At 39.7% G+C, this 72,089-nt stretch overlaps 1 protein-coding gene and 1 pseudogene across 2 annotated transcripts; both read right to left on the bottom strand.

Moving 5' to 3' along the window:
• Nucleotides 1-14,411: 14,411 nt before the first annotated feature.
• Nucleotides 14,412-30,341, bottom strand: KP1 (kinesin-like protein 1). 2 transcript variants are annotated; one of them, XM_088966548.1, is made up of 18 exons: nt 30,071-30,341; nt 29,649-29,948; nt 25,042-25,205; nt 24,770-24,913; nt 23,135-23,494; nt 21,147-21,215; nt 20,823-21,044; nt 20,280-20,361; nt 20,052-20,147; nt 19,789-19,968; nt 18,851-18,957; nt 17,657-17,835; nt 17,243-17,407; nt 16,862-17,115; nt 16,397-16,560; nt 16,110-16,304; nt 15,333-15,994; nt 14,412-14,877 (listed from the first exon to the last, which is right to left on the bottom strand). In XM_088966548.1, exons 2-18 carry the CDS (start codon nt 29,797-29,799, stop codon nt 14,727-14,729), a joined length of 3,345 nt encoding a protein of 1,114 aa, XP_088822674.1. In that variant the 5' UTR covers nt 29,800-29,948; nt 30,071-30,341; the 3' UTR covers nt 14,412-14,726. The 2 variants fall into 2 exon arrangements, with proteins under 2 accessions (XP_088822674.1, XP_088822675.1); XM_088966549.1 differs by having other exon boundaries at nt 30,096-30,330.
• Nucleotides 30,342-56,654: 26,313 nt separating this feature from the next.
• LOC148874985 (replication factor C subunit 1-like) overlaps nt 56,655-72,089 on the bottom strand; it is a 16,724-nt pseudogene continuing 1,289 nt past the window's right edge.

Raw genomic sequence — 72,089 nt, 5'->3', positions numbered from 1 at the left:
TCGAAGAACCTGTCCCACTTCCGTTTTATCAACCAGAAGATAAATCCAAACGTCTCTAGAAAAATCGTCTAATATGGTCAAGAAATAATGAGCACCACATGAAGCTGTAGTTCTATAAGGACCCCACAAATCACAATGAATTAACTCAAAAATGACGGATGCTTTATTACTACTAGAAACAAACTCTTCTCGACATTGTTTAGCTCAGAAGCATGCATCACAACCCTTAATACTGTCATCATTACTATTCTTAGTTCTAATAAAGGGCAGCAACTTAACAATTCTATAAGAAGGATGCTCTAACATTTGATGCCAAATATCGCCATTCGTCCTGCTTTCTATAGTCTTCATTGCTCTTGTTGATGCAATGCTCCGAAAATAATAGAGTCCCTCTTACTGCTCACCCGCTCCAATCAACATCCTTGTAGTGCGGTCCTATATCACACAAAATTTATTAGTGAACTGGACAATACAATTCGATTCCTCAATCAATTGCGATATAGAAAGTAAATTGCAATTCAAACTAGGCACATATAAAATACTAGTTAGTTTCAGATGATCGTCCAGTGCAACTATGCCTTCTTTCTCTGCTATTGTCGCTTTCCCATTTGGTAGCCCGACAGAGCACGGAATGATATTCTTTATGTGTCTCATCGACTTGAGGCTTCCTATCATATGATGAGAGGCCCCTGTGTCTATTATCCATTTTGTCAATTTTTGCTTACCACTTAGTCGTTGACTCCCCTTTTTCTGTGTGTTCAAAAGTTTGAGTAACATGTTCCACTACTCACTACTTAGTCCATTTAACCCAGTCTTGACTGCATCAATTGATTCTCCTTGAGACGCATTGCCTTGCGCAGAGGCTTTGGCTATATGGGCCTTGACTTGGCCGCCACGACCTTTTCCTCCTGCCCCTGCTCCTTGTTTCTGTTCACCTTGTTCTTTTTCTTTGTTTTCAGCCATACCGACTATTGTGTCTGAAAACCCACAATCGGTGGCAGAATCGCCACAAATGACAAAGAGCCGATCTCTGCTGCCGCAGAACGTTGACTCACCGGAGACTTGAGTCCTTGTTAGGATGATTGTCTGATCAACAATCTCGGCCAAACAAAACTTCTACAGAAGGAGAAGAATTTCCTCCTCTATTCTTCTGTACGAATGGCCTCCCGTCTTCTCATCACCTCTCTTCTTGCCTTTGCGTTCTGCTTATTAGCGGAGTCATGAAACCGTTCTCTTCTCTTCTCTTCAATGAACTCTCGTTGTCACTGCTTCACCCATCAGCCAAAAAAGACCGTGGGTGGAGGAAGACCCAAGACAAGCTTAGCAAAGACAAGACCTGTCAATTCGATATCGTCAGTCTCTCTGTTGTGAAGATCATCAGTCTCTCTTTGCCACAAGACTACCAGAGCCCATCGACGAAGTTCAGAACCCCAGATAGAGTAACAGTGCTCCGAAGCTATTACTTCCTTTGTCGTTGTGACTCCTCTGTCTCCACCACGATATCGTCAGTCTCTCTCCTTGTAGTTAGTTGTGAAGATCATCAGTCTCTCTCTGACACAAGACGACCAAAACCCATCGACGGAGTTTAGAACCCAGATAGACTAACAGTGCTCCGAAGCTAATACTTCCTCTGCCGTTGTAACTCCTCTGTCTCTAAGCTTTCCTTCTTCTTCCGATCTGAAAGATCAAGCAAACAGTCGATGTCTTCCACGATGATCACCGATTTGCTGGAAGTCGAGATCCGGAGCTTCCTCAGCTGTGAATTACTCAACACAACCGTTAATTCGAGGTCATAGAGGAAATTCGCAATGGCAGTGAACAGGCTTGTCTTTCCGATTCCCGGCGGGCTGTATTGTAAAACCAGAGCTTACGACTCCAACCAGTAGAGCTTCGATTGGACAATCGAGAGAGATGTTCCCATGGTAACTTACTTCATGAGGGCCTATGCTTACAACTCGGACAACCAGCAGGTGGCTTTTGGACAATCTATGGACAGTCAAAAAAAAGACCGAAGAGCTCTGCGAAAAACTCGAACGGACGATCGCCGGTCGCAGCCTTGGTAAGACGAAGGTGAAGTATGTCCTTTGCCGGCGCCGAACAACGTTGCTTCCACCACTGACGTCCAGAGGTCTTGGAACGCAGACCTCTCGCTCCTGTTTAATGGCTCTGATACCATGTGAAACCAGAGCTGGCTTATTCTTGTCTGTCTTTCATTCATTGAAAATTAAGTATATATATACATGAATACAACCACCGAACCTCCTAAGCTTATGGCAACTAAACTCCTAAGTTTACAGGGACTCAAATATATCTTTCCTATCCTATCTGAACTATTCATGATAAGGAAAGGATACAAATAAGATAATACTGAACGAACTCCTAATCCTAACAGTGGGACTTAATCTCCATAATCACCTGATATAATCCAGGAAAGATAACAGGAGGGATAAAATCACTCAGAATGTGAAAAACTATTTAAGGAGAAATTCCAAGGGAGAAAATGAAAAAAAAAAAAGATATTTAGTGCAACCAGCGACAAACGAATTGATAAAAAGTTTGTTCTCTTGGAAACCAGTCCTATCCTGGTTGATAGAAAGATTTTGGACAATGTATCAAGCGGAGTGGAAGGACACTTGAAACCGGCGATAGAGGAAAATTCATCTATTAACTGCACTCATAGTAAAAGTTCAGAGATGCTGCCAACCAGTAGAATGATGTTATTGTTGGATTTTAATCTCATAAGAGATTAAATCCAATGGGTTTGATTGGTCAATTACATGAGAAATTGCACCTGCACACTTGGTTGAAAAATCAGTTTTTCTCTTACAAAAAAAACCCAGTTTTGAACTTGTCCCACATTGGATAATTACAAGGTTTGTTTTCAGTATTTCAATAGGAGTTGATCTACACTCCTTAGAATTAGTAGAGGAGAGTATGGGGATTCGATACCGCGCAACGCGCACGCACGCGTGTGTGCACGTGTGTGTGGCGCGATGAGGCACTTTAAAGGCACACTTTGCTCGCACTTCGCGCGCACCTGCGTGGCTCGGGATGGGCGGCTCTAGTTTTGGTGCGTTGATGAGATCAACGGTCGCGATTCGATCAAGTGTGATCAAGAGGCACAATTCAAAGTTAACAGTCACCAACTGTTAACAACTTTTTAAACAGTCACAATGGTTGAAATTGTGACTGTTCAAGGTGCCTTCTCTAAACCAACACCTACCTTTTTCTCATACCTCTTCACAAATTATTTAAGGAGCATGAATTAGACTCCAAAACACACAATTTCGAAATTCACTATCTCTCTCTCAGTCCGGTCTGCTACAGTCTCACAGAAGGTTTCTTTGGAGACTCTTCAACTTTGCTGGTTGCAAATTCTCGCCCAAGGCTCTGTTGTATCCTGGGAATGAATTTGCCTGTAACCCAACAGCAAACTCAGTAAAACTGAGTGGGGACAAGTAACGTTCTAAAGACAGTGTCTTCAGACGTGCCTCAGAGCTTCTCCTCCAAAGTTACAGTAACCCCATCTTCCCCAACATTTTTAGAACGTTATTCTGCAATGGAGACGGAAGCAAGCATGACTTCGATCAAAATGATGAACCAAGATCTTGTTCAACTAGACCAGTTCGATGGAGCAAATTTCAGCCGATGATAAGACAAGATGATCTTCTTTCTGATCACACTGAAGCTATACTATCTGTTGGACCCGAATATGCAATCACTTCCTGAACCCACTGACAAAGACTTTAAGAAACTAAAGAAGGAAAGAGCAAAACGGGAAGAGGACTCACTTCTGTGCCGACACATACTGAATGCTTTATCAGACCGGCTCTACAACTTCCTCAAGGAACTTGCATCTCCAAAAGAAATCTGAAAGGCCCTGGAATTCAAATACAAGGTGCAAGAAGTAGGTACGAATAAGTATCTTATTGCAAAATACTTTGACTTCACCATGAACGACCATAAATCTATACTGGAGCAAGTTCATGAACTATAGGTGATAGTCAATAAAATTCGATCCCTTAACATCATCCTTCCTAAATCTTTCCAAATGGGAGCAATCATTGCCAAACTTCCACCCTCTTGGAAGGATTAGAGGAAGAAGCTTCTGCACAAGGCTGAAGAACTTACCTTAGAGCAAATTCAGCAACACCTTTGTATTGAAGAAGAATCTCGAATTAGAGACAGTAGGGATAAGACCCTGATCGGTATGCTGAACTCTAAGGTAAATTTTGTGGAAAATTGATCGAAGAAGACTAACCCTGCATTACAAGTAAAGAAGAAGGATGGGGACTTCAAAAAGAGCAATAATAAGAAAGGATCCTGCTATGAATCCACAGAAAATGACAGAGAAACTCAGATCTCAATACCTGTTGATAATAATGAGACTGAAAGAATAAATGACACAACTATAACACCTATAATAGGACTTAGAAGAAGTCAAAGACAAAGAACAGAGAAACACTTAGGTTCAGATTTTTTCTCTACTCAGTCAATTGTATTTTGCTAATAGAGAGAAGATTTTAAATAAAATACCCATTGTCCTAAACATTGAAAATGATCCAAAAACCTATAGTGAGGCCATGACCTCTAGAGATGCTGCCTTTTGGAAGGAAGCTATAAATGATGAAATGGATTCAATAATGTCAAATAACACATGAGTACCAATAGATCTGCCTTCAGGATCAAAACCAATAAAATATAAATGGGTGTTTAGAAGAAAATACAACACTGATGGAACTGTGCAAACTTTTAAGGCTAGATTGGTAGCCAAAGGATTTAGTCAAAAGGAAGGGATTGATTACTTTGACACCTATGCACCAGTGGCTAGAACAACTTCTATTAGAACACTTATAGCATTAGCATCCATTTATCACTTATCTGTTCACCAAATGGATGTTAAAACTGCTTTCTTAAATGGTGATTTAAATGAAGAGGTTTATATGGAACAACCAGAAGGATTTGTTTTTTCTGGAAACGAGAAGAAAGTCTGTAAACTGGTTAAATCACTATATAAATTAAAATAAGCACCTAAACAGTGGCATGAGAAATTTGATTCTTGCATCCTAGCTTTTTATTTTAAACATAATAGTGCTAATAGATGCATCTACTCAAAATTCACTGAAAATTTTGAAGTAATTGTATGTCTTTGTGTTGATGATATACTTATTGTGGGTACCAATATGGTTGGCATAAATGAAACTAAAAACTACTTATCCTCTGTTTTCAAGATGAAAGATTTAGGAGAAGTAGATACCATCTTAGGAATAAAAGTTAAAAAACATAGTAGGGGCTATGCATTAAGCCAATCACATTATATTGAGAAAATGCTTGAAAAATTTAAGCATTTATGGTTTAAAGAATATAACACACCATATGATTCTAGTATAAAGCTAGTAGAAAATACTGGTAGAGCAATTGCACAACTTGAGTATGCTAGTGCAGTAGAGAGCTTGATGTATGCTATGCTTTGTACCAGACCTGATATTGCATTTGCAGTAAGTAAACTCAGTCGGTTTACAAGTAATCCCGGTGCAGAGCACTGGAAGGCAATTGGGAGAGTTCTTGGGTATCTCAAGAGAACATTGGAACTTGGTTTGTTTTATTGTGATTATCCAGTTGTACTAGAAGGGTACACTGATGCAAGTTGGATTACCGATAATGGAGATAACAAGTCCACATCTTGATGGATTTTTGTCCTTGGTGGGGGTGCGATCTCTTGGGCATCCAAGAGACAAACTTGTATATCTCACCCAACCATGGAATCCGAATTCATAGCCTTAGCCGCTGTTGGAAAAGAGGCTGAATGGATTAGGAATTTATTATTGGATATAAAACTTTGGCCTAGTCCTATGCCTCCAATTTTCATTTACTGTGATAGTGAGGCAACTCTGTCAAGGGCCTACAGTGGTACCTACAATGGTAAGTCCAGACATATAAGTCTGAGACATGAATTTGTTAGGCAACTGATTCAGGATGGAGTCATCACTATAACCTATGTGAGGTCAAGTAAAAACTTGGCTGATCCTCTTACCAAGGGTTTAGCCAGAGAATTGGTAAGAATGACAACCAAAGAGATGGGATTAAAACCCTTTACTTAGTCACCTGTAATGGTAACCCAACCTGAATTGAAAATCCATTAGTATTGGGTTTAATGGGTAACAACAAGTTACAGCAATGTGACTGTTAGCACTGACATTGAGAAATTTCCCATCACAACATAAACAGTGATGTCCGTTATGATGAGAGGTTGAGATAAACTCTTAATGAAGTTCTGAAATGTGTCAAATAACAGAGTACATAGTGGAACTTCACCTATGTGAACATAGAAGTGGTGCCGCTTCTCATGAGGGTTTGGGTTTGCTCTCGGGATTGTTCATGAAACCAGGAAAGAAGCACATGGCCATAACAGTGCTGAGCAAAATTTGAAACTCTTGCAGAGACTGAACATTTTTGTGTATAGGTGTCTCCGGTCTGTCTTGAGAGTAGTTGGTTTAAGGTCTTACCACCAATAATTTTGACAAGGCTTTGAGATAACTATACTAACAAGAGGTTTAAGTTGATAAACACCTTTTGTATACATAACTGTGTCATAGTAGTTTGGATTGAGAGAGAACTATGTAATTGATCAATCAATGTGAGGGATTGTTGGATTTTAATCTCATAAGAGAATAAATCCAATGGGTTTGATTGGTCAATTACATGAGAAATTGCACCTGCACACTTGGTTGAAAAATCAGTTTTTCTCTTACAAAAAAAACCCAGTTTTGAACTTGTCCCACATTGGATAATTACAAGGTTTGTTTTCAGTATTTCAATAGGAGCTGATTTACACTCTTTAGAATTAGTAGAGGAGAGTATGGGGATTTGATACCGCACAACGTGCACGCACGCGTGTGCGCACGTGTGTGTGGCACGATGAGGCACTTTAAAGGCACACTTTGCTTGCACTTCGCGCGCACCCGCGTGGCTCCTGATGGGCGACTCTGGTTTTGGTGCGTTGATGAGATCAACAGTCGCGATTCGATCGGGTGTGATCAAGAGGCACAATTCAAAGTTAACAGTCACCAATTGTTAATAACTTTTTAAACAGTCACAATGGTTGAAATTGTGATTGTTCAAGGTGCCTTCTCTAAACAAGCACCTACCTTTTCCTCATACCTCTTCACAAATTATTTAAGGAGCATGAATCAGACTCCAAAACACACAATTTCGAAATTCACTATCTCTCTCTCTCTCAGTCCGGTCTGCTACAGTCTCACAGAAGGTTTCTTTGGAGACTCTTCAACTTTGCTGGTTGTAGATTCTCGCCCAAGGCTCTGTTGTATCCTGTGAACGAATTTGCTTGTAACCCAACAGCAAACTCAGTAAAACTGAGTGGGGACAAGTAACGTTCTAAAGACAGTGTCTTCAGACGTGCCTCAGAGCTTCTCCTCCAAAGTTACAGTGACCCCATCTTCCCCAACAGTTATCAAACGAAGGGAAGGAATCACCTCTTAATGGAAAAGAGCGCAAGGGAGATAAAACCAGTCCAAAAAGAAACTGCGCATAAAGTAAGGATTGCTTGGAATTCAAACAAGAATAACTCTCTATGATTTTAAATGTGAACAGTTTGAAAGTTTCAGATCTTAAAAAACTATTTGGGTAAGTGCCTACCCTACGGGGGCTTATCCTAGTCATTCTGCTCAAACAGGGGAGCAAAGTATCACACCGAACAATCCAAAAACCAATAAGGACGTTGATGGAATCAGCTCCAAGACTGATCCTCATTAGAGAGTTTGTACTTGCTTTCGGTACAGAAACAAATATCCACAGGTTGGAGAGATTATTCAGGAATATTAATTACAAATGGGGAAATCTCTTGCATGAAAACAGAAGAAACCAGTATTTGTACTCGGGCGTTTGTGAGTTGTGACGACGAGAAAACAACCCATAGTCTTTCTATTCAGGACTCTCTTGGAGATTTGTAAGAATTCTGATATGGAAAATTCAATGGTTGCTGAGTCGAGTAAGGCTAGGAGGTCTTTGAACTTGGAGTTTCAAAAAGAAATGGAGAAGAAGCACATGGAAGGCAATCAAATAGGGCAGAACCAGAAAATCGCCCGTCCTATCAACTTGGATGAATTAAAGCTCAAGAGGAGTGTGGATGATCGATGGTCCTTGTGTCTGTACGCAAAGATCCTTGGAGGAAGTGAACCAATCACGACCATTCTAGAAAAGGCCAAAGAATGGAAACTTGAGAGCAGAGCGGACATTCAAGCCATTGGTAACGATTTTTTCTTAATCACTCTTACTTCTCTTAATGACTATAACAGAGTTCGTGTTAACACCTTGGAAACCAGTCTTCAATCCCCTCAAAGCTAAACTTGTTGAGGCTGATTTGTGGATTAGGTTTCCTGGTCTCCCACTTGAATGCTGGTTTAGAGATGATTTGGAAATCATAGTGAAGTGGGGATAGTACAAAAGCTCAATGAGGATACTATTAAATTATCCCGGACTGTGTATCCTAGAGTTTGTGTAAGGGTGAACTTGACCAAACCCTTCATTTTAGAAATTCCAGTTACGTGAGGAGGTATTAAAAGTATTTGTAACCTCCATATTATTTTGTCAAATGACAAATTAGTCTGTACTCTTGTTGAAGAAATTTCTACTCAAAAGTCTTGGTTTAACACTTTTGTCTATGCCCCTCCTAACAACAATGAATAAAATCATGTATGGAATTGGCTTAAGCTCAGTTTGGAAAGAGTACAAATACAAATATGTTCAGTGCAAAACCTCATATACAGTATTACTTTTAAACCTTGTATTTGCACCGTACATGTTTGTATTTGCACTTTTCAAACGAAACTTCAAGCTTAATTTGAAAGGAGTACAAATACAAATATGTAGAGTGCAAAACTTATATTTTGTATTATTTTCTATGTATTTGCACTGTAAATATTTGTATTTGTACTCTTTCCAAACTGAGCCTGAGCCTTAGGTAAATCGCTAATAGCATTAATATATAGTGCCTCGTGCATAATGGGGGACCTTAATGCCTGTAAATCCATAGAAAATAAGAAAGGAGGTAGAGAAGTTATGCTGAGCCAAACTAGAGCTTTTAATGAAGTTATATATGATTTTGAACTGATGCAAATGGAAATGAAAGGTTTACAATTCACTTGGAGAAACAAGACAACGTGGGATAGAATTGATTTGGTTTTGGTCAATGAGGCTTGGAGAGAGACTTTTCCAAATGTTCTCCAGAATTTGGCCTTTCTAGACCACTCTCCTATCATTCTACAAACCGACCCCTCATCAAACAAAGGTCCCCATCCATTTAGGTTCGAATCTATGTGGTGCCTTGAGTTTAGATGATGAAGTTGTAAATCAGGCTTGGGGCCTGGAGTCAACAGGCTTGAAATAACCATTCAATTTGTAAAAAAGAGAAACAACCTCGTTTACAACTGGAGAAAATAGAATGAAAAGAAGTTTGGAAATATCTTCCAAAAGAAAAAAAAAAAAAAAAACTCCTACGTCTTGAGGAAGTGCAGAAGAATATGACTGAGAACGAGAGCAATAAAACCATCTCAAACTTGTAATTTACACTCCATAAACAATTTAACAATATCTGGATTAACTTGGAAGACAAAAATAATAGGTTTTTTCACGCTATCGCTTCCATCAAAAAAGCTAAGAATGGAATTGTTTATGTGAAGAACAATGAGCAAAGGCTAGAGGATCCTAGTGAAATAGAAAAATATTTATGCGATAATTTTGAACAAAGATTCCAAACTAAATGCACTAGTGGAATCGACGAGTTTATCAGTGAAGTTGATTGTTGCATTACAAATGACAAAAACCTTAACATTTGTAAGGAGGTCACAGATGAGGAAATTTTCTAGACCCTAAAATCTATAAAAGACCTCAAAGCCTTCTTTCATTCTGGGAAGCTATGCCCAATTTTAAACAAAACGTTTATTGTTCTAAACCCAAAAATAAAAACCTTGAAAATGTTAACCATTATAGGCCAATAAGCCTATGTAGTGTCATTTATAAAATTATATCCAAAATTTTGGTTAACAGAATTAAACCTTTTGGGATAAAATTTGTTCCTCATACTAAAGCACTTTTGTCCCAAATAGACAAATAAATGATAATATCCTTATAGTGCATAAGATTATTCACTCCATAAAAAAGAAAATGGGCTACTCTAGCATGTTGGCTTGCAAGGTTGACATGGAAAAAACCTATGATAGGATAGAATGGGATTTCATTGAGAAAATCCAATGAAAATTTGGATTCCATGAAAAATGGGTTGGTGGGTGATGGAATGCATAAAATATGTTTCATACCAAATTCTAATTAATGGGAGCCCATCTAAGGGATTCTCTCCATCTAGAGGTATTAGACAAGGAGACCCCCTCTCCCCTGCATTTTTGTTTTATGTATTGAAGCACTTCCGAAAAATGTGAGAATGAATCTTTGGAGAAAGGCAATTCCACTGGATGCAAAACCTCAAAGAAGGGACCCAATATTCATATTCTACAGTTTGTAGATGATTACCTTATGTTTGTAGAAACGTATATCCCTACATACCTAAAAATTAAAGAAATCCTCTCAGATTTTGCTAAGGCATCATGTCAAAGCCCAAATCTTGCTAAATCTATGGTGCCCTTTTCAAAGAACATTCCCAAAAGACTCCAAAAAATTTTGGCTCGGGTGTCAAGTATCCCATCCAAGACAATAAGGGTTCCTATCTAGGAGCTCCTATAATAAATGGGAGAGTATCAAAGAAAACTTGAGGACTTAAAGGAGAAAATTAACAGAAAATTAAATGGGTGGAAAAAGAACACCCTTTCTATGGTGGGTAGACTTACCTTCATAAATGTCGTGACTAATACAATGCCCTAATTTATCATATGTCTTTCAAGTTCCCAAAAAACATAATAATAGATATTGAAAGATCTCAAAAAAATTTCCTTTGGACCAATTCAAATGATAAAAAGCCGATTCATCTCATCAATTGGAATCGGGTTTGTACCCCTAAAATGAGGGGTGGGATGGGATTAAAGAACTTAAGTTGGGCCAATGAAGCAAACTTGGCTAAACTTGGATGGAAAAATCTAAATGATGAGAATAATCAATGGGTCAAAGTGATTAAGGGTAAATATCTGAATAAAGAAGAATTTTGGTATAGTAAGAAGAAAAAGAAAAAGAATTTCATGGGCTTGGAGAGGAATCTTAAAAGCAATGGAATTACTTAAAAAGGACATAGGAAATGGAAATTCAGTAAGATTCTAGAAAGATAAATGGATGGATGATAGGCCTATAGAGGAAATGGTGAACAAAGAGAGGATTGAAAATGAAAATTTGCTAGTTGTGGATGTGGTGGACCAAAATAGGAATCCATGGAATGAAATTAAAGTTAAAGACATAGTTCCAAACAACATTCGGAATAGGATTAAAACAATTTTTATCCCTTCGGGGCCTAAAGAGGATAGACTTATTTGGAGACCTAATCCTAAGGGCACCTTTTTCTCTAAAAACTGCCTACAATTTGAAGTGTTGTTCGACTGGCTTGAGAGATAATTTTAATTGGAATTTAAATGTATAGAGAATTAAGTGTCCCCCAAAGTTGAAAGTATTTTTATTTCTTCCCCTGCATAATAGATTCCCATTAAAATCGTTGCTTAGAGGAAGAGGTATGAATGTGGATGGCTATTGTAGCATGTGTGGGGAGGAGGAGGATTTGGAGTATATTTTCAAAAATTGTAATTTTGCAAAGCAAACTTGGTAGATCCTTCCTCCTCTTGAGAAACCAAATGATACTCACACCTCTCTAAAAGATTGGTGGTCCAAGATTTGTAGTAATAATAAAGTCAGTGAAAACCACTGCCAAAAAAAATGTGCTTTATCCTTTGGTACTTATGAAAGAATAGAAATAAGAGTACATTCTCTAATGCCATTGATCCCCTCAAGTTGTTAAAAGAGTGATTGAGGCCCATTTAGAATTTGTAAATAATTCAAAGGGGAAAGAAAATGAAAGCTCCTCAAAGTCACGGGAGCTAACCTCTTGGTGCCCTCTCGAGTTTGGTGCTATACAGATCAACTTGATAGCCTGCATATCTAAGAATCCTAACCTCTTGGTGCCCTCTCGAGTTTGGTGCTATAAAGATCAACTTGATAGCCTGCATATCTAAGAATCACTTAGGAGAGGTAGTGGATCTTAAAGCTTACTTCCTTGGTCTTACTACAATCAATTTGGTTGAGGCTTGGGCAGCATGGGAAGCTCATAACATGGCGCTAAACTTGAAGAATCAACCCATTATAATTGAAGGTGAGTCAAAGTTGGTGATTCAAAGTCTGCAATGTCAACTCAAACCCCCATGGAGACTAAGAAGGATTATTCAAGGATGCTGGGAGCTGAGAGATCATTTAGACAAGGGCCTAACATACAACCATGTATTCCGAGAAGCAAATCAAGCAGCTGATTGTTTGGCTCATGAAGCTATTTCTGTAGTTAACTGGTCTGTTTGCTATAACCTTAATGATCTCCCTTGGTCACTCTCTTTTATTTGTTTTAGTGATTGTTCCATGGCGGAACCTAGAACCTACCCTATAGGGGTCAATTCTAGGTTTTTGGAACCAGACCTACCCTGTGAAGGGTGGTTCTGGCCTTGATTGTTCCAGGGTCTACCTATAGAACTTGTTCTTTGTTTACTCTCCCCCTTGAAAAAAAAGCATGTTCTTTAAAAACTTGATTTTCAATAAATATAATATATATAGTTTAAAACTTATATTATCTTTATTGATTAAATTGAGTAATTTAATATGTAGACTATCATAATATGGTTCAAAACTTATAATTTAAATTTTGTAAATATTACATTTTACATTATTTATTCCACACATTCAAATGACCATATCACTTAAAGTAACTCAATGGTCAAATGAGACAATGGTCTTTTGTAACCATGAGTGCTTGGGTTTAAAAATTCAAATCCCCAAAAATATTTTGGGGTATATTTTAAGGAAAATTCAGTTCCAAGGCAGGTTTCACCAAGGTCAACCAAGGCCGGTTCGTTGGGTTGGTTCAAGTAGGGTTAACCCCTAGACCCTAAAACTGGCCTGAGTGGGGTTTGATTCCAAGAATTTGGAACCAAACCCTACCCTGTAACAGATCAGGTAGGGTCGGTTCATGGCCGGTTCAAGGTTGGTTCTTGGTAAAACCTACCCATTTGCTCACCCCTATTTTGTATTATTTTGCATATATTTGTATTTGTACTCTTTCCAAAACTGAGCCTAAAGCTTTGTTTGGAAGCAAGTGCCTTGGGTTTTGACGAGGAAGAAGAAACACACTGATCTGACAATGCTTTGAGTTGAAATCGTCGATGCAAACCAGTCTTAGCCTACAAAAGGGGTTTGCTGAAGAAGAAGAAGAAGAAGAGACACACCAATGTGCATTAGGAGTGGTGAAACAGATCTGAATTGAAGTCGTTGATGTCTAAGGGGTTTGCTGAAGAAGAAGAAGAAGAAACACATCGGTTTGCACTAGAAGTGGTGAAACAAATCTGAGTTGAAGCCGTCGATGTCTAAGGGGTTCCCTAAAGAAAAAGAAACACACCACTTAGAGGTCATCGACGGCAGGAAATGTGTTCTTGGAAGTATCCATTATCATCTTTCCGGTGTTAGTCATGGAGGATGGAAGCAAACTAGTCTCTTCTTTACTTGGATGATAAATGGGAGTAAATTTTTGCTTCGTAAAAATCGAAGTAATATTTTCTTTCTTAATCAAAGTAAAATTTGACACCTTACCACGTTCATGTCAATGATCGATATATTCTTTTGCTTAAAACAAACGAGTGCAAAGTTGAACCGGAATGCATTAATGATGCACTGATCCAGCATTTGCATCTCTTCCAAACGCAGCCTAAAGTTCAAAGTAGCGAAAGTTCAACTTTAATAGAAATATTGAGATACACTGATACATATACATATATAAACCCAAATACATCATACGAAAACATCAATTATAATAAACTTGAGAAACTTTAAATATGATGGAAGAACTAAATAGTGTTAATGTGCATCTTAATTCTCACGAAACCAAAATAATTCATGTTAAATAAAAATTCATAAATATATAAACTTTAGTAATCGTTTTTTTGTTTAATTTTTTTGATGGAATGCGCTATTTTTAGAGCTTCTGCACTTATGACAACAACGTGAAATATGGTGCAGGTGGTGGAATTGCTACCTTTCAATCTAAAGACCTACTCACCTACGTTCGAATCTTCTTATAGTGCGGTGATAATGTAGATACATCAGAAAGAAGGGGAAAACAGGGGATGGAAGAAGAAAAAGAAAATGCAGAAGATGATTTTTGCACATCCCATTATAGACAAAGTGATAAACCATTATAATTCCCATTTGAAGGACAAGAAGGGGATTCCTGTCACACAACTCCATTAAAATATTGTGGACTAGTATTATACCAGTACAAACTACAAACACAGAGAACTCAAGCACCATATCACTATGGACAGTATCAGTCTATGGATATGTGCTCTACGATGCATAGTTGATGTCAGAATTATACTGAACTGGAAAAGAGACGTACACAACTCCAGCTAATAAAAAAATGTAATTGAAAGAATAACTTAACTCTGTGCCCTGTCACTGTACAAAAGAAACCAACAATTTTGGACAAAATGACTGATAGTATATACTGAGGAATTTTAAGGTCAAATCATGGACTTCCCATGGGATGAAGATCGGATTCTCCTAGAGTCAAGCATGGAAATGTTGATTCCATCCTTCCCACAGCGGATTGAACTAGGAAGCTTGTATTCATTCTTCCCTATCAACGGTTGGTCAACTGCCTGCACTGATCCTCTGGAAAGAAAATGGAACCTGGATTTGTCAGAACTCAGAAAGGTAAAATTGAGCAGAAAGATGCCCCCTAGTTACATTTTGTTTTTCAAGTTCACTTTTGCTATGACACTGTCGTAGCGCAGGGCTGAAACCCGAAAATCATGGCTTTAGATGTATTACAGTGGCCCCACCAAGAAGTCATTTCATCTAATTCAAGGTGGGGCGTTGGCAACACATCAAAGGTTTTGATTTAATTGTTTTAGCACAGCACTACAACACTGTTGTAGCAAATGTGGCTTTTTTTTTTTTTTTCCTTTGTGTGTCTACTACATATTTTGTAATCTAAACTTTGCACGTGAGACCACAATAGGGTAGACCCAATAACTGTCTGGCACGTTAGTTCACCCTTATCTTCAATCAAGTAGTATACCATGCAGCCAAAAGAACCAAAAAGAAAACTTTCACCCTTATCTTACCTTGGTTCAAGATTTTGAGAGCTCCTTGGAAAGTTCTGTCTATGCTTTTTCATCCTCGAACTACCATATATTGGTGATCCAATAAGCGCATTCTCATTTTCTGTCTCAGAAAAATCATTCTTTCGAGTCTCCTCCATCTTTACTTCAGCATCCAAAAGCAATGTGGGCAGCTGATGTTTGATCTTAGACTTACTCTCCATCTTGTTTTTCCTAATGCCTCCTTTCCTGATATTTAGTGCTTGCTTAAACTGCTCTTCTTCATGTTCAGGATGAACTTTCCTTGAGTTCATATTTTGGAGACTGTAGAACACATCAGACACATTGTCTTGCTTCTCTAGCTCCAGTGGACCACGGCACCCTTTTAAGTTATCATTTGCCTGGAGCCCTGGTATTGTTGCCACAGATTTATTGAGAGCAACTCTGGCTGGAAGATGTGGTTTCACCATGGGCGAGTTGTCACAAGAGTCTAGCTTGAGCCTGCTTCTAGCTAGGGCCCCTCTATCAGTAGATATTGATCTCCTCACAGGTGGGGAAGGTGACCTTTGTTTTACAGAGTTGATGAAGTTCTCTTCAATAGAATGCATCTTTGGGATTTGATCCTTATCTGTGAACCGAGAGGAAAAATGAGACCGCCTCTGCTTACCCGAAGAACAGCTTCTGGCCTGAAATTTAGTGCCCATTCAAAATATTCAAATCATAGGAATATTTTTATTTTTTAATTAGAAAATATGAGTGGGACAAGATTTAGATTCAGTTTCTTTATATGTTACTACAGACCTCAATGCTTCTACTGTCATCAGTGGACAACTGACTACTTTCTGGTTTCACACTGACACTGGTTCCATATCTCGACACGCTTAACGGTGAGACTGTTATCACTTTTTGGGACTCCATACCAATTCGACTATTCCCAAGTTTCAGTTTGTGTAGCTCAGCTTCTTTCCTCTCCAATGCCAATTTAAGATTTGAGATCTGAAAAGATCAAACCAATAGTTTGAGATACCGTTAGAATGCAAAGTTTCTTTTAAAGCAGAATGAAATTATGGGACCACTGATAACCCAACCTCTTCTTTAAGTTCTCTGATTTCACCAGTTTCTTTATTAGAGCGAGCAGCCCCTAGCTCTATTGATGCCACCCTCTCAGCAAACTTTAGTGTGCTTATTGTCTCCCCAATGGCATTAACTTCAGGATTGATATGTACAAACATCAAGGTTTTGGCTTGACCACCTAATATATACAAGAAAATGATAAGAGAATTAAAAATCACATCAGTTATATCTCCTACAAATGTTATGTTTATAATATTAACACCATCAAATAAAATTGATCATTTTTATTTTCGTTTTTCCAAAGGGAGTTATTGCACCTGAACCACTCAGTGATAGGTCGGAGAACTATGTGCATGGGATATACATAATGGAGTAACTTGTTCTAGCATTTTAGTTCAGTTAACTAAGGGAAAGGAAAATTCTTTGTTAGAAACAAGAGTATAGATTTTCTGCTCACAAACAAGGATGTGAATTATTACCTAAAGAATCTTGCAATACTTGGGTAAGTTTGCTATTTCTGTAGGGGATATGTGTACTTTTTTGTGCAAGGGCAGAGATAACATCTCCAAGTGCAGAGAGTGACTTGTTTATGTGTTGGGCTTCCTTCAATCTCTCTCCAACAGCTTCAGATTTGTCCACCCGCTCACTTCCAGCCAGATCAACTAGATGAAGGCAACCACGAAGGATGGATCCAGAGGTCAATTCTTTTCCTTGGACATGAACTGTTAACACACTTAAGAAGGAAAAGGAAAAAAGATCAGAAAATAATGCAATTATAGCACTAGAGAAAAGAAAAATGCCAGTTATCAATGAATATAAGACCATCAAAATAAAGAACAAGAGAAGAAGAAATATTCTACCTATGGGAACGGCTGCTTCGTTCATTAAGTGCAGTAGCACCAACAGCACGATTCCTTTGGCCAATTCTCATCAAGTCTAGAACATCTTGGGTACATCTAACTTGAATTAAACTTGCATCAGGTACATTAAGTCCATTCAATTGAGAATTGTTCCGTATTTCTAGCGTACAAGCAGTTAAGGGACTGAAATGACATTAAAGTATTGCTTTTTATTGGAAAGAAATGGCATCGTATGTCTGTTTCTTTTCGGGGGCTTGGGGGTATCATGAATTGAACCAAATTGAGATAGCTTCGAAAAAAGAAAATTGATCCCTAACATATGAAAAAGGAAAAACATATCATGAAAAGAAATTCATGGTGGTTGACAAATTATTCATTCATCTTCCTTTTCTTCAGGAGGTGGAATAAGGATATCTTCTGTTAGAGCCATCAATGACCAATAGATCCCTCACTTGTTCATTATATATTTCAATCATTTGAACACCAACTACATACTCTATAATATCCATTCTCGATTTTGATATTCGGAATAGATCATTTAGAGCTCGATAATTTACGCCCCACGTCTCTTGTGTTGTCAGATCTGGCCCACTCTGAAAAATGAAAGTCATGTAAAAAACAGTCATCCAGTTATACAACAAAAGGTAATGGAAATACTGCACAGTAGTCTATTTTCTACAACTTTTAGTTATCTTTGTTTTTAATAAAGGCGGGGGAGAAAGTTGTGTTTAGGGAAAATAGGTTAAAAAGAAAATTCCAAGTGAGATGGTAACAAGAAATGGGCATCATTGGGACATGAAAAAGGTAGGTTGGTAGTAAACTGTAACAACCAATGTGGGATCAACACCCTAAAAAGAGAGAAGGGAAAAGGCATTGATCATATAATATATAATTATTTAAAGGGATTCCTATTGACAAAGGGCATAGCTATCAAGAGAAAAACAGGAGATTCATTCAACTGCGCCTGAAAGTTTTAAATGATGATGATGATGACAATTAGGCTGCGTGAAGTAGGAGAGTCAATGGGTTGGGTCTGGGTCACGTCCAGGTAGAACCAGAACCAACCCAGCAAGAAATACTAAGGACCCAGAACCAAACCAGACCTAATCGGGTTTGTAATTTTAGACCCAGAACTGAACTGATCGGTTCTCGGGACAATCAGGTCTGACCTGATGGACCTGATTATGATAATAAATCTACTTCGGGACTGGGTTGAACTGGTTCCGAACCGATAAGAATCGGGACAATATATCAGGAACCAGAACTGACCATCAGTTCCGGTCCGTCGGGTCCAACTTGACCCATTGACAGAACTAGCGTAAAGCCTATGTGACTTTAGTTTCAAGGTATATCTTTGATAAACATTTACCAGAAAGTGTTCATAAAAATTTAGTCTAGGACAAATATTCAGTTAAAATCCAGAAAAGAAAATCCTTCAATGAAAACTACTTATCTAAAAGATTTTTCTTTGAAACTAATTTCAGCCAAATCCACATGATCACAAACAAGACATTTATTATTCCCTCTTTACCTACTTCAGCACATGAAAAATCCCTAAAATCTATATATATATATATATATATATGCTGCATTATTGCTTAAGATTACCATTGTGTATGTCTTCCCTGAGCCTGTCTGTCCATATGCAAAGATACAAACATTGTAACCATCTAGAATAGATCTGATCAGTGGTTGGGTATCAACAAAAACTTGCTCTGTAAAAAGGGAGAAAGAAACAGCATGAGTACTTTATAAAATATCACAAAATACACATAGCCTTTTGTAGATTTATTTCTCTTTAACCCAGGATAAAAAGTCAGGAAACAGTCCACTTCATTGATATAATAGTCTGGCCATATTTTGTGTACCACATGCACAAACATTAGAACCATACAAAAGCAAATTGTTTCTTAATGATATGGAAATAAAATATATAGAAAAAATCTTCAAAGATTTTTGTTTGATTTACTTAAATTTTCCTTCCTTCTACAAGATGCAACTCAAAGTTTAAAAGAAAAAACGAATGGAGAATTTGATGACTACCTCTTATCTTCTCAATTATTTATGTATTTCTTTGTATATTTGTTTTTTTTTTCTTTCTGGTTGATTCTTTAATTTGTAACATGTGGTTTAGCAATTGAAAACAAAACAAAGTTGATACTTCCTAGGGAAATAAAACCTTTTTTTCAATGCCAATTATCTCCAAGGGAACCAAGATATATCGTTTTCTCTTTCCATGAGGCTGTTGAGATGGAAGAGTGTCAAAAACTAATAAGGATAGGATTAGAAATAGGAATATCTGTGGAAAAACATGAGTAACCTTTTAAGTGATAAAATGAGAGGAAAGTGGACCAAGAAAGTCCAGATATGTGAATAGAAGACCACCTATTGAACCAGTAAGAAGTGATCTGATGCAAGTTGATGGTTCCACCACTTAATGTGTTTTGGACAAGGCTTTGTCAAGTTCAGTTAGGTATACTATAAACAGAAACCATAAATATACTTGTCATATGATAATAAATCCTAATTTCAAAAAGAAAACTTACGTTGTGTGGCATTTGCCCCAAATACTTTATTAAATGAGAATATCCTCCTTGCATCTTTTCCCTGCTTAAAAGGATTTATGATCATGATATTCCCATTTTCATCAATGTAATCCACAGTGGATTGCCCATCAGATTGTCCAGGTAAGAAGGGTCTCACTCTACAGTAAACCCTGATGGTTCCTGTGAGAAATTCACATTATACCAGACACGAAAACTCTTATGAAACTTAACAGATCTAAAATATATCAAGGTAGAAAACTTACCTTTTAGATCTTGTACTTGATTGTAGAGTAGACGATTTTCCTCCAAAACTTTGTGGTAGGAAGAAGAAGCCACTTCAAGGCTTTTAATATGATGCTCTAATACAATGAACGAAAATGATAGAGTTAACCCTATACCTTTAGCCACGGGCATAGAAAAACTAATAAACCTAATTGAGGATTTTCTCCTTAACTAGTACTCTCAAATTACAAAAATTTCCAAGTTCTCACCAAGCCTTTTGAGCTCATCCTCCCAGTTCAAATTAACTTCTTCAACCTCAGCTTTTGTCTCTTGAGAGATTAATTTTAGCTCCTGAAAATGTACAAGGAATAATAATAATAATGATGTGCAAGAAACCTATATGGATTCAAAATCAGAATTAAATGTCAACAAAACTCAGTACTGAAAGTTTAAATGAAGAATTTGTTAGGTGATTACAAGCAGAAGCAACCAGGATTCTACAACATCCATGTGCAAATAAATGGGTTCTAAAAAATGGTAAATATGTGACTTTCAGATCCATTCATTTAAGATAATATTGCCCATGACATCTCCTAGGTGGGGGATTAAAATATGGGATTAGCACCAGCATGTGTGCACATGGCAGCACTATCGCTAGGAGACCCCTGCTCATAATTACCTGAGGAAAACCCTATTTTGCCTCCTCACGTTATGTTTACACCTAGAAATCTTAGGATAAGAGAACAAAAACAGAAAATTAAAGGGATGCATCAACCAAATGGAGTATCTGTCTATGTGAACAACATTCATACCTCAAGTTGTTTCTGTTGAAGATCAAGTCTTTTGGCATGGCTGGAATTATGATTATCACCAAGACTGACTTCACGAGGCTTTCCACCACAAATGCAGAATTTTGAGGCCCTTGATATTCCATGTGTTCTTTGGGCAAGATATTGTGAAATGGCATCTAGGAAGTCTGCATTTGTTGCAGAACCAGCATTACCTTTCAAGATTTCTTTCAAAAGCAACATTAGCTGTATATGAAGGTAGAAGATGACAAAAGGTTAGTCTCTGAACCAGTAAAATGGAAAGAAATACATTCCCACAAAACAAGTGTTCTTCTATGGCATTACTACCTGATTTCCATGTGAAACAATGAGCCCTCTGAAATCCTTAACTACCTTGCCAATCACAGCATCAATTAGCTGCAAAAGTTTTGAAAATTTAAATAACATTATATCCAATGCATGTTCTCTTTCTTTTTCTTCTCATGAATATACATAGTTTTATCTCAGTCATAATAAAAATAAAACAAAGGAAGAATATAAATTAAAATGAAATAACAACTTTTTTGAAGAAAACAAAAGTCCTTCAACTCAGGGTCTTGGAAATGAAGATATTTCCAGTTATGTGATTCTTATTTGACATGTTGTGGTCTAGTTGATCTACATTTTTTGCACTTGGTATCAGTCATAATAGAAACCAGCATTCACCTAACTGAGTGCTTGGAATTCAGCAATGACTGAGGTTTGAGTGCTAGTTACAAATTACAAATTTATAATATGTGAATTCAACCAAACTATAGTTGACTTGGTTGATTTTCATATAGATGGTTGCCAAGCAAGTAGACAAGACTGGTGTAAGGGAACTTGTCAAAAGACTTGTTAATATGTTAAGCAGTTAACTGCCAATAAATTTCAAGTACCAGATTTCTATTTTGCAAAGCACAGAATGCATACTGCTTTCATGCAGACAAAAGGCAATCTTTCTATGCTCTTCAGACAATTGATTTTCAACAGAGAAATGCTTTCCATGAAAATGCCATGGTATTCTTAATGCAATGATGACTTGTGGCAAGTGAAAATTTTCATCCCTCTTACATGTCAAGTAGCAACATGACCAGTTTCATTGGAATTGAATTGAGAGTTTTAACAGAACTGGCTTGCACATGTTCCCTCTCTTTACATATCATTTTCCCCCAAGGAGGATGATGGGTCACAATACCATGGCACCGAAGAGGTGTTCTTAAAAGTTAAAACTGTTCAACATGAATATTTTTGCTTTTCTTGTTTCTAAAAAAGTATGTCACATAAATAAAACAGAAAAAACATGTTCTTGTACATATATTTTCTCCAAACGAACTGAAAATATTGTTAGTTTGATTTAGTAAAATACCCTTGTGCCTGAATATCTTTTTGTTACATAACATTACACAATACATTTAAAAAAAATACCATTATGTCTGAAATCAACAAAAAGATGCTTGTCAAGAAGGTTAACTTGGGGTTTTATTCAGTTATGTTGCATGGACACTAAGGGTCGTTTCATAATGGCTGAAGTAGCTCAACTGAAAAGCTTACAGCTCTGTCTTTTAGTGAATAAGATTTTAAGGAGGTTAGGTCCTTAATGACTGAAGCTGGAATTGGGTAGTTTACTATAACCTAGAATATTACATTATTTAACTATTTTATCCAACAAAAGATAAAGTAATAAGTCATTTAGTTCAGCAACTTCAGCTGTTATCAAATGCCCCCTAAAATTACTTTCAGACCTTTTTACGAGTGCTGCTTTAAAGCCCTTAGAATTAAAATAGCCCACATCTAAACAGACTTGGGTCCAAATTATAAATAAAACAAAAATGAAAAAGAAAAATAAGAAAGATGAACTAATATCTGGTTGATCCAAATCTCTTTACAATTATTGTATGCTTTTTGAAACATGATCAAAACCACCAAAAAACATGTTTTTGAAACAAGAAGTGCAATAACATATTTCTGGCTTAGTTTCAAAAAATTGAAAAATGATACACAGCCAAGAATGTATTTTATGTAGTTTTATTTTTAGAAGATGTTTTTTCAAACCAACTTTCCAGCCCAGTTTTCTTGAAATAACAACAAACAAAATAACTCACAGTGGAGACTACCCCCTAGGACTTACCAGTTCCACAAATTAATCAAATATGAACAAAAGAAAGCAAACTGATCAAACAGGTAAGCCACTACTCATGGTGGAGAATACCCCTTAAAATTTACAGAGTTTAGAATCTAAGTTCCACAAATTAATCAAGGATGAACAAAAGACAGCAAATATCAATATCGTTACAAAAAGAAAGGATCTTACCTACCATTGCATTTAAGGAAAAATCCTCAATCCCATTCCACTCCATAAGAAAAGCCCGTAGTAACCCAAGGCCAAAGTGATCAAATAGGTAAGTCAGAGCTTTTGTCGTGTTAGATTCTTCATGTGACATCTTTGTAGAAAAAAGGAGAAATTCTTCCAGCTTTTTACTGTGAAACAGATCAGGATCATCCAATGGCTCATCAGCATTTTCACTGGCAATTAAGGAGGATGGTGACCCCTTGGGTAAAGATGTTATCTTCACAGTCCCACCATACCTCCAAACCCCAATGCCACCTGATTGCTTCCACTCATGGTATCCTTTCAGACAGAGAATGCAGTCAACAACTTTAACAGATGAGCCTCCCTGTACAGAACAATTTTAAATATTCAGAGGAAAAACTAATTAGTTGGATATGCTGAGAACCATACAAGGACTGATTGGGCAAAAAGATGCTGAAAATCACTAAAATAAGAACTTCATACTTAATAAACTTGATAAGATGGTAATCCAAATAAACAAGGTGAAAAAAGAGAGAAAAATACACTTTTTTTTTTGCTTTGAAGAGAGAAAAACACACTTGATCGTGCATTTGTAAAAAAGCACAGTGATCTGCTACATGGGTCCTCAAATGGATAATCTACTGTCCCTTACGAAAGATAGTTAAGAGTCTATAGTGGCTGTTAATTCTTTTATTGCAACCTGCTTCATGACCTAAGTTGAGAAAAACATATAGGCAAATTTTCATAGTGGTTTGTGGTGGAAGTGTAGATCACAGTTTTAAAAACCGGACCGGAAATGGAACCACTTTGGCCACCGGTTCTTGGGTCAAACAGTCTGACTGTTTGGTCCAAACCATGGTTTTGGGGTCCAAAACTAAACCCGAAACCATGACCGGTTCCCTGGTCAACCGGTCAGACCATCCGATCCGGTCTGGATTTCAAAACCATGGTATGGACCTGGTCCATATTCAGCTTATGCGTCCATCCTGAATAAGAAGAGTTACGTAGTTTGGGAGTTTACTCTTATGTACATCTTTTGGCTTGAGAGAGAACTCGGGAGGTTTTGGGCTTTTTCTTAGGAGAGGTTATGCACAACTCTGTAATCTCCATTATTGTTTCTACTGTGGATTTCTGCTAGTCCACCCTATTTTACTTCATTTTCTTGTGCCATTCGAATCTGTGTGGGTTTTGTGCAACAATGGCCGTGCAGACTAGAAACGTTAACCACATATGCCCTTGACTTCATTCACAGTTTCCATTCCCAAACACTCACAGTTTACATACCAAAAGTAACTTAACTAGCAGAATAACAGTTCATATCAATATCGATACTTATCATTCAAGGATAAGCTTGCGGTACAAACTCTTTATTTCAAGCTAATTTCCGACTTATTCTTCAAGGAATTGGGTTTAGTAAATAAGTTTTGATTGCAACGGGACACTTTTCTTTTCCATGTCACATGCATCTTCCACATAACGAGTAAAAAAACGAGTTGACGCAATTCCTGGTTTTATTCGTCCTAGACAAATTGAGGCCAATAAAAAGCCATTTTGTCTTTTGATTCGACTAGTCCTATCATGTCTGTAAGAACCAAAGAATTGTATAAACTCCTGAAGATGAAGGTAGAAAAAGAAAAACCTTTTCCAAATCGGAGGCTTCGAACGTCAAGAGCTTCATATCTCCAACGGCTACTAGGAAATTTCTCATGTTTTCGAAGTATTGAATCGCCGACTGGGCAGCGCCTTCCGTCGATTGAACTGTAACAATTGGGTTTTCTACCACCTGTTGCATGGATTTCCCAATTCAATAAACCTCATTGATGGTGTGTAATTTCATCAACAATTCAAAGCGAAAAGCCGAATACATACGAGAGAACATGGACATATTGGAGTGGTGAAAATCCAAAATACCTTGGACACGGCGCCTGGATTGACCTTGTTGAGGACATTGCATAGAATGAGGCCGTTGCGCAGGGCCAGACAGAACTCCTCTTCGGTGGGTTCCTTTGGTAGAACTCCGGACGCACCTTGATCCATCTGTCGTAGCCATTCTGCCGCCCGATACCTTCTTGAAGCTGTAATCAGGCGAAAATTAAATTATGTCTATCACATTTCAACTTTTCCTTTAACCATTAGCCTCTCTCCATTAGTCAATATGAGAGGAGCACTTGTAATCTTTGGGTGATCCACGGTCCTGCTCCGACCTCGACGCTCTCTCCTCTGGTGACAGACTGAGAGGGAGAAGAAGGTATGCCGCCATATGAAGAGAGCTGGGGGCCTCCTCCCTTCTTGACACGTTACATTAGTCCATACAAATTCCATTGCAACAGTAACAGTGCTGAAGCATGGCCATGCGGAGTCACGTAGAGAGACTATGGGATGGACGAAACCCGTTGATCGCGGCACCCCCTACGATCCCCAATGAAACCAGTCATCACGCCAGAGGGGGATTAGGGGTGCTTAGCTTTATATTTAACTGCTTTTGTGCATTTGCTTTAATTTACATCTAATGGTTGAGATGATCAGTGGGTATGCCTACAAATTAGTAGGGGCTGGCTTTATATATTTAGCTGCTTTGCACTCAATAGTTGAGATAATCAGTCGGCTTGCCTCCAAAATGGGTCAAACACAAATGAGCATTTAGTGGCTTATGCAAAGCAATTCAGCTAAATTAAATCAATCTAAATCAACCTTTGAGGCCTTCCAGAAAAGGTGTAATTCATAGTCTATAAGTAAAATTTTGTATGTATAAATACTTCAAATAAAACGTAAAATCAAGACTTCAATATATATATATGAGTCCATAATAGGCATAACTAAAATCACTATAAAAGAAGTGATGATCGATCGCTCATTTTGATTAAACTCTAGACAATATTGGTATGAGTTTGCCTCAATCCTAATTCGACTCTCTAACAGTCAATTTGAACTTAAACATAATCTGACCTGGTTTAAAAAATGCATAATTTCTAAATCCAACCCGACCGACCTTATAGGGGCCTAACCTGATACCAACCCGATTCAATTTGTGACATTTCAATTGTATTTTTTTAACACATTTTGATACCTAAAATTCATTAATTTAAGTTTTTGTTTTATAGATTCTAAGGAATCACTTTTTCTCATTTATAGAGTTTGAAGTCAAAAATTACAAAAATACTTTGTATATATACAGGGTATCATGACCCAACAAGGCAGATCAGTCAAAACCCAAACCAAACTTGAATTGAAGAATCAAAACCCTAACCCAATCCCTAAAGCCGAATATGTTTGACCCTAGCCATGTCAAGCCGGATTTACCATTTAAGTCGACCCGTTGACATCCCTAAATATTGGTAATATATTCAGATTTTAGACTTCTAACTGCCTCCTAAATCAAATTTATTCACTAGCCAATTGAAGGAAAATGGTGGAAAAGCCATACCTGAAAAGGGGGATAGAAAAATATTACAAGTATTAGAATTTAATGTGTCATATATTTGATGGAAAACTTATTAAACAAAAGTTATGAGAATAATAAGTTGCAATCTTTTTTTTTTAAATAGCATTACAGTTTAAAGAGGTTAGGCACATTCAATTCAAGAAATTACATTAGAACCAATTGGTTAGACAGTTCTAATGGATTCTCCTCTTAAATACTGTTCTTCATTGCTGCCTCTATTAGGTATGGTGGATTAAGCTACCATCCAGTGTTAAATTTTTGCTCTCCAAATAGATTAGGCTCATAAATTATACAATGCATAATTTTTTATTTTATATTAATAATTTAATAATATTTTTCAAGAAATAAATCATGAGTATAACAGTAACTAAGCGCCTGATGCACTTGATTTCTTTTCAAGTCGATAACACAATGGTATGCGGTGCTTCCCCCTTTATAAAATATTTCTAACTCTAAGGTTATGTTTGGCTTGAAGGAAAACGTAGGAAAAAAATGAAAATGCAGAAAAACCAATGCAAGGTTTGTAATGATTTTCCTACTTTTTCTTTCTTTTTCCGACTTTTTTCCTTTAAACCAAACACAGCCTAATTAAAGTTAACATTTTATTTTCCAATCCTGATTTAACTCAACCAAAAGTACTTATCTAGACTTAATTTAAAACTGAAATAATTCCTAGCATTTGCCCCTAGATTTAATTTATTAATTGTATATAAAATCCGAAATTGATCTCAGTTAAATCTAAATCGGAATGGTAAGATTGAACTTGCGTTCAAGATTTATATTTAGGTATGTCCAATTCGAATCCCCTCCATATGCGGTCCTAATCTAACCGACTTGGTGACTAGCAAAACCATATAAAAAGTTTCTAATATATCAAAAATTTTCTAGTCAATCGTATAGGTTTTACCTTGTTTACCAACTACTGGCTATTGGCATGACATCTAACCGCCCAAAGCATTAACTAAAGGGAAATTGGCTAAGAATCACCATGAATTTTCAGCATTTCTCTTAAACTCATTACAATTTTTCAAAATGTCTAAAACTCATCATGTCACTAACTTGATGTTAAACAGACTAACGAGTGTTAGTATATTACCATTTTAACCTTTATAGAAAAATATAAAATATATACAAAATAAATTAATGGGTGTTAATATATTACCATTTTAATATTTAGATATAAAAAATGGAAAGAAGTTCAAAAATATATTTTCAAATATAAAATACATAAAAACATAGAAATTATAAAAAATATAAAAAATTATAGAAATTACAAACAAAGTAAAAAATTATTTTCAAATTATAGAAACTGTAGAATTTGAAAAAAAAACTGTAAAAAACAAAAATTATAGAAAAACACAGAAATTGCAAATAAATAACAAAAAAATACAGGAAAAATTATAGATTGTAGAAAATAGAAAAATGTAAAAAAAAAACAAAAATTATAAAAAAAACACTAAATATGCAAAAAAAAACAAGAAAAATGAAAACTAAAAAAGACCATTTTTCCTCTAACTCACCATTCAAGAGTAATTTGGTCATGAAAATTGTTATTTATGCTGACATGGGTACCTCTGTTAAGAAGCATTAATGGTGTATTAAAGGAAAATGAGCTTTGGAAAATAAAAAGTTATTGACATGATGAATTTGAGACATTTTGAACAATTATAAAATTAAAAATATTGAAAACTCATGATAAATTTTAGACAATTTCCCTTAACTAAATTGACACACCCACAAACGAGTACACAAGAAGAAAGAATTTGAATCCACGAGACTCCCCTCCTGTGACTGTCCTTTGTATTTTTGTGAATATTTACGAGGGACATTTTAACCCCCGGGGACAGTTCACAAATTACCCCCAGCTTATTCCTTCCACTAAAAGACGGTTAAAAGAATCCCTTCGCATGTGCTATGGCCTCATCTATGTCCCACCAAATTCAAAATTCATTACTGGACGGTATCCAATGAGTTCATGGAAGTTTTATGGTAAACTACTAATAAGTAATAACCCTTACCTCTGGAGCTTTAATTAAAGAATAAACTCTGACCAAACAGAGTACTAATTACTAAATGCACTGCGTATGCCTCTGACCTATTAGGCAAAAGCTCTAAAACAGGGCACCTCGGTAGAGTGATAAAACTCTGGAATTTTGAAAATTGAAACCGACATAAACAAACAATCTGTGAGTGACGGGCATCCATGGAAGCCAAGGTATGGGTTGGGTGCTCCACGGCCTGTTGGACTGCTTGCGGAATCGAGCGTCGTTTGAATTAATCTCACGAGGCAAAGTTCAAAAAATCCATACGTATCTTTTGGTTCTGATTCGAAACCCCACCCTTTTTTAACTCCTCAAAAAATAAAATAATAAAAAAAAAGTTAATTTCGTGTGTATCTAAGTACCGATACGCCTCTGCCGAGAGGTATCGATACTCTGAAACATGTCACGAGATCTACACCTGACCTGACCAAATTAATGCCGACGCGTATCCTAAGCTGATTTGGTGGAAAAACAAGAGAGAAACAGAAAACAAACACAGCCTAATTGACTCTTTAGCTATAAGGGGCAGAGGTTGACACTATCACTCAGCATCAGCAGTCAGCACTGACACTGAGATGCTGTTACCAAAGAATACCAACCGATCTCGAAATCATGAAGATGGCGGGATTGGTTGCAAAGCAGTTAATATGTAAGACGGGTTGGATGCGTGGTGGAGACCCACTGTCCCAACCCCACACCAGCTTTAGTGTTTAGCGCTCAATGGGGATTGTACCATCATCATGGGTCATCATGAAGCGTCGCACCATATCTGTTTTAATCTCTATCTTTTCCTTTTCCTTTTTTTTTTCCTTTACCTGTTTTTAATATTGGACATTGAATTTGAACGTGTCTCTGTCTGTATCGTATGGTTGACGCAAAACATGACACAACCGACACACATGTTTAATTCCTGTGTCGCGCTGTAGGCTGTACTGTAAAATTCTGAGAATTTGGAATTTGAATTTTGAAGCAGGACGTGGAAAGATGTATGTGATAGATGAAAATTAAAGAGTATATTCTTGGGAAATACATACCAGCCTCTTCCGCCTTTCTTTGGGCCAACTCGTCGTCATTGATGACCTCCTCAGCAAACAAACCTTCTTGACAGTTCAATCCCTTCAGTCCTCCTCTTAGGCTCTTAGAAGGAGTGGTGAAAGTCGAATCAGAGTACGCTTCTTGCGGCATCTTCACTTGACTTCTGTATTCTTATAACTTCACCCGGAGTACTGGATCTCTCCAACTCTGAAATTTATAACTTCACTTCTACACAGTTGGCTAAATCACGAGCATTTGAAGAAGCGAAACAAAATTTTGTCAAAGCACACTCTTCCGACCTGTTACTTGCAAAAAGAAAGAAGACGAAACAGAACAAAATTCAAATGAGTCATACATAAATCCACACCCGCAATTTAAAAAGCACGAGATATCTCGATCGAGAGCAGTAAGAAGCGGTTACATTTTTCCTGTGTAATTCATCTAACCTCTCGCATACTCTTCTTAAAAGAAAGGTCTCGCATACTCTTCAACTTCCTCCAAAATATCCGTTCAGTTGACCGGAAAACCACCGGCAATACAACGACTGAAAAAGAATAGACGATCTGAAGTCGAAACCAGATAAAAGTAATGAAGAAAAACAAACTTCTCGTGTGTTGGGAGGCAGAGCATTCGAAAATGCGGAAGCCTATTAAATGAGAGTATGAGAGGGATCAGTTAAGTGTGAAGAGACACATCTGCCCCGCAAAATGAAGAGAGGAAAATACGTTCCTGTAACCTGTACACTGTACTGTACTGTCCTGTCCCATTTGGTTGGACCAAAAAGTAATTAAGCTATGTTTGGGAGTGCGATAAATCACAAAAGTAATTCCGATGCAATAAACAGTTTGCTTAAATCATCACCAGTCATATAATCAATGGTATGCACTAATCATTTCAATCTATCTGATGGTTTGTTCTTTTAATGGCCCCACAACTACCACCATGACCCACAGGCCAGAAGAAAAGAAATTCCGATCAATCAAACAATATTCCCGATCTCGCAGGGGAAAGCAAGATCTCAATACCAGATCTATTACTCACACAGGGCGTCTCACACCGACCTCACATGTTATATGGCACATCCCATCATGCATTGGGAACATCTCTCATATTTATAAATTATTATTCACGGGAGATGTTACCAATGCACGGTGAATGTGCCTATGAGGCGCTCCTGTGTGAGGAGCTAGGAGCAGATCTGTATTTTGTGGCCCAATAAAAGCAAAGAAAGAACAAAAGTATTGGTGAATGGTGGTAGAAAAATAAAAAGGGGAAAATATTAAAATTGAAGGTTTGAAATGGGAAAGAGCGAAAATTGAGGCGAACGTTGTTGAATCTATACCTTTAAAATGATAGCCGAGATGAGCTTTTTGGTGTAGCTTTTACACATTGTCGCCCATTTAAAAGACCACCACATAGAGAATTACATACTCTACCATTCATCTTTATTAACTTCCATCAATTTATTAGTTTAGTCAAAAGCAGAGGGGGGAAAGCTTTACTTGGAAGCATAAAACAGAAAATAAATATCCCCAAGGCTGTGTTTGATTGCAGTGCAATTTTATTTGCACTAGTACAAATGCATGGGAGTACAAATGAAAAAAAAATGTAAATTTTCGTTTTAACTTTGTTTTGGGTTTTACTTTATTTTGTTTCATTTTTTAATTTACTTCATTTGTACTGCAATCAAACAAAATAAACTAAAATTTGAAACAAAAATAAATGAGAATTTATACTCAAATCATTTTCATTGCCATAGTTTTGCATTAGTGCAAATTTATTTGTATTGCAACCAAACACAGGCTAAAGGATAAAGAGTATTTTAAAATAATTATAGATATACTAAAAGCAATGGGTATGGATGGAGTGTCCATTTTGCTTGAAATGGAATCCTAGCATGTGAAGGTTATATGGGCTTATGTGAATTGTGAAATATTTTGCTATTTTGGCACAAACGGTTCGTGCCATGTTCACGAGCATTTTCTAATTACAAAAAGGGAAATTTTGTTAAACTACCCTTATGGTTTAGCTAATTGACTAACTCTACCCTTATTGCTTACGTATTGTCTTAAGGTATCATCAGGTTTTCTAACAATTGTCATTGTCGTTAAACAATGATGGAAAAAGCAAAAAGTCAAATTTTTTCCTTCATTGTTTCACATATTTTCAATAATAAAACATTAAATTTACCCTCCAACCCCAAGTGTCGATCCTCATTGGTAATCTGGAGACTAGTAATCAAGCAACAACCACAGATACATCAAGCCATCGAGGAGTTGATCAAATACAAAGAACTTTCCATTTTCTTCTCAGACTAGAACTCTACATTTTTTTATCAGAATCTCTCTCTCTCTCTCTCTCTCTCTCTCTCTCTCTCTCTCCAACACTACCACCGTGAATGACACCCTGATCCTGTCATTCCAATTATCAATAGAGAGAGAGAGATTAGGTAGTGGTCCATTTGGTGGAATTTACTATTGACCAACACTATTTATTGTTTTCAACCTCTCAAAGCACCGAACAGCGACGGCGGAAAAAATCCCCCTATTTCGGCCATATTTCTCTCTTCCTTTTACCTCTCTCTCTCTCTCCTTCTCGATCTCTTTCCCCTTCCTCTAGTGATTTTCTATTGCTTTTTTCTCCATTTTTCGTCGTCCTTTTCGGCAAGAACAAAGGAGTTGCAGTGACGCAACTCCCCTCTGATCCTCACTCGATAGTAGTGTAGAACCAACATTTTCCAACCTCATTTCCTCCCTTGATTTTCTCCTTCCCACTCCCTTGCCATTCTCTACCATTTTAACCATCAGCCAAACCCCTTGCCCTCTTCAAGCTTTATTGTTCAAAACTGCAACATCGGTCTAGAAGCTCTGATCAAAATTCTAATTTTCTCTCTTTCTCTCTCCGTTTAGAACTCTAATTTTGTTCTCAAATAAGAAACCCCCTGCCTCCTTCAAGATCTATTGTTTGAAATTGCAACATCTATCTAGCCAATAAGATGCCAAATGTGGTATTGCCACTGTAAAAGTTTATTGTAAAAGGGAACTGTGCGATGAGTTTAGCACAGTAGGTGGGGAATGCGATGAGATATGAAAAAGGGGTCAAAATGAAAGAATAAAATGCTATGTATTAATTTATTGTCTTGACACACATACATACACATATCTCTCTCTCTCTCTCTCTCTCTCTCTATATATATATATATATATATAGAGAGAGAGAGAGAGAGAGAGATAGATATGTGTGTATGTATATATATATATATATATATATATATATATATACATGTTCCAACCGACTTGGATCAAGTGGTTAAGTGGGCCCAAATGAACTAGCCACGTGTTTGTTACAATTGTAGTTTTCCAACCTAGCTTTCTAGGAATTTTGTAACCGAATCTTGTTCTGTTAACATCCCCCCATCAAGTTGGGCATGAAGGGAATGAATACCCAACTTGCCAAGTAGATAATGAAATCGCTCAGCTCCCAAGGCTTTGGTGAACAAGTCAGCCAACTACTCCACTATTGAAAGATGAGAGGTCTTGATGGTCTTGGCTGAACATGTTCACGCAGGAAGTGACAATCAATGGCTATATGCTTCGTTCGTTCATGAAAGACTGGATTTGCTGCTATATGAAGGGCCGCTTGATTATCGTAATAAAGCAATAAAGGTTGAGCAACAGGAATGCTGATATCCGTGAGGAGGCATTTGAGCCAGAGTAATTCTGTGGTGGTGGATGCCATTGCACGATACTCTGCCTTGGCGGATGAACAGGCTACAATGTTCTTTTTCTTTGTCTTCAAAGATACAAGTGAATTATCGACAAAAATCACATACCCCTGTTGTGGATCGTCAGAGACTGGGAAACTACCCTAGTTGGTATCACAATATGCTCGAACACTAAAGTCATTTGATGAAGGTAAGAGAATGCCTTTGTGTGGAAAATCATAGAGATATCTAAGGATACGTAAGCCTGCAAACATGTGGGCTTCAGTTGGATGCTACATATGTTGACTAAGGGCGTGAACAGAGTAACAAAGCTTTGGTCGCGTAATGGTTAAGTACACTAGTCAGCCAATGAGACAGCGGAAGCGACTAAGGTCTAGAAGTAAGGGACTTTGTTCATCAAACCGTAGTTTTTGTTCCATTGGAAATGATGTTGGGTGACAATTAGTCATATTGGCTTCATGTAGTATGTCAAGTAGGTACTTCCATTGATGTAAAAAGATTCCAAAGGAAGAGCGGTGAATCTCAATCCCCAAGAAATAAGTGAGCCATCCCCAATCTTTGAGACATAAGCACTTGTTCAGATATTGCTTTAGATCATTAATTTGATCGAGATTGTTGCCAGTGATGATCAGATCATCAACGTAAACAAGTACGGCAATGTATGAACCCGAATTAGAGGAGAAGAAAAGTGAATAGTCATTTAATGACTAAGTGAGCTCATACTGCTTGAGGGCATCTGAAAATTTCTCAAACCATTGTCGAGAGGCTTGCATAGACCATAAAGGGATTTGTTTAGTTTACACACTCAGTTGTCACCTGGATTAAAAAGTCCTAGTAGAATTTCCATGTAGACTTCCTCATGGAGATCTCCATTCAGGAAAGCACTATTAACATCAAGTTGGTGAAGGGTCCATCCCCGACTGGCAGCAACTGAAAAAAGGCACTTGATAGTAACTAGTTTGGCCACCAGTGTGCATGTGTCATGGAAGTCCAAGCCCTCAACCTGAGTGTGTCCCTTAGCCACAAGTCTTGCCTTATAACGCTCAAGTATTCCATCAGCTCAATACTTGATTTTGTACACCCATCGTGTACCAATGGCTTGTTTTCCTGACGAAAGCTCAACAAGAGTCCATGTGTTATTTCGTTTTAATGTTGCAAGTTCATCTTCCATAGCTTGTCGGCTGCCACCGTGGATCAATAACTGCTTATTTGTATGTGTGTGGCTTACTTGGGGTGTCCACATAATGAAGAAAACTAGTTGAGTGTCCAGAGAACTAACAATCATAATCCCGTAACTATGCTAAAGTTTTTCGTTGACGATGAGGTCGAGTCATATTAGTTATGTCGGAGTTGTCTTTGTTAGGGGAAACCAGATCAAGCTGGACTGAGTCATTCAGAGTCGGGCTGGGCTGAACGATTTGCTCACTATGTGGAAGACAATCAATGTTGTTAGAAGTGGGTAACGATATAACTAGACCCGGATTTGTAGCATGTGTTGACTCATTCAGCATGAATGAGAAATGATCTTCATAGAAGACGACATCCCACGAGGTGAAAATCTATCGGTAATCTAGATCAAGTATTTTGTAAGCCTTTTGCCCAAATGGGTATCTGACAAATACTCCTTTGATTGCTAGAGCAGTAAACTTATCGCGTGTACAACTATGGCTTTTAGAATAAACCAAACAGCTGAATACGCGAATATGGTCATATGACAACGGTCGATTGAACAACAATTCAAAGGGAGTTTTCCCACCGAATACTTGAGTTGGGAGATAATTGATCAAATATGCTGTCGTGATCACGCATTCTCCCCAAAAGGAAAGAAGTAGCCTTGCCTAAAAATGAAGTGCTCGGGCTATCTCAAGTAAGTGTTTGTGCTTGCGATCGACCACACCATTTTGTTGTAGTGTGTCAATGCAAGAATGTTGATGAAAAATTCCCTGTTGTGACAAAAAATTCTTCATGGAATGTGAAAAGAATTCCAATCCATTATCCATCCACATGACTTGTACAGAACATTGAAATTGTGTTTTTACCATATTGTAGAACTGAGAAAAATAGTAAAGAACTTGAGTTTTATTGTGCATCAAATACAACCAAGTGCTACGAGAAAAATCATCCACTATGGTGAGAAAGTATCGCGCGCCACTATGAGAAAGGGTAGACTAACCACCCTAGATGTCAACATGGACTAAATGGAATAGTCTCGATAATCAAGAACTGCTTATAGGGAATGGCATGCATGATTGCTTTGCACGATGACAAGTGTCACACGAAAGTCTTGTAGGAAGAGTGGAGATGCCAGGAACTAAAGAAAGGGAGTACCGAGAGGCATGACCTAGTCGTTTGTGCCATATGTCAGTAGTGACTTCACTATGAGCAACCAAAGCAGAGGAACATGAAGCATCTTCAACAGTGAAGTGATAGATTCCATTTAGTGCTTCACCCATTCCAATCACTTTCTTCGACACTGGGTCCTGAATCACATAAGTAGTCAACAAAAAAAAGAACAGTGCATCGCAATTGATCAATTAACTTGTTAATGGAGACCAGATTGCAATAGAAACTAGGTATTTGGAGAACCTCATGAAGAGTGATATTGGGGGTCAGCATAACCGACCCTTGATGTGTAACTTGCAAAACCACTCCATTGGGCAAGTAAACTGGCTTGGATTGGGCCAACAATTTATAAACAATAAGGAATTTTAGATCAGAGACCATATGATCTAAAGCTCCGCTATCCAAGATACAAGAAGGTTGGTGAAGAGATTAATTAAGAACCTTACCAAAGGCATTGGTTGTGACATTATCCATTGTTATGAGTGTCATAAGCCGATTGTATTGTTCCAAGCTTAATCCCTGAATGAGAGATGCTTCAACATTTTGTGCACTGACTGAAGCAAATGCAAATTTTGTTCCTTTGTCGTATGCTTGTGCTTTACCCGACAAGTTCAAAATAGCGGTCTCGTGTATGCCCAGGTTTCTTGCAGTGCTCACATTTCTCTTTAGGATTGGTCTGGGTATTGGACCCTGAGCGATTCTTGGAAGAATTCGCAAAGAGTGCTGCTCCAACATCAAGATCTGCATTGATCAATGTATTGATGACAACAAGATGTTTCTCTTCTTGGACAGCCAGAGCGTATGCCCTATTGATGATTGACAAAGGACCTGATCAAAGAATGTTGGATCTAACATTGTTGAAGACATCACTAAGTCCCATGAGAAACTGATGCTTCTCACATGGCAACAAATTGTTTGGCCACTCCGCAAGTGCACTCAAGTATAGGAAATACTGTTTGGAGTTCATCTCGTAGAGCCTTCAATTTGGTGAAGTAGACTGCTACCGAAAGATTTCCTTGCTATAATGTTGCAAGGTTCTTTTTGAGTTGGGAGGTTCTTGGGGCATTCTTCTACGAGAACCTCTCCTCAAGATCTTTCCATATTTCACTAGCTGTGTCTACGTAGACAACACTGTCATGGAGTTCTCGTGCCAGTGAATTGAAAATCCAAGAAATCACAATTGAATTGCATTTGATCCAAAGCGATTCTTGTGGTGACCCTGTATTGGGATTTGGCAGTGAGCCATCAACAAAACAGTACTTGTTCTTGGCTCTCAAGGCATTTCTCATCTTACGCTGCCAAGTCGAATAGTTGTCTCCATTGAGAGGACAAGTCGGATAGTTGGGATTTGGCAATGAGCCATCAACAAAACAGTACTTGTTCTTGGCTCTCAAGGCATTTCTCATCTTACACTGCCAAGTTGAATAGTTCTCTCCATTGAGAGGACAAGACACCAACAGAGTTCCTGGATTATCTAAAGTATGCAGGAAATAGGGTGAATCATGATTTAATTCCATTGCAGGAAAATTAGATGGAAGAATAAGAACAGAAGCCCAGAAAGGCTCTAATACCATGTAAAAGTTTATCACAAAAGGGAACTGTGCGATGAGTTTAGCATAGTAGGAGGAGAATGTGATGAGATATGAAAAAGGTGTCAAAATGAAAGAATAAAATGTTGTGTATTAATTTATTGTCTTGAGACACACACACACACACAAACACACACACACACACACACACACACACATATATGTATATATATATATATATATATATATGCTCTAACCGGCTTGGACCAAGTGGTCAAGTGGGCCCAATGAACTGACCATGTGTTTGTTATAATTGTAGGTAGCCAGCCTAGTTTTCTAAGAATTTTGCAACCGAATCTTCTTCTGTTAGCAGTCACCATGTGTTTGTGATGGCATAGGATTTGTTTTCTCAAGAATCTTTTGTATGCATAACTCTCCATCCAATATATGCATCTTCTTTGTCGATGCCTACAAGACAGAACCACACACCTTAATCCTATCAGATCTAGGAACTTTTTATAAAGAAAACTTTCGATCTATTTCTTGAGAAAGAGAAATCCAACTATTATACTTTTTTCTTTTATTATTGGATTATTTCCTACTACCATGAAATTTCTTCAAATGTTGCTTGATGGTGCACGATCTGGTCGCTCCTAGTTGGATGGTAGCTCAAACGTCGGTCTTCTTATATGGCCAGTCAAATTGCAAGAAAACATGACCAGAGACCCGGGGTGCTTTACCCGGTGTTGGCACTCCGTTGCTTAAGTTAGCGAAGAGTAACTGTGAGCTTGAAAGCTTTGTAAGTGAAAGAGCTAGAGAGCTAAATTGCGCGTACCTTGTAAGGTTGGAGGTGAAGCCCTTATATAAGCGAGCTATCGTAGGCCTCACGAAACACATCCGAGATCCCCAGCCCGTGTTACCCAGAGTCCATTTCGCACCCAAAGATGGATTTCATGTGAATTGATAAGTCTTATCATGTCCGTTCAATTCGGGCGGGATAAGGATAAGGCTCGCAGACATGCGACGTGATCCCGGGAAGGTTGAAGACAGTTGGCTAGCTTCTAGAAGTGGTCTACATGGCACCTCAACAAGTTAGGTCATCATTAGCCGAGGTACCTGAGATACCTGAGTTGACCTGGCTGGCTGAGGTGTTGAAAGGCACTGAGTTGTCGTCTAGTCATCTGGTTATCCCACGCATTCACATGCTAATAGGTCAGGCCAAATTACCCCTCATCACTACTCGTTTTACTGAAGGTTTGATCATTTTGAGAAGATGTGCTCAAGTTTTGTTTTGTTGTTATGTTTGGAAAATAATTAAACTTTAGTTTGATTTGGTATGCTATTTCTATCTTACTAAAATTTGAGATGATTTTGAGCTTCAAATCCGTTTTTTTTAAACCATAATTTTCATATTCATGTATGGCGTTTTCCTTTCATTTCATCTAGTTAAAGCCTCAAAGGACAGAGGTGCTTCGATCCACTTCAACAAATGGGACTCCTAGAGTCAACTTCTTCTATCCAAACAGGGAAGTTGCTTTGGAGCTACTACGAGGGTCCTCAATTTCTGTCACCACAAAGGAGCTCCATTCAGGTCCCTCCTCTTTGTCTCCCTCTTTCCATAATTCAGGCCACATGTCGATGACCTTAGCATGAGAGTAGGCAACAATGGCAATGGCATGCATGAGCCCACAAACCCAGTAGTGATTATGTTAGATAGTGTATGCCCTTAGCTCCAATCAGATTGATGTACTGATACATTTATTGTAAATGAATAAAAGTACATAATTGTATCATGTTATAATTAGTGTGTTTCTATGTAATTACCATTAAACTGGACACTTATGAAACTCGTGTTAGTTTAGAATGTTCTTAGCCATTGGATAGACTTAAGGAAGTTTATCTTGCCAAGGCTGACACTAATGCGCTGCCAAGAAGGTTAGGGCAGTCTGTCTCAGCTGTCAGGGTTGGAACCAAAGCACATGTAGTGTGCGTTTGTTTGAAACACTAAACACGGAGCAATTTCCAGTTATGCCTTAGACCTTGGAGACTGGTGGGAAAACTGAAAAGTTACACATAACCTCTAGACTCGATTATGGTACTGCACTGGGTATCGGATTGAACTGTCTTTGATATGCCAATCAGTGAGATCCTTTGGGGTTCAAAACCTAGGTATGTTGGGGCAGTATGAGAATTCACTCGAGTGAGTGATCATAGTGACAAGATCAGCTCCTTTGTCGGACAAAGTGAATGATTGAGTGTACTCTCTCTGATGAAAACCAAAGCTATCAGTAGGCGATTTCAAACTTGTTTGAGATTTATTTTGCAATATATATATATTATGTTTTAAGAAAAATATTTGCAAAAGGTTTTAATTCCCGAGACCCATTCGAGTAGAGAGTGCAACACTGCACCTTGTAGCCATGGGAGAGGTCCTTCCCTATCGGGTAGTGTTTGGTCATTATGGGCTGAGAGGTTAAGTGAAAGAGACCATTTAAGGTTATTTACCTGATGGGCTATATCCTACTTAAGTCCAATTAGGAGAGAATTTCTTGATCCAAATCTGATATTTGGATCTGGAATCTTAAATGATTAAGACTTATCTTATCCTTCAGATAATCCTGATCAGGTTATAAATCAGATTTCACCCCCTTTTAATTTACTGACTTAAGCCCAGTTCGAAATGGGCTTTAGGCCCATTAAGTCACATAGCTCACTTACCCTTTAATATGCTAGCTAATTTGGCTCTCTTTGTATGGCGTGGGACCCTAGCATTGATCTACACATCAGCCACCTGAGTTCAGCGTAGCCTCTGTTACAAGGCTTGGCCAAATTCACTGTAGGACACAGTGAACCCATCACCATGGGCTCTCAATGGGACCAACATTTACACTAAATGGTCATTGGGTCCAGTCACCTTATGAAGGCCTAAGGACTGTGGGCAGATACAAAATTAGCCCATCAAGTATTACCCCCAATGGTCTTACACTTAACCTCTTAGCCCTTAATGATCAAACACTGTCCGACAAGAGATGACCTCTCCCTCGGCTGTAAAGTTCAGTGTTGCACTCTCTACTCACATGGATCCTAGAAATTAAGACCTTTTGCAAACAATTTGAAACCATAATATATATATATATATATATATATATATATATATTTTGCAAAACAAATTTCAAACACATTTGAAATCCACTGCCGGTAGTTTAGGTTTCCATCAAAGAGAGTGCATTACCTGATCATTCACTTTGTCCGACAAAGGGGCTAATCCTATCACTATGACCACCCACTTAGGTGAATTCTCGGACTGTCCCAACATGCCCAGGTTTTGACCCCTTCTAAGGATCTCACTGATTGGCATATCAAAGACAGCCCAATTCGAGACCTAGTGCAGTACCATAATCGAGTCTAGGGGTTACGTGTAACATTTCAATTTTGTCCATCTATCTCCAAGGTCTAGGGCAATATTGGAATTTGGTCTGGTTTAGGGTTTTAAGAAAACCCACACTACATGTACCACAGGTCTCACCATGGCAGCTGAGACAAGCCACCCCAACCAACTTGGCGGCACATCAGTGTCAGCCTTGGTAGGATAAATCTCCCTAGGTCTATCCAACGGTTGTGAAGATTTTAAAATAACACGAGTCTCATAAGTGTCCAATTTAAGAGTATTACACAAAAATATACCAAAATAACATGAATCAATTATGCACTTTATTCATTTACAATAAATGACAATAAGTATATCAGTCTTATTGGAGCTAAGGGCATACACTGTCTAATAAGTTTGTTCTCCACCTTGTAGTTGATCTTGATCAGTCTTGATTTCTGATTTTTTGTAAGAAAACATCAGAACAATTTCGTGCTTACCTCCTTTGTTCCATGCAAGGTGTTGGATCATAGTTTTACTAAAAACTGTGTTGCTAAACCGGTTTCAATTCAAGTTGCACCATATTTAGTGGAAGCTGATTTTGGTACTCTCTTTAGGTGTTAACTACTACTTTGGGAGGTACATTTGTAGAATCCGTATCAGGTATACTTCTCCCTTTCTGTTGGTTTCAAATCTGGTCCGATTTCGGTGCAAAAGCGATCCTAGAAAAAATAGTTCTTCTAAAACTGGGAATACAATTCCTGAAAGGGTGAAAAAAATTTCTTAAAATTTTGCCCAACCATCTAACAAGATTTGACCATCCATATGATGAATTTCCCCTCCCTTTAGATTCTTACTTGGTTTATAGAATAGTGATGAAAGGTAATATTGGGTTTTTAAAAAAATTATACGTAACATGTGTATATATTTTAACGACAAGGGTAAAGTTAGTCAATTCTTAGAAACCGTAGAGGTGGTTTATTTGTCTCTTCAAATTTTATACTAATTAGAAGAGTGTCATTTTGTAAACTTGAGTTTTTTTCCTAATTACAAGAGTGCCATTGAAAGCAATCATTGCCTCATTTTTTATTTGTACATATGACATTGATTTTTCGTATAATTACAAGAATGCCATTATTTTTATACTTTATAAAAGTGCCATTGAAAGCAATCGTTACTTCTATTTTAGTTGTGAATATGACATTAAGTTCTTATATAATTACAAGAGTGCCATCAACATATAATTACAATATTGCCACAAAATTGTTATTACTCTTTTTACTTTTCATTTATTATCTCTCTTTAAGGCTTTCAATGGGTCGAGTTGGACCTGATGGACCCAAAACAATTGGGTTAATTCAGTTTCGGTTCTTGATATATTGTCTTGATTCTTATGGGATCGGAGCTGGTTTCACCCATTCACAAACTGATTCAAACCCGACCCAAGATATAAATAAATAAATAAATATATATATATATATATATTAAATGTATAATATATTAAATAAATTAATATTATATATATAATATTTTCAATAGAGTCCATTGGGTTAGACTCGGTTGACCTAAAAACCGATCAGTATGATTATGGTTCTAAAATTACAAACCCTATTAGGTCTTATTTGGTTTCGATTCTACATAGACCCAACCCATTGACAACTCTATCTCTCTCTCTCCACTCCCACTATAATACTATTTTTAATTTTTCATTTATCTTTATTTTCAAATTTTTATTTATCTTCAACTACCATCTCCATGAACTTTTACAAGATAATAAATGTTTTTAGTATATTTTTTCAATTAATTAGTTAATTAAGTCTTCTAATTATGTTTCATCTAGGCAAGCCTCGATTTTGGGATTAAAGTATTGGATGAACCAATGAACTTTTAATATTATTTACAAGATAATAAATGATTTTAATATATTTTTAATTAATTAGTATAATTAATTAATTAATTAAGTCTTCTAATTATGTTTCATGTAGGCAAGTCTTAAATTGGAATTGAAGTATTAGAAACAAACCCAACTTAGAAACTTGTGGGCCTAATGCACACTCAAGCTTGAGGCCAAGCTTGAACAAAAAACCTAGGCCCAAGACTTGGACTTTGAGTTAAGTGGGCTTATCTAGGTTGGTTGCTTGACTTGGAAATTACTTGGTGCATATCATATGTTAAAATGTCTTAGTACATATCATTTCTTAAGTTACTTAGTTTCACTTAGATGTATTTTTTAAGATTTATTAATTATTTTAAAATTTGAGTAATTAATGTAACTTAAGTATTTAATTAGATTAATTAAATTAATAATTAATTAATTTACTGTATTTAATTAATTAAATAAATTTACACTAAATTAATTTGCTTCATTTACCCAAATAGTTAATTTTAAATATAAATAAATGAATAAAATTACCTATTTAATATGCTCTTGTATTCTTATAATCTTATTAGCCCCTGCAATAGGGGTGTCAATTGGACTAGATTTGATCTAGTCCGAACCAGTCCAATGTGAGTCTGTTGTAAATGGACCAGGTCCAATCCAATCCAATGAATGTTTTGGACCAATTTGGACCAGTCCAATTTAATATTTAGACCATTCAATTTGTTCAAATTGGTTTTGATTTAAATTGGTTTTAACCCAAACCCGGTCCATTGACACATACATTCTTATCTTATATCAATGGATCAGATATTGGCTTAATCCAACCCAATCCAATATAAATTTATTACCGATAGACCAGATCCAATCCAATCTAATAAATATTTTAGACCGGATTAATCCAATCTAATATGTCTTCTTACTCCGTCCAAATTGATATGCAAAACCGGCGGTCCATTGACAACCTTACCTGCAGCGCAGGGGCACCCCGCTAATAATAAATAATGGCAGCTGCTTTGCTTTTTTTTTTTTCTTTGCCTGTTTTAATTTCCACACCTATGACTGTGAAAGTAGGAATCCTTTGACTTTGGGCAAAGAAAAGGGTGTAATTTTAAACACAACGGTAACTAATGCGCAATTCACGACTTGCTTTTATTTGATGAGATTTGACCTTTCTATATTGCATTGATAGTTTGATGCAACATGATTATCTGGGTCCCTACTAGTTTCTGCATGCGTGATCATGCCTTTGGTGTTGTCTATGTGCAATCTCATGTATACTTGTCACCCGCACATGACACCAAAGGTGTGTGAGTCGTGTGTGCGTGTTGGTTTTGATTTTTAAAGAAATTTTGGGATTTTTAAAGAAGTAGAGAATAAGGTTGAGGTTGGGGATTGATGCAGGGTAATTGGCCCGATCTAGTAATAGGGGGACATGTGGATACGACCTAACCGACAAGATGATAGTTCACTCTGATGCATCAAGTCTGCAACGGATGAAGCTCGGATAACTGAATCACCTCAAGGCAAGTTTACCTCGGGACAAGTTCACCTCGGAACACGATCGCATCAAAACCACCTCGGTTCCAAGGCGCTTTGGCATTCGTATCAGGTCGAATCCAAAGGGCAGTAGCTCAAGTAATATTGACCGACCTCTGCATGACAATCCCAAAGTTCTCGCCACCAGATTCCACGCTTTATGGGATCACGCCTCGTAACAACTAGCCTTATCTCTCCCGACCGATTCGGGCGGCAATGATGCGCCTTATTGGCTAGCAGTGTTATCTCCTGTTAATACGGAAACAGGCCTCATCATAGCAAGGATCTCGGAACCACTCCGAAAAACCCGCGAGGACTCCGGTATATAAAGATACTAACCCTCTGGGGGCGAAGGTACGCGTAATCTTTGCTCACTAGCTCTCTTGCTTTCTAAGTTACCATCAGCTTGCAAGGTACTGACTTAAGCATCGGAGCAACCTCGCTAGGTAAGCATCCCCGGGTTCTCTGATTCCCCTTTCACAGATTAGTCTAGTTCGCCATCTACTGGAAGCCAAGTCATCTCCAGCTAGGAGTAGCCGGATTGTGTCGCATCATTTGGCACTGTCTATGGGAACCTGATACAAAAGGCTATTTTTTCAAAAAAAAAAAGCATCCATGGCATCTTCCAGTAACGTCGGACAGAACACCAACGTGAATGTTTCCGGGGGCAACCTCAAGTCCCAGCTGTGTGCATCGGTCAGTTCACCGTGCCTCTCTCTAGAGATGGGGTCTCCACATTGAACATACCCCAAGCCATAGTGTCGGTGAATGCCCCACTCCCTCCTATGGTGGGTGCAACCTTCACTGAACCCTTTGTGGTTCCCCTGTAGTTGGACAGAATCAACTCAACGACCTGGTACACTGTGTGCGGGCTATTCAGGTCCAAATGCAACAAGCCCAGCAGTTCCAGCATTACCAGTAGCAAGTCATGCATCACTTCTATCAGCAACAATACCAGCAGCAGTTCCCACCACTGTAGAAAAATCCACAGCCAATTCCACCTCGCCATTCGACAACACAGTAGATCAAGCCTCGTCGCTAGAACGATCGCCCTCCTCGCCGGGGAGAGACCTCCCAGATCCAGAATCCTCTCAGGAGCCAGGTCTCGTCCCGCAGCAGGAGGGAGAGACAAGTCACTCCTCCCGCCTCACAGCAAGTGAATAGGTCGGGAGACACTTAGCCCACCAGAGCTGCTTCACCTAGGCCTTCGCAGCTTGAAGCTCCGCTTGCAGAAAACCGGTTTGGGATTCTGGCCGCAGACTTTAGACAAGGCCCCTCTATCCACAGTAGCCATCATCAGCAGTTCGAGCATCTCCATGCCAGAATAGTGCCCGACAACACGGAAGCCAGCAGCACTAATGCTGAGCCAATAAATAAGCAGCAGAAGTGGCATCGTAAGGCTCGCCGAGCTATAGTTCAAAGTCAGCCCGAACTGCCCAAAGGCAAAGAAGAGGGGAGCTCGGGAACCGTGAAGACCACTCCGCTCCTTTCCATGCCGTCTCCTTTATCCCTCGAGCTCCTAGCTGTCCCGATGCCAAAAGACTTGAAAGTACCTCCCCTAGATAAGTACAACGGGTCGTTTGATCCGAATTATCACGTGGATTCTTTCTAGTCACAGATGCACCTAGCCGGGGCTGATGAACCCTGCATGTGCGTTGCCTTCTCCACAACCTTTAAGGGAGTGGCTCGTACATGGTACAGAAACCTCACACCCGGGACAATTAAAAGTTAGGCACAGTTCATGCAGATGTTCACCTTGCACTTCATCACCAGCAAGAGGTGCCCGAGGTCCCAGGAAAGCCACCTCAGCATAGTCCAAAGGGAGGGAGAGTCAATCCGAAGATGCTTCAACGACGCGTGCTTGCAGATCCCCGACCTAGATCTTGCTGTGAGACTCACAGCTGCGAAAAGAGGCATCACCCACAAGGAGTTCAAGTGGCACATGGTAGCCAACAAGCCTAAAGATGTCATAGAGTTTCTCAATCTCGCTGACCAGTTCATCGGAACAGAAGAAGAGATGAACCAAAAAAGCGAGAACCCACGAGAAAAAAGGAAAAGAGAAGGCGACGCCTCAACCAACGGGGATAATAAGCGAAAGAAGGACGAACCAGTTAGAGGAGGGAATAAACTAGATCAGTATTTTCGAACTCTTCTAGTTGAAAGGATGAGCTACACGCCCTTGAATGCGAAGCAAGGAGAAATTCTTATGGCGATCAATGATGCCTCCTATGTGAAGTGACCACCTCGAATGAGAGGGGATCCAAATACGAGGAATAGAAATGTATACTGTCATTTTCACAGAGACCACAGTCATAGCACCGAAAACTATAAAATCCTCCGCGATGAGATCGAGGAACTCATCCGTCGCGGATACCTAAAAAATTTTGTACAAAAAGAAAATAAAAATCAAGCAGATCGGCAGGGGGAACAAGGGAGAGATGCTCCCGAGACCAGCAACAGGCAGAGCGAGCAGCCATTGAGATAGCTGCCCAAAGAAAGGCCGGTTCATGGGGTAAATCACATGATCACCGGCATGTCAATTGTCATAGGCTACACATCAGCTGCGGCGAAGATGTCGGTTCGTGAGTTAGAAAGAGAAGAGAAAAACCCCCCGAAGCGGCCAAGTTTCGAAGTGCCCCTATTCTTCACTGAAGATGACGTGCGTGGGATCCAGTACCCCCATGATGATGCACCCGTCATAAAGATGAGAATCAACGACTTCGAAGTGAAGTGCGTCCTAGTCAACTTAGGTAGCTCGGCAGATATACTGTTCAAGGATTCGTTTGACAAGCTGCAGCTCCAAGAAAGCGACATCAAGCCCACGAACACTCCTCTGGTAGGCTTTAGTGGAGAAGAAGTAAGGCCCCTGGGGCGAATTTCAGTACCTGTACAGGTCAACACTTGGCCTAGTATTGCAAGATTCGAGCATACTTTCCTAGTAGTCGGGACTCCCTCCCCGTACAACACCATTATAGGTCGGCCTGTCACCCACGCTCTTCGCGCAGTGGTGTCCACCTATTATTTGGCCACGAAGTTCCCTATGGACTTCGGAGTAGGGGTAGCGTGGGGTGACCAGCCTGAGTCTCGCAAATGCTATGTTGTCACCCTCGAAGGGAAAGCCAAGGTAGCAGATGACCTTGAGTTGGAGTGACCTACGGAGTACATCGAGGAGCGAGCTACACCGATAGAAGAGATGGTCCCTATACCCGTTTCGGCAGAAGATCCGGCCAGGACTCTCCAAATCGGTGCATCGATTGAGGAGCCCCTGCATTCTCAGCTAGTAAGTTTCTTACTTGAAAATTTGAATGTGTTTGCATGGTCCGCAGCGGAGATGCCCAGTATAGATGCTAAGATAATAACTCACAAGTTGAACATTGATCCTATGTTAGGCTCGTTAGACAGAACAAATGCAACCTATCCCCAGAGCGTTGGAGAGTAGTCGACGAGGAAGTTGGAAAGCTTCTCGCAGCCGATTTCATTAGGGAGGTCCATTACCCGAGCTGGGTGGCTAACCCCGTTTTGGTTAAAAAGGCCAATGGTAAATGGCGCATGTGCATCGACTATACCAACCTGAATCGAGCTTGCCCAAAGGACTATTACCCACTTCCCAAGATCGACCGTCTAGTGGATGCGACCTCAGGGCACAAGTTGCTGAGTTTTCTAGACGCATACTCGGGTTACAACCAAATCAAGATGGACCCTACCGATGAAGAAAAAATGGCCTTCATAACCGAACTAGGCCTGTATTGTTACAAGGTCATGCCCTTTGGACTGAAAAACGTCGGGGCAACATTTTAAAGGATTGTAAACTAATTGTTTGAGCCGCTGATCGGAAAGAAAGTAGAATGTTATGTAGACGACATGGTCATCAAAACTCAGTTTTGAAATGATTTAATAAAAGATTCGCATTGTGTTTTTGAAATTCTGCGCAAATATAACATGAAGTTAAACCCTAACAAATGTGTCTTCGGTGTCACCTCGGGTAAATTCCTGGGTTACATCGTTAACCGACGTGGCATCGAAGCCAACCTTGAAAAAATAAAGGCCATCCTAGATATGAGGCCACCTCGTAAATTGAAGGAGGTTTAGAGGCTAAACGATCGTATTGCCGCTCTGAGTCACTTCATGTCCAAGTCGGCAGATCGATGCCTACCTTTTTTCAAGGCAATTAAAAAAAGTAAGGATTTTGAATGGACCGAAGAGTGCCAGCTCGCCTTCAACGAGCTCAAAAAATACCTAACCAGTATCCTGGTTCTAACCCGACCCGAAGAGGGAGATATTTTGAAGCTATACCTCTCCGTGAGTGACGAGGTAGTCAGCTCGGTACTGATAAAAGATGTAGATCGGGTTCAACGACCCATCTACTATGTTAGTAAAGTTTTGCAAGATGCAGAAACAAGGTATCCAGAGATCGAAAAGCTGGCGTACGCGCTGGTCACCGCAGCTCGGAAGCTTCGACCATACTTCCAAGCCAATACCATCGTCGTCCTCACCAACAAACCTCTGAGGCAAGTCTTGCTCAAGCCCGAGGTCTCCGGTAGATTGATGAAGTGGGTCATTGAACTCAGCGAGTACAACATCCAATATGAACCTTGGATAGTTATCAAGGCCCAAGCCTTAGCCGACTTTGTCGCGGAATGTACCTTCAGAACTGTAGTCCCTGAATCAACCGAGCCTGAGCACAGAGGGGAAGCATCAACCAGCGCGGCGCCTCTCCCAATTAGAGCAAAGCCAACCTGGGATGAGGAGCCCATGATTCTCCATGTGGACGGCTCATCAAATCAACAAGGTAGCGGAGCTGGTATCATTTTGTACAGGCTAAGCGGGGTGAACCTGGAGTATGCGCTTTGGTTTGAGTTCACTGTGTCCAATAATGAAGTGGAGTACGAAGCATTGATAGCCGGGCTTGCTTTAGCAAATGAAGTATGAGCCAAACACATCGTTATCTGCAGTGACTCCCAGCTCGTGGTCAACCAGGTCACCGGCGAAAATGAAGCTTGTGAGCCAACCATGGCCGCCTACCTAGCCAAGGTCAGAGAAGCTCTGCGCGGTTTCCAGTCTTATTTCATCAGGTAGATCTCGAAATTTGAGAATGCTGAGGCCGATGTCTTGTCCCGGTTAGCCAACACAAGTGACAACATCATGAGGACCGTGTACATAGAGAACCTGCCTTGACCCAGCATTCTCGGGGGAGCAAAAGAAGTCGCTCCTGTTGCACAAGCAGAGCCGAGTTGTATCGATCCACTCATGAGCTACCTGCTTCACAGGACCCTGCCTACAGATCGCAATGCGACTAGAAGGGTAGAGCGACAAGCAGCCAAGTATGTCATAATAGACGGGCAGCTGTACCGAAGATCCTGCACGCTCCCCTACTTGCGACCCTCAGAAGACGAGCTCGTTCTCCACGACACTCATGAAGGCCTGTGTGGCAGACACTTGGGGGGCAGGACTCTCGCCCAGAAAGCACTACGGCTGGGGTACTATTAGCCCACGATGAAGGCAGATGTGCTTGAGCTCATCAAAAGATGTGACAAGTGTCAAAGGCACGCCAACGTCCACCACCAGCCCGTTGCTGACCTAAAGTACCTCACTAGCCCATGGCCCTTCGCATAGTGGGGAGTCGACAATCTTGGACCATTCCCACCAGCAACAGGACAGAGGAGATTCTTAGTGGTAGCGGTGGACTATTTCACAAAGTGGGTGGAGGCGGAACCCCTAGCGACGATCACAACACGAAGCGTGCAAAACTTCTTTTGGAGGAGCATAGTATGCCGCTTCGGACTACCTCGAGTGGTTATCTCTGACAACGACAAGCAATTCGAGGATATCAAGTTTTAGAACTGGTGCAATGAGATGGGGATACAACGGAATTTCACCTCGGTGGCACACCCTCAAGCAAATGGTCAAGCAGAAGTCACGAACAGGGCCATCCTCCATGGACTGAAAGCACGCTTAGCCCGAACTAAAGGACTATGGGTAGACGAGCTGCCCAGTGTACTATGGGCTTATCGAACCACTGTGAAGACCGCCATGGGCGAAACCCTCTTCAAGGTGCCTACGCTATGCTTGGAGGAATACGACGAAGAGACAAACGATGACGAGCTACGCAACAACCTTGATCTAGTAGAAGAGGTACGGGACCTCGCATACATCCGGACCGTGGCCTACCTGCAGAGAGTGGCTCGGTACTATAACACTCGGGTCAAGAAGCGGAACTTCCGCGTTGGAGACTTGGTTCTTCGCAAAGTCATGGTGCTTGAGCCTGGTGTTGGTAAGATCGGACCGAATTGGGAAGGACCCTATCGAGTAAAGCGGGTGCTTGGGGAAGGTACGTACGAGCTTGAAACCTTATAAGGAAAACAGGTGCCTCGGGCGTGAAACATTAGCAATCTAAGGCGATACTACCCGTGATCGTCTAATTGGCGAGCGGACTACAAGTCACTCCCAGAAGTCTAAGGACTAAAAGTGTCAAGCTAATGAAAGACCTCGTCATCATATAAGCCTCAGTCACCTCTTCAGCATGGGCAAGATCAAGGAGGGTGGACTACAAGTCGCCCCCAGGGCTTAAGGGATAAAGTATTGAATTGATGGACTCGTCACCGTATAAGTCCCAGTCGCCTCTTCGACATGGGCATATAAGTCATAGTCACCTATTCGGCATAGGCAAAGTACTTCTAATGCCTAGAGTGTAGACAACTCAGGTGTTGGCCCTACGATGTCCAATCCACTTCGGCATATATCAACAAGTTGGGCCCATTAGGGACAACTAACACTTAATGAGTAGCCCGTGCACGGACAGTCCGAGGTAACAAACACTTTGGTTATCCTTACTTGTTGTCCAGCTTGATAGCTCGACAACTCGGGTAACCTATACATTCGTTGCCCAGATCGGGAGTCACTCACACTTAGAATATTTTTGCACAAGAATTGCTCAGAAATGTTGGTATTCTATTAATGAAAAAGTGTGGGTACATAGGTTTCGTTGTAACCCGAGCTCGGTGGCTTCAGGGTGTACATAGGTTTCGTTGTAACCCGAGCTCGGTGGCTTTAGGGTGTACATCCATGATTCAAAAACGAAAGAGAAAAAAAAAAGAAGATGCTATCACGTAGGAGGAATGCCAACCATATCCGAGGGGTCCACCACTTCAACCTCGTCATCGCTCTCCTCCTCTGATGAGTGGGGCTCCATGTTCACTACCTTGGCCACTCCGGGGGCTAAGCCCAACACCGTGATGGCACCGAGGTCGAGATCGGGGAACTTTTGTCAGATCAGATACCTACACAGTTTGAACCTAGAGTGGTAGGAGCTTGAGCCATATTCGACCTAGAGAGCATGGAACTCCAAGGACTCCTTGAAGCGCTCAACGACATGGTTCCTTTCTTCTGTCCATGCCTCTTGGATGGCGGTCTCGAAGATCTTGGTATGCTCCCGAACCATGGCCTCTAGGTTTTTGACTTCTCATTGAAGCTGCACCTTCTCCTCGGTCATCATTGAGATCAGCTCCTTTTGCTTCGCATTCTCCTCGGTTAGCGTAGAGATCTATCCCTCCTGGTCTAAGATCAGCTACTTCTGGCACTCGACTCCCTTTCTAGCCCGAAGTACCTCGCCCCGAGCTAGGTCCAGCTCACGATGGAGCTTCGTACCTCCACCTTGGCATCCTGAGCCTTCTTTGAGCGGATCGCAGACTGGTAGGCCATTGCGTGAAGGGCAGAATTGACCTATCAAAAGAAAATTGAGGTAGGTAAAAAAAAAAAGTGGAACTGAAGGCCGAATACTTACCACCATGCAGTGGTTGAAAGCTAATCCCAAGAGCCGGACCAAAGGCATATCAGCCCATCGCATGACCTCGTCCAGAAATATGACGTCCCGGCTCTTGCGCACCGTGAGCACGTAAGTCATGATGCTGTCTCCCTCGCTCGTGGGGGCGCTCTCTGGCTCGACGATTGGCCCCTCTGGCGCAGACATGTCCTCTGGTTCCTGAGGATGAGTATCCTCCTCGCGGCTCTTGTCCACGACCACTTCGGGACACGCTGGTCCGGCCTCCTCCCTAGGGGGCTCAGTGGAGATCAGCTCCACGGCCAGGGCCTCAGTTGGTCCAGAGGTTGAAGGCTCGACTTCCCGACAAAGTCTCTTCGCGGTCTTCCGCTTCTTCCCCGTCTAGGAGCTTCTCAAGAGGCTCTCCCCGTCGACCTCTGGCATTGTAATTGCAAAAAACGAGACAGTTAGTCAAGAACTTAAAGGGCATTTTAAATAAATATCCGAAAGGAAACCTACTGGGAGGGCTCAAACCAGCTCGCACCAGTGTGTCCTCGGCCAAGAAGTTTTTCATCTCAAGGCTGAGGTCCCTCCATGAGTTGATCACCGCCCTGATCTCTACGTCTAAGCTCACCCCGGGGTCCTGAGTAGCCACCTTGCAGTGGGTTGGGAAAGACCACCCTTTCGGGTTACAAGAGATGAAATATCGCCTTTTCCAGGCTGGAACCTTGTTCGGGTAGCCGAGTAGAATTGTGAATCCAAGCCTGGGAGAGATGTAGTAGCTCTGTCTGACGTCCCCACGCAGACTGTATGAGTTTCACTTGATCGCACAGGTCGAGCTAAAGATATCCAGGGTCAGGGGTCGACCGTAGGCGTGGAACAGGGAAATGGTGCCAATAATGTTCCGAATAGAATTCAGATGAAGTTGGTCAATGGTAATATTGTAAAACGTAACTATTTCTACTAGGAAAGGGTGAAGTGGGAAGCGCAGCCCTGCCGTGAGCTGCTCCTCAAAAATAGCGAGCTCATTGTGATCATGAGCCCATGGATATTGACCGAAAGGTAGGCTAAAGACCAAGCCATCGGGGAGATGATAGCGGGACACTAAGTACAACAATCTATCCGAAGACAGTGTGGAAGGACTGAAGCCATCGGGGTCCTGACCCGTGATTCATTTGGCTAGCTACCCGAACTTCGAACCAAATCCACTTGGCTCGTCATGAGCTCCCCGCACTAGGTCAGGACCCTTGGCTCGGGGAGTGGGGGGCAATTGATGCAGGGTGATTTGGCCCGACCTAGTAATAGGGGGACACGTGGACACGACCTAACCAATAGGATGACAGCTCACTCTAATGCATCAAGTCTGTAACGGACCAAGCTCGGATAACCGAACCACCTCGGGGCAAGTCTACCTTGGGACAAGTTCACCTCGAAACACAACCACATCAGGACCACCTCGGTTCCAAGGCTCTTCGGCATTCGTACCAGGTCGGATCCAAAGGGCACTAGCTCGGGTAATATTGACCGACCTCTGCATGACGACCCTGAAGCTCTCGCCACCAGATTCCACGCTTTACGGGATCATGCCTCGTAACAGCTAGCCTTATCTCTCCCGACCGATTCGGTCGGCAGTGATAAGCCTTATCGGCTAGCAGTGTTATCTCCTGTTAACACGGAAATGGGCCTCATCGTAGCAAGGATCCCGGAACCACTCTGAAAAACCCACGAGGACTCCAGTATATAAAGACCCTAACCCTCCGGGGGCAAAGGTACGCGTAATCTTTTCTCACTAACTCTCTTGCTTTCTAAGCTACCATCAGCTTGCAAGTTACTAATTTAAGCATCGGAGTGACCTCACCGAGTAAGTAACCCCAAGTTCTCTGATTCCCCTTTTGCAAATTAGTCAAATCCGTCGTCTATTGGAAACCAAGTCATCACCAACTATGAATGGCCGGATTGCGTCGCATCAGGGATGATCGTTCTCCATTATAGATTTTTGCTACATCACTAAAATCATATTGTTTATGATGAAGTAGTAATAAAAGTTGTTTTCATTTTGAAAATTTGAAAATGATGGAGGTCGGTTACTAGGTGTTTAGATTGTTATGGCTAATCTGCAAGAAAACAATGTCGAAGGCCTGGGTGGAAGTCCCAAGTAAGGAATTCCAAAGCTTAAATTAGTAGGTGTTTAGATTTCCAAGGTGACGAGAAATGTAAAAGCAAGAATGAGAGAGTAAGTCTGCCGGTATGTGTGCATACCTTTGTTTGGGATGGAGGTTTACTCTTATATTGTAAACTTCGAGTTTCAGTTGAGACGTGTCCGACATATTTGGGTTGTTGGTGACTACGCGTTTGTCGTTTTCAGGATGCACCTGCATGGCACCACAGGTGTTCATTGCCAGGTGGGCTTTGTTTTCGCGTACATTTCAAGCCAGTTATCATTGCCAGGTGGGTTTGGGTTGGGAGCCCGGTACGGACAAATTGGATGTGTGCACCGGGCTGTAGGCCATCTGTTGAGGTACTGTTAAGCGAGGTCGGGGCATGTAATATGTCGAAGTTCCTTTAAACGAGATCCTGCCACGTGTGTTGCTGAGGTGCCATCAAACATTTATGTCTGTCATATGGCAAGATATAATTGGAGGGGAGGGTCATCCTTCATCGAATTGCCCCTCCTAAGCTTGAGATGAACAATTCAAGCGAAGGAAGTGTTGGACTTTAATCTCACTAAAAAATTAAAATTTAATGAGTGTTTGATTGATAAATTACATGAAAAATGCATTTACACATCGAACAATTTTTCACTAAAACTAATTTTTAATTTGTTTTCTTTTCTTCAAAGTATTGTCCCACATTGGAAAGTTATTGAATTTGATTTGAACTTTTCAGTAAGAACTTAATTATAATCATTTGAGTTATAAAGAGAAGAGTATGGAAACTTGCTATCATATATATGTGTGTAGCACAATGAGACGCTTTAGAGGTGTATTTTGCTCATGACTTCATGAACACCCACATTGTTTGCAAGAAGTGACATTAATTTTTTGATGCAAGAACACTTAATGGGAGTTATGTAAAATCACAAGTCGCAAGTTATGCAATTTACAAAATTGCAAATCGCATACTATAGATTTTCCAAAATCTCAAAGTTGCAAGATATGTGAAATCCATCTAATTTGATCCACAGATAAGGGTGTGTTTGGCTTGAAGATTGAACCATGACCGTTGACATTTCAAGTTAATCTATTGGTCATGACTTGATCATGTGTGATTATTTAAACGTTAATGGCCACTAACTATTAACTAATCGAGAATAGTCATAAAATTTGAAATCGTGATTATATAAAATACCTCTTCAAAACAATACATTTCTCTTCCTGATGACTGTCCAACATTTATATAAGGGATGTAAACTAAGCTGATTCATACACATTAGACCACTTCTCACTAAAAAACCACTTTTATCTCTTTCAATCCCATCTACCATTTCACAGAAAGTTTCTTTAGAGATTTTTAACTTTGTTGATTGCATTTTTCTCACCCAACACTTTATTATATCTTGGAAACGAATTTGAGAAATAAACGCATAAACAAAGTATTCGACCTAGGAGATCTTACTAGTGCTTGAAATCGGAAAAATGTACACAAACAGTTCGTTCAAGATAATTTCGCTTTAAAAACTGCAAAAACACGAGAGATCTCAATCTACAGCAGCAAAAAGCAGTTACGTTTTTCATGTGTAATTCCTCTAAGCTCTCGCATGCTCTTCTTAATAGAAAGGTCTATGTCACTAGAAAGGTTCAATTTCCTCTAAAATGTCCATTCAGTTGCCCAGAAAACCACCGGCATTATACGACTGAAAATGAATAGACGATCTGAAGTCCAAAATTGAAAAGGTAAGGAAGAAAACAAACTTCTCGTGTGTTGGGAGGCAGAGTATTCGAAAATGAGGAGGCCTATTAAATGAGAGTACGAGAGGGAGTTAAATGTGAAGAGACACCTTGCCCCGCACTGAAGAGAAGAAAATACGTTCCTGGCTATTATCCTGTGTCTGTATTGTCCCGATCCATTTGGTTGGACCAAAAAGTAATTAAAATCTCTGAGGCATGGCTTATTAAGGGAGTGTTAACGCCATAACGGAAGCTCTTGAGGCCTAACCACATCATGAGTCATGACAAAGGTTTTTTCTCTGGGTGGAGATCGGCTTTAGTGATCAGGACTATGCAAACGGTGTGAAACGTCTTGTGAGCACTGAAGTCAATTTCCTCGTAGATCCTTATGATGTTTGGACTATATAGCAAATTCAAAAATCAAATTTAGTCTTCACAAAATGGTGTTCAGACGGTATTACTATTTACAGTCACTAAGTTACTTGCAGCTGTGTATTTAAAATAGGGAAAATTCACAATTAGTATTATATACATTGGCCTAGTGTCATTTGGCATCTAAACTTCAGAACGTCACAATTTAGTATCCAAACCTTAAAGCATGCCAATCTAGTATCTACCGTTAACCATATATTAATTATAAACACAAATGTCATTTAAGTAAAATCTAATTTTCTTTATCAACCATCTAAATACCCAAATATGACGATGGATGATAATCTTCTCTTTCTCTTGAACGTCGTGATCTACATATGCATTACTCTATAGTGTTTTAGAAATTCAGATTGCATTATTTCGTTTCAGACCTTTGTGAATGGTTTATTGTTGAATGATAATTTTAGATTGCATTAACTCGATTTAGACCACCATGGATGGTTGCGTTGGATTTTAGTGGTCTCACGGGAAACCATTTTGTCTCTTGGTTGCTGCTTCAGAACTCTCCCCCTTTCTTTTCTCCAGATTGAGAGCTTTCCTTTGAGTTATTCACTGATGTCTTCTTGCATTAGAATTTCCCATGTTTTTCAAGTCCAATTTGACTTGAATTCCTTTCAAGTCGTTGCTCTGAAAATCCATCTTCAGTTGTTTATCAATATTATCCATATCATTTGTATCTGAAGAGTTCTCTTCTTCACTTTCTGCTAGTGCATCACCATCCTCCTTTGCCAAAATTGTTGGGCCTAGCCCATTATGGGATATTGACCCATATTATAACCCATTCTCCTTCAGCCAACTATTTTTTTTTTCTTTTTTGTTTTTCAAAAAAGAAAAACAAAAACTAGGGTTAGATCCTTTTTGCGCACGGCATGTTGAAGAGAGAGAGGAAAAGAGAGAAATCGAAATACTGTGCAGATTTCTCAGTGCGCAGAGTTCATCAAACGGCCGGAACTTTTTGATCCACCATCCGATCGAGCAAAAATTTGGAAAGTAAGTGGATGACTCATTTTTCTTCATTCTGAACGGTCGGATCTTTGATCAGAGCTCTGAATCGTCGGTTATTTGAGATCAAACAAAAACAACTCGTAGTTGTTCGGGAAAAGAAAACGTCTCGCGGCAGTCTTCATCAATTACTATGATCAAGGGCCATTTGTGGTTCGATTTGGCTGAAATTTTATGGGATTGTTCGAAATTCACAGACCTACGATCTGAACAGTGAAGATCTGATTTGGAGCAGTGAAGGTCTCCATGTTGTGGCCTAAACAGTAGCCGCGTTTGTGAGTTTTTCTGACTGTTATTTTCACCGCTTTTGGTATTCTCGTTTGTATGTTTGAGAATCTGTATTTGCTCTAAGTTTGTGAGCATATTGTGGTGTTTGAGTTGTTGTAATTGTTACCTCAAGTTATTAGTGGAGATTTTTTGTTGGATCTCCTTGGCCCCATGGTTTTTTACCCTTCACATTGGAGGGGTTTTCCACGTTAAATATCGTGTGTCTCTCTGCTTGGCTTATGATTATTTTTGTTGATATCTTGCTTGGAATTGTGATAGCTGAATATCAACAAGTATTTTTTTTTTTGAGAAATAGTTTGTGGATAAACTTAGTTTCTTCCCAACAAAGTGGTATTAGAGCCAGGTTATTTGTTTGTGGATTTGTTTGATTGCATGATGGAGCCTAATTATGGTAGAATGATTAGCTTGAATGGCACCAATTACCACAAGTGGAGAGGAAAAATGAAGGATCTACTATTCGTGAAAAAGTTATATTTACTAGTTTTTTCTACTAAAAAACCTGAAAATAAATCTGATGAAGAATGGGCTTTTGAGCATGAGATGGTTTGTGGCTTTATTCGACAATGGGTAGATGATAATGTTTTGAATCATATTGCTAATGATTCACATGCCAAAACCTTATGGGATAAGCTTGAGACTTTTATGCCTCTAAATCTGGGAACAATAAATTATTTCTGTTGAAACAGGCTATGAATTTGAGGTACAAGGAAGGTATTCATATTTCTGATCACATAAGTGAATTTCAGTGGTGTTTTGATCAATTGTCAGACATGGGTATTAAATTTAAAGGTGAAATTTTGGGACTTTGGTTGCTTAATACTCTATCTGACTCTTGGGAAAATTTGCGCATGACTTTGTATAGTTCTGCTCTTGGTGGTGTAGTGACCTTGGAATATGTAAAAGTTGTTGTTTTGAATGAACAAGTCAGACAACGAACTCAGCAAGCATCATCTTTTCAATCAGAGGTTTTGATTACTGAAAACAGGGGGAAAAGCAATAATAGAGACCGAGGACAAGGTGACAGAGGTAAAAGTAAGGCTAGAAGCAAATCAAGGTCTAAGTACAAAAACATTGAATGCAACTATTGTGGTAAAAAGGGACATATCAAAAGATTTTATTTTCAGCTGAAGAAGGACAATAAAGATAACAAAGGTAAGCAACAAAATAAAGATAATGACAATGATGATCGTGTTGCTACCACCACTACAGGTGATCTTGTGATTGTCTGTGATGAGAATTTGATTAATGTTGCTTGTCATGAGACAAGTTGGGTTGTTGACAGTGGTGTCTGTTTTCATGTTACATCGAGAAAGGATTTTTTTACATCTTATACTCCAGGTGATTATGGGGTTTTAAGGATGAGTAATAATGGTTTGTTAAAGGTGATTGGCATTGGCACTAGTTGTCTAAAAACAAGTAATGGGACTGAATTGATTTTGAAAAATGTCAGACATGCACCAGACATTCGTTTGCATCTGATTTCTACCAGTGTTCTTGATGATGATGGTTATGTTAGTACCTTTGGTAATGGACAATAGAAACTCTCCAAAGGTTCTTTGGTTGTGGCACATGGAAAGAAGTGTTATGGTCTGTACTGGATCAAGACTACAGTTTCCATTGATGGTATGAATGCAGTTGAGTGTGATAACTCATCAGTGTTATGGCACAAAAGACTAAGCCACATCAGTGAGAAGGGACTTGATTGTTTGGCCAGGAAGAATCTACTTTCAGGTTTGAAAGGTGCAAGATTAGAAAAGTGTGCTCATTGCTTGGCTGGGAAACAAAATAGTCTCTTTCAAGAGCCATCCTCCCTCTAGGTAATCAGAGTTGCTTGAGTTGGTGCATTCAGATCTCTATGGTCTGATGAAGACAAAAATATTTGGTGGTGCACTTTACTTTGTTACTTTTATTGATGATCATTCAAGGAAACTTTGGGTTTATGTCTTGAAGAGTAAAGACCATTTGGTGTCTTTAAGCAGTTTCAGGCTTCTGTTGAGAGGGAAACAGGGAAGAAACTGAAATGTATTTGCACTGATAATGGTGGTGAATATTGTGGACCATTTGATGAGTATTGCAGGCAGCAGGGCATTAGACACTAGAAGACGCCCCCTAAGACTCCTCAGCTTAATGGCCTGGCAAAGAGGATGAACAGGACGTTGATGGAGAGAGTTAGATGTTTGCTTTCAGAAGCAAAGTTGCTTGAATCTTTTTGGGGTGAGACTTTATATATTGTTGCACATGTTATTAATTTATCTCCTGTTGTTGCTTTGCAAGCTGATGTTCCTGACAGGGTGTGGTACGGAAAAGATGTATCCTATGACCACTTACGTGTCTTTGGCTATAAAGCATTTGTGCATGTGCCAAAAGATGAAAGGTCCAAGTTAGATATCAAGACAAGACAATGTATCTTCATTGGCTATGGTCATGATGAATTTGACTATAGATTGTACGACCTAGTTGAAAAGAAGCTTGTAAGAAGTCGTGATGTTATTTTTATGGAGGTTCAGACCATTGAGGATATTGATAAGGCAGAGAAATCGGAGTCTTCGAGTACTGATGGGTTGGTTGATCTTAATCTAGTTCCCGAGACACATATGCCCAGTGTAGCTGAGTTTGGTAATCATGATGATGGCCATAATCATATTTATAATGATTTGGTTGAAGATAATGATGATGATGTTGCTGATGATATTGATGCTTCTACCAGTGGTGCTATTAGTGAACCTGTTGCTCCACTTAGAAGGTCTTCTAGACAACATATTCCCTATACTCGATATTCGTCTAATGAATATATGTTTCTCACTGATGGAGGAGAACCTGATTGCTACAAAGAGGCTATGGAGTCTGAGCACAATAAAGAATGGGTTGCTGCTATGAATGATGAGATAAAATCTTTAGTTGACAACCATACTTTTGAGCTGGTCAAATTGCCTAAAGATAGAAAAGTTTTGTAAAATCGATGGGTTCATAGTTTAAAGACTGAGGAGAATACTTCTAATCCACGATACAAAGCTAGATTAATTGTCAAAGGCTATCGTCAGAAAAAGGGAATTGACTTTGAGGAGATTTTCTCGCTTGTTGTCAAAATGTCTTCTATCCGAGTTGTTCTTGGTTTGGCAGCTAGTCTTGATTTAGAGGTTGAGCAGATGGATGTAAAAATTGCTTTCCTTCACGGTGATTTGGAGGAGGAAATTTACATGGAGCAACCAAAAGGTTTTGTGGTGAAGGGTAAAGAAGACTATGTCTATAGATTGAAGAAAAGTCTATATGGGTTGAAACAAGCCCCGAGACAATGGTACAAGAAGTTTGAGTCTGCTATGATCCAGCAGGGATTCAAGAAGACAACCTCAGACCATTATGTTTTTGTGTAAAAGTTTTCTGATAATGACTTCATCATTTTATTGCTCTATGTTGATGACATGTTGATTGTTGGTCATAACTGTTCTATAATTGACAGGTTGAAAAAGGAGCTTAGTAAGTCTTTTGCAAGGAAAGACTTGGGACCAGCAAGACATATACTTGGCATGCAGATTACTCGTGATAGAGAGGCCAAGAAGTTGTGGTTATCTCAAGAGAAGTATATTGAGAAAATACTTCAGCGGTTTCATATGAATAAGGCTAAAGTGGTAAATACACCTCTTGCTTTACACTTTAAGCTTAATACTAGACAAGCTCGTAGTGATAAAGAAAAAGGAGAAATGCAACGTATTCCTTATGCATTTGCAATAGTAAATTTAATGTATGCAATGGTTTGCACAAGGCCTGATATAGCTCATGTAGTTGTTGTTGTTAGTCGTTTTCTATCCAATACAGGTAGAGAACATTGGACTGCTGTGAAGTGGATATTGAGATATCTCCGAGGTACTTCTAGTTTAAAACACTGTTTTGGAATTGGGAAACCTATTCTTTGTAGTTTTACAGATTCAGACATGACTGGGGATGTTGATTCTAGAAAGTCTACTTCTGGTTATTTGATTACCTTTGCATGGGGAGTTGTGGCCTGGCAGTCTAGGTTGTAGTAGTGTGTTGCATTGTCTACGACTGAGACTGAGTTCATCGCTATTACTGAAGCATTTAAGGAGTTGCTGTGAATGAAAAAGTTTGTGCATGAACTTGGTTTCACTCAACAGAGGTATGTCCTATATTATGATATTTCAGAGTGTTATTCATCTTGGTAATAATCCAACATTTCATAATAGATCGAAGCATATTGATATAAGATATCATTGGATTTGAGATGTTTTGAACTCCAAATTGATTGAACTTGAAAATATTCACATTGACAAAAATGATGCTGACATGATGACAAAAGTGGTGCCCCGAGAGAAGCATGAACTGTGTGCCGGAGCAGCTGACCTTAAATTTGCATAGTTGCTTTTTTTGAAGTGTCTCCCTTCTCTCATGGGCTGGAGGGGGAGAATTGTTGGGCCGAGCCCATTATGGGATATTGACCCATATTATGGGATATTGACCCATGTACGGTTTCAAAATATTTGCAAAAGGTTTTAATTCCCGGGATCCATGTGAGTAGAGAGTGCGGCACTATTCCTTGCAGCCGAGAGAGAGGTCTTCTTTTGTCGGGCAATGCTTGATCATTAAGGGCTGAGAGGTTAAGTGTAAGACCATTTAGGATAATACCTGATGGGCTAATCTTGCACCTGCCCACAGTCCTTGGGTTTTTATAAGATGGCTTGGCCCAGGGACCACTTAATGTAAGTGTTGGGCCCATAGGGTCCATGTGATGGGCTCAAAGGGGTCATTGAGTCTTTTAGTGAATTCGGCTGGGCCTTGTAATAAAGGCTGGGCCGAACCCATGTGGCTGGTGTGTAGATCAATGCTTGGGTCCCACGCCATACAAAAAAGCCCAACTGGGCAGCAGGTTGGAAACTAGTTAAACACTGAACACTTAATGGGCCAAAAGCCCATTTCGAACTGGGCTGATATGATCACCAGTTCATAGGGCGAATCTGAGATTAGTGTTAGTAAAAGGATTGGGTCTTTGACCTTATCCACTCTAAGAGACCAAATTCAAATTAGATTTGAATCTGGTAACCTCCTGATAAGATCAGGAGTTAACTAACTTAATCTGCAGATAGGATTAAGATTAACCTCTATCCAAATACTGATTTGGATTGGGATAACTCCCAAAATATTGGGAGGTTTCTTAATCAAGAAGAAAGAGGAGAAAACCCTAGCAGAAATATCAGATTTTGAACTAGGGGGTTTGAGCAAGTAAGAAACACATCCTGCAATCTGAGATTTGATCTCTCACAGACTCCAGAGAGAAGAGACAATTCTGCCCTCTTCGTCCCTGGACTTCTCCTCCTTCAGCCGCCGCCACTACCTGTTGGAAGATTGGATCTTTGCAGCAACAGGAAGTCAAGAAAGCAGTTCTTGACAATACTCTTGCAAGAAAGACACTAGGATTCGATGTTCAAGGTTTCCAGAGGGTTCTTGTGAAGAATCCAGTGTGTAGGACGCACCCTGCTGGTTCCGTTCCATCCACAGCTGTTTCATCTTCAGCAGGAGCGGATCTTGGTTACTTCTTTGGGTGTGAACATCAACTTTGGGAGATATTATTTCTCCGGATCAGGTATAATCCTTCCTGTTTCCTTTTGGTTTAGATCTGGTTTGTTTATGGTTCAAGTAGGATCCTTGAATAATGTATTCTAAATTTAGGGAATATGATTCCCAGTTGGAAGAAGGTAGAAAATTTTTGAAATTCACCCCCCATTACGCACCTTTCTTGGCATCCATTAGATTGATCCTACCATTCTTTCAGTGGTATCAGAGCCACTGGTTCGAATCTTGAACCAAAAGAAAATCAGATCTAACCCTACGCAGATGAACAAAAAATGTTCTGCCAAGATCTGCGCAGATTGTTTTCCTTTTTTTTCAAGAAATGGTTTCTTGTTAAGGGTGTTTGATTTGAAATTAATTTTGTTAAATCCAAAAATTTATTTAGAATTGTTCTTTATTTATTTTTGATTTAATGGACTGTTCGAACCTGGAGATCGCAGTGCAGATTTGGCGCAGATAGTCTGTGCACCCTTTTTTCTTCCTTTTATTATTATTCGGTCTGTAAATATATTTTTTTATTTTTTTAGACTGAATGTATAGGATTTGATCAAGAATGTAATTAATTAATAGAAATAGGATTTCTGTTTTTTATTTATTTTCTTGATTAAAGAAGAAGGAAGAAAATGGCGACGCTGGAGATTTGCAGATGGAGAAATCGCATACTGTGATTTACAGTTTATGAAACTATAACTTTTGTGATTAACCTCTGTTTTGCAGGTGGTATGAACAGTCCATATTTTTTATTTGTGATTGTCTAAAATAAAAAATTATTAATTTCAGATCTCTCTTGAATTAATTCTTGAATTGAAAATCACTTTTGGACCTTTTCGGACTAGATTGGACCAAAATTGTTTGGACCGAATCTGAGATTCGAAGGGGGCTGTTTTTCAGTCCATATTTCTCACATTGATTATTCCAAATCTGATGTTCAATTACAGGGATTAATTCGGCCCACCTGTAAAGCCCAGTTTTAAAGGGTTAAAACTGCAAAAGCCCATTGTTGTGAGAAAAGCTGTATGGGCCGAACTGCTAACTGCAATTCAGCCCATACACCTAGTAAACATTAATTGTTAATGCTTTAAGTTTTAAATGGGCCATTCGATGGGCTTTACAGCAGTTAATTGATTGGATCAATTCTTCCTTTACATGTGATGTTTGGATGTATGATGTGCTGCGACCATGGGCCATAAGCGCTTGGCCCATGTTAACTCGTTAGTGGCTCTTGCGCACACCATGGCTGAATGCACATCATTGCCATGGTGTCCATTAAGGTCATTGGATGACCCCTCTCTACTTTGTGGGCCCCACAACCCTGAAAAGGGATGCGTACGGAACCCCTAGCCGATTGAGGCCCACCAGAAATCTGGCTTTATGAAAGCCAGTGGGAGCCACTTTGGTTTGACCTAAATTAGAACTAGGGCGTAATTTTGTTCCCTCCAAGCAAATATGATTGCGTGTGATAGAGAGATCCATTTGATGGACTCTCTAAAGGCCTTCCATCATTAGCACAATGATGGGTCCATCAGTAATGAGGGAACGCACCATAAAATTGGGCTATCCATTTGTTGTTGGATCTGTTAGAGTGTTTCATTAGATGATAGGGGCATCATAGACCGATGTGGGAGGGGCTTCACCAGAAAATGGGAACTCTCTCACGGTACCTTGGCGTAATCTGAATATGATGGGTGTGCACTCACTAGACAGAAAGGTTTACCTAAAAACGGCTCTGAACCTTGTCTGACAGAGGCCAAAGGGAAACTCATCACAGAAAAGGAGTGGGGTTATGCAGCTGAAATAGTTGGCTTCACGCACCCTATGTGATTTCCCACATTTCCAGAGACATTTTGTCGTCTCCGTCATTGAGAAGGGAGGGAAAATCTGAGAGATGAATAAATGGGAATGGAACATAGATTAAAAGCCATATCTATGTAGGTAACATGAATCAAAATAAGGTTGTGGACTAACGTTTTAACTGTTTTATTAGAAAATAGCAAACGGTCAATTTGCAAAGCTTCTAGATGATAACAAGCTTAAGGGCCCAAACTATGCCGACTGGTACAAAAATCTTATGCTGGTCCTAACTTCTGAAAAGTTAGATAAGGTGGTGAAAAATCCTACCCCAGAACGTCTGGGTGATAGGGCTTCTGAGGCCCGTAGGAGGGACTACCAAGATTGGGAGGATAAGAACTCCCTAGCCCGTTGTTTTATCATTGCCTCATTAGACAACTCAATACAGAGGCAGTTCGATCAGATCGAACTAGCCAAGGACATATTGGACAGTCTAAGAACAATGTATGAAGAGCAGAACCGTTCTACGCGACAGAAGGTCCTGAAATTGTTCATGACCGCGCAGATGTCCAAGGGGCAGAAAGTTCATGACCATTCTCTTCGGATGATGGGATACATTAATAAACTTGAAGCTCTTGGATCCGGGCTAGATCTTGACACGCAAGTGGATGCCATCCTGAATTCTTTGCCCTCTTCCTTCAATGCGTTCACTATGAACTACAATATGAATAAGCTGAATGTCAACGTCCAGGAACTCAGCAATATGTTGTAGAGCGCCGAGGATCTTTTAAAGAAGGAGGGTTATGCTTGCTGAAGCTAACAGATCGGGCAAGAAAAAGAGAAAGGCAAAGAAGCCCCAGAAGAAAGCTGCCAAACCCAAGAAGCAGAAGAAGAACAAGACATCGGATGTCTGTCACTTCTACAAACAGACCGGCCACTGGAAGAGGAACTGTCCTACCTACCTGGAATCTAAGAAAGGTAACATCGAAACATGTGTCATAGAAACTAATATGTTAGTTACTTCTGTGTCCTGGTGTGTTGACTCCAGGGCTTCAACTCATGCGTGTAACTCACTGCAGGGGTTCAAAGTTAGCAGAAGATTGAGTGATGGCGAGGTGACACTATTCTTGGGAACGACTGCAAGTGTTGCAGTTGCGGCGATAGGAACCGTAGAATTAGTTTTTAGAAAAGGAGTCCTTGTACTTAAAGATTGTCCTTATGTACAGAACTTGAGAAGAAATTTAATTTCTATTTCTAAACTGTGTGCTGATGGATATACTGTTTATTTTAGTAATATGATTACTGTTAAACGGAATAACAAATTCATCGCATGCGGGGAACTGGAGAATGGTCTCTATGTTCTACATCCTTCTCTAGAAACTAACCTAACCGAAACTACGTTGGTCGAAAATCACAAGAAAAGGAATCGTGATATAGTTAATCCCACATGCCTCTGGCATTACTGACTTGGCCATATCGGTTTTGACCGAATCACAAAACTGGTAAAGGATGGTCCTTTGGATTTTCTAACCGTAGAAAATCTTCCCACTTGTGAGCCTTGCCTTCAAGGTAAGATGACTAAGCGACCATTTGACTGTAAGCCTGAAAGATCTAGAGGCACACTTGACCTAATACATACTGATGTGTGTGGTCCCCTGAGTGTTAGGACACGGAATCAACACGTGTACTTCATCACCTTTACAGATGATTTTTCATGATATGGTTACGTGTACCTAATGAGACACAAATCTGAATCCTTTGAAAAGTTCAGAGATTTCAGACAGGAAGTCGAGAAACAGTTAGGGAGAGAAGTTAAGGCCCTTTGATCGGATCGAGGTGGCGAGTATCTCTCTGATGAATTCAATGACTACTTAAAGGACAATGGGATAGTGTCACAACTAGCTCCTCCTGCTACACCACAACTCAACGGTGTTTCAGAGAGGAGGAATAGAACCTTGTTGGACATGGTCCGGTCACTCCTCGTACACTCAGAATTACCCACATCCTTTTGGGGATATGCATTAGAGACTGCTATCTACATGCTGAATCGGGTTCCAACCAAATCAGTTCCGAAAACTACATATGAACTATGGACTGGAAGGAAGCCAAGTGTAAGACACTTGAAGATTTGGGGTTGTCCTGCACACGTTAGAAGAACAAGTGCGGACAAGTTGGAATCCAAAACCAGTCGTTGCCTATTTATAGGCTACCCAAAGGATTCAGTGGGTTATCTATTCTATGACCCAAGTGAGCAGAAAGTATTCTGCAGTCAAAACACCCAATTCTTAGAATCTGAATACATCATGGACACTCACCATCAGGAAATAGTTCTTGATGAGGAGAGCTCACGAGTAGTGGGAGATGTCCCACAAGTTCTAGGTAATGACCAACCTAGAAGGTTCACCCGGGTATCCAGATCACCAGTCCAATATGGTTATGACCAGGATACCTACCTGGTGGAAGCCTTGACTAGTGTAGAGGATCCCGTGACTTACGCGGAAGCTATGTTAGACATAGATTCCCAGAAGTGGGTGGAGGCCATGAGAGCTGAGATGGACTCGATGGAGACCAATGGAGTCTAGACTCTAGTAGATCCGCCCTTTGGGGTAAAAGCAATTGGTTGCAAATTGATCTACAAGAGGAAGAAGGGCCCCGATGGCAGGATTGAGACCTACAAAACTCGCTTGGTGGCAAAAGGGTATACTCAGAAAGAAGGCATCGATTATGAGGAAACCTTTTCGCCCGTGGCCATGCTTAAATCCATTAGGATCCTGCTAGCTGTAGCAGCATACCATAACTACGAGATTTGGCAAATGGATGTCATAACCGCGTTCCTGAATGGAGATCTTAGTGAAGATATCTACATGTAGCAGCCGCAAGGCTTTATTGTTGCTGGTCAGGAACACATGGTATGTAAACTCAACAGATCCATATATGGACTTAAGTAGGCTTCTAGGAGTTGGAACATCCGTTTTGATTCTGCCGTCAAAACGTTTGACTTTGAGCAGAATCCGGATGAGCCCTGTGTTTACAGGAAGTCCAGTGGGGATAAGATTACTTTTTTAGTATTGTACGTGGACGATATCCTACTCATTGGGAATGATGTAGGAATGTTGACTTCGGTCAAGGTATGGATGTCACAGTAGTTCTCCATGAAAGATCTTGGAGAAGCTTCATACATACTGGGTCTTCGACTCTATAGAGATAGATCGAAGCGGATAATTGGATTATCCCAAGCTGCTTACATTGACAAAATTGTCGAAAGGTACAACATGGAAAACTCCAAGAAAGGAAATGTTTCTTTCAGACATGGAGTAACTCTCTCCAAGAAGATGTCTCCCAAGACTTCTGAGGAGATTGAGGGCATGAGAGACGTTCCCTATGCCTCAGTCGTAGGGAGCATCATGTATGTCATGCTGTGCACTCGCCCAGACATAGCTCAGGCGGTGAGTGTGGTAAGCAGATTCCAGGCTAACCCAGGGTAGGAGCATTAGACTGCTGTGAAGAACATACTTAAATACCTTCGAAGGACAAAAGAGTTTTGTCTAGTATTCGATGGTAGTTCACTACAAGTTCTAGGGTATACCGATGCCGATTTCCAGTCGGATCCAGATGATAGAAAGTCTACATCTGGGTATGTTTTCACGATAGGATTGTGTGTTGTTTGCTGGAAAAGCAGCAAACAGAGGTCCACTGCAGACTCCACAACCGAGGCCGAGTACATTGCCGCAAGTGAAGCTGCCAAGGAAGCCGTGTGGATGAAGAAATTCATACACGAATTGGGAGTGATTCCGTCCAACACATCACCCATCCCGTTGTTGTGTGACAACAATGGAGCGATCGCCCAGGCTAAAGAGCCTCGGGCCCACTCGAAGTCAAAGCACATCGAGAGGAAGTACCATGTACTGCGGGAGATCGTTGGTAGAGGGGGCGTCCTAATTCAGAAGGTAGCATCAGCGGATAATGTGGCAAACCCATTGACTAAGCCACTGACACAGAATGTGTTTGAGAAACACGTGGAAAGTATGGGACTCCGGCTTGTACCAGATTGGACCTAAGTGCAAGTGGGAGCTGTTAGACAGTCTTGTATGCCCTTAGCTTCAATCGGATTTGATGTACTTTTGTTATTTAGTGGAAATAAATTAAAGTGCATGTTTGATTCATGTTGTTTGGTATAATTATGTGTAAGACCCTAAAACTGGACACTTATAGAAACTTGTGTTAGTTTTAAATGTTCACAGCCATTGGATAAGTCTGGGGAGATTTATCCTGCCAAGGCTGATACTGGTGTGCCACCAAGTGTTGGGATGGCTTGTTTCGGCCATCAGGGTAAGACCCAAGGCACATGCAGTATGGGATTGCTTGAACCCTTGAACCGGACCAGATTTCTAGTATTGCCCTAGACCTTGGAGACAGATGGGCAAAACTCGAAAGTTACACCTGACCCCTAGACTCAATTATGACACGTCACTAGGTGTCGGATCGGGTTGTCTTTGATGTGTTAATCAGTGAGATCCTTACTGGGGGACAAAACCTGAACATGTTGGGGCAGTCAGAGAATTCATCTGAGTGAGTGGTCATAGTGATAGGATCAGCCCATTTGTCGGACAATGGTAATGATCGGTAATGCACTCTCTCTGATGGAAACCAAACTACCGGCAGTTGATTTCAATTGTTAGAATTTTGTTTTGCAAAATAATATATATATATATATATATATATATATATATATATATATATATGTACGGTTTCAAAAGATTTGCAAAAGGTTTTAATTCCCGGGATCCATGTGAGTAGAGAGTGCGGCACTGTTCCTTGCAGCCGAGAGAGAGGTCTTCTTAAGTCGGGCAATGCTTGATCATTAAGGGCTGAGAGGTTAAGTGTAAGACCATTTAGGATAATACCTGATGGGCTAATCTTGCACCTGCCCACAGTCCTTGGGTTTTTATAAGATGGCTTGGCCCAGGGACCACTTAATGTAAGTGTTGGGCCCATAGGGTCCATGTGATGGGCTCAAAGGGGTCATTGAGTCTTTTAGTGAATTCGGCTGGGCCTTGTAATAAAGGCTGGGCCGAACCCATGTGGCTGGTGTGTAGATCAATGCTTGGGTCCCACGCCATACAAAAAAGCCCAACTGGGCAGCAGGTTGGAAACTAGTTAAACACTGAACACTTAATGGGCCAAAAGCCCATTTCGAACTGGGCTGATATGATCACCAGTTCATAGGGCGAATATGAGATTAGTGTTAGTAAAAGGATTGGGTCTTTGACCTTATCCACTCTAAGAGACCAAATTCAAATTAGATTTGAATCTGGTAACCTCCTGATAAGATCAGGAGTTAACTAACTTAATCTGCAGATAGGATTAAGATTAACCTCTATCCAAATACTGATTTGGATTGGGATAACTCCCAAAATATTGGGAGGTTTCTTAATCAAGAAGAAAGAGGAGAAAACCCTAGCAGAAATATCAGATGTTGATCTAGGGGGTTTGAGCAAGTAAGAAACACATCCTGCAATCTGAGATTTGATCTCTCACAGACTCCAGAGAGAAGAGACAATTCTGCCCTCTTCGTCCCTGGACTTCTCCTCCTTCAGCCGCTGCCACTACCTGTTGGAAGATTGGATCTTTGCAGCAACAGGAAGTCAAGAAAGCCGTTCTTGACAATACTCTTGCAAGAAAGACACTAGAATTCGGTGTTCAAGGTTTCCAGAGGGTTCTTGTGAAGAATCCAGTGTGTAGGACGCACCCTGCTGGTTCCGTTCCATCCACAGCTGTGTCATCTTCAGCAGGAGCGGATCTTGGTTACTTCTTTGGGCGTGAACACCAACTTTGGGAGATATTATTTCTCCGGATCAGGTATAATCCTTCCTGTTTTCTTTTGGTTCAAATCTGGTTTGTTTATGGTTCAAGTAGGATTCTTGAATAATGTATTCTAAATTTAGGGAATATGATTCCCAGTTGGAAGAAGGTAGGAAATTTTTGAAATTCGCCCCCCATTCCGCACCTTTCTTGGCATCCATTAGATGGATCCTACCATTCTTTCAGGAATTGTGATAGCTGAATATCAACAAGTTTTTTTTTTTTTTTTGGGAGAAATAGTTTGTAGATAAACTTAGTTTTTCCTAACAAAAATATCTTCAACTGGCTCTAGCATTGCTGCCACAGGTTTCTTTGGGGCCTTCTTAATTTCAGGAAGTGTGATCAAGTCAACTGATCATACCGCACGCAAGCTACTTAGTTGCTTGTATGCCTTTGCCAGTGCCCCTGGAACTTTGATACTCCACGATTATGTCCAAGTCGTCCTGATTTATAGAGTAAGCATCCATTAACTCAACAACATTCTGAGCATGCACATCTTCCAAAAGCCTCAATTTTTCCACTAGAGTTCTTTCCAAGCCACCCATCAAATCTATTAAAATTGAATGCACTCCCCCTGTTCAAGGGTCTCTCTTCTCCCATGCAGAGCAAAGCAGTAGGGATTATGCAAGATGCAAAGCGCGGCTAGTTTGGGAGAGTTACCACTGTCGATATCCTCTAATATGAACATTGATTATATCGCCATTTGCAATAGACTCTACAGCACTGAAAGCAAGTTCATTCTTTTGATCCCATTATCATCCTTACCAGCAAAGCTATGTACATGATTGATGTAATTTTCCTAAATAATAAGAGGGACTAGATCAGGGTCGCTCATGCTTAAGTCAATTCTCTCGTCCATTCTCAACTTCCCCCATTCAAACCAAATAGCTTATCAACAAAAGTAAAGGGTGAAATGTCTTCACCCTTTAAACTATTAAGAAGATGGTTTCTTATGTCATCATATTTGATAATAGACATTGAGAGGCTCATATACTGCAACTGATTTAGTGTCATTCGCACATCTCCATTAATTCTCTCTACAAGTTCTTCAAATACAATCTCATTAACTTGAAGTCCTTCGTTTGCAGCAAAAAAAAAAAATCTTGATGTCTTTCGTTGTTTGCAATTCGCCATAGCCTCTTCGCCATCTGTCTATTTCTGAAAAGTAAGAATCAAACAATACTACAATGGTTGACAAGGTATTTTAGCTTATCATTACAGATGTATATGATAGGCATCTTGGAAATCTTGATGCTAGTGATAGGAATCTTTGGAAATCATCAAGACTGCACGAATGATGGGGTTAGACAGAATGGGTGATGATCAATACGGGAAAATGTTGTGAGATTACGATCTCTAACTTGGTATTTTACCCCTCTATTTCATCTTCTTGAGGAAGAACATGATGAATAGTGTTTTATTTTCAAGTTTGAAGGGTAATTTTGACATTTTCAAAAGTCTTAA

This window comes from Nelumbo lutea, chromosome 1 (assembly GCF_056320005.1).
Source record: "Nelumbo lutea isolate HS-2025 chromosome 1, American lotus-T2T, whole genome shotgun sequence".
Classification (NCBI taxonomy): Eukaryota; Viridiplantae; Streptophyta; class Magnoliopsida; order Proteales; family Nelumbonaceae; genus Nelumbo; species Nelumbo lutea.
Note: the sequence above shows the minus strand (reverse complement) of the source record. Positions and strands in the feature narration are given on the sequence as shown.

Excerpts from the sequence above, each read along its gene's own strand:
- KP1 (XM_088966548.1), bottom strand. The coding sequence starts at position 29,799 with ATGCCGCAAGAAGCGTACTCTGATTCGACTTTCACCACTCCTTCTAAG. Across the intron at positions 16,561-16,861 it reads AGTATTGCAAGATTCTTTAG|GTGGTCAAGCCAAAACCTTG; the intron begins GTAATAATTCAC and ends TGTATATATTAG. Across the intron at positions 14,878-15,332 it reads TCTCAAAATCTTGAACCAAG|AGGATCAGTGCAGGCAGTTG; the intron begins GTAAGATAAGGG and ends TTTTCTTTCCAG.